Consider the following 72,089-nt stretch of genomic DNA (forward strand, 5'->3'; position numbering starts at 1 on the left):
TTCATCTAGCACAAAGGGAACGGGTTGCAGGAGACACTTTTTCTCTGCTTTCTCAGTCTGTTTCCTAGTGCCGGTTTGAGGTTCCTGCAGTTTTCACTGTAAAACCGAGTTGGAGCTAGTACCTCCCCATATATATGTATGGAATGGAGTTTGCAACTGAAAAGAAACTTTGTGATCAAACAAGCTAGGTGAAGGACGGCGTTCACACAAACTTATCTCTCAGAACTGAGCAAGTGGAGAGACGTTCATTCATCTAGCACCAAGGGAACGGGTTGCAGGAGACACTTTTTCTCTGCTTTCTCAGTTAGTTTCCTAGTGCCTGTTTGAGGTTCCTGCAGTTTTCACCGTCAAACAGAGTTGGAGCTAGTACCTCCTCATATATATGTATGGAATGGAGTTTGCAACAGAAAAGAAACTTTGTGTTCAAACAAGCTAGGTGAAGGACGGCTTTCACACACACTTATCTCTCAGAACTGAGCAAGTGGAGAGACGTTCGTTCATCTAGCACCAAGGGAACGGGTTGCAGGAGACACTTCTTCACTGCTTTCACAGTCTGTTCCCTAGTGCCGGTTTGAAGTTCCTGCAGTTTTCACTGTCAAACAGAGTTGGAGCTAGTACCTCCCCATACATATGTATGGATTGGAGTTTGAAACTGAAAAGAAACTTTGTGTTCCCAACAAGCTAGGTGAAGGACGGCTTTCACACACACATATCTCCCAGAACTGAGCAAGTGGAGAGACGTTCATTCATCTAGCACCAAGGGAACGGGTTGCAGGAGACACATTTTCACTGCTTTCTCAGTCTGTTTCCTAGTGCCGGTTTGAAGTTCCTGCAGTTTTCACTGTAAAACCGATTTGGAGCTAGTAACTCCCCATATATATGTATGGAATGGAGTTTGCAACTGAAAAGAAACTTTGTGTTCAAACAAGCTAGGTGAAGGACGGCTTTCACACACACTTATCTCTCAGAACTGAGCAAGTGGAGAGACGTTCGTTCATCTAGCACCAAGGGAACGGGTTGCGGGAGACACTTTTTCTCTGCTTTCTCAGTCTGTTTCCTAGTGCCTGTTTGAAGTTCCTGCAGTTTTCACTGTAAAATCGAGTTGGAGCTTGTACCTCCCCATATATATATATGGAATGGAGTTTGCAACTGAAAAGAAACTTTGTGTTCCCAACAAGCTAGGTGAAGGACGGCTTTCACACACACTTATCTCTCAGAACTGAGCAAGTGGAGAGACTTTCGTTCATCTAGCAACAAGGGAACGGGTTGCAGGAGACACTTTTTCTCTGCTTTCTCAGTATGTTTCCTAGTGCCGTTTTGAAGTTCCTGCAGTTTTCACTGTAAAATCGAGTTGGAGCTAGTACCTCCCTATATATATATATATGGACTTGAGTTTGCAACTGAAAAGAAAATTTGTGTTCCCAAGAAACTAGGTGAAGAACGGCTTTCACACACACTTATCTCTCAGAACTGAGCAACTGGAGAGACTTTTGTTCATCTAGCACCAAGGGAACAGGTTGCAGGAGACACTTTTTCTCTGCTTTCTCAGTCTGTTTCCTAGTGCCGGTTTGAAGTTCCTGCACATTTCACTGTCAAACCGAGTTGGAGCATGTACCTCCCCATATATATGTATGGAATGGAGTTAGCAACTAAAAAGAAACATTGTGTTCCCAACAAGCTAGGTGAAGGACGGCTTTCACACACAATTATCTCTCAGAACTGAGCAAGTGGAGAGACGTTCGTTCATCTAGCACCAAGGGAACGGGTTGGAGGAGACACTTTTTCTCTGCTTTCTCAGTCTGTTTCCTAGTGCCGGTTTGAAGTTCCTGCAATTTTCAGTGTAAAACCGAGTTGGATCTTGTACCTCCCCATATATATGTATGGAATGGAGTTAGCAACTGAAAAGAAACTTTCTGTTCCCAACAAGCTAGTTGAACGACGGCTTTCACACACACTTATCTCTCAGAACTGAGCAAGTGGAGAGACTTTCGTTCATCTAGCACCAAGGGAACGTTTTGCAGGAGACACTTTTTCTCTGCTTTCTCAGTCTGTTTCCTAGTGCCGGTATGAAGTTCCTGCAGTTTTCACTGTCAAACCGTGTTGGAGCTTGTACCTACCCATATATATGTATGGAATGGGGTTTGCAACTGAAAAGAAACTTTGTGTTCCCAACAAGGTAGGTGAAGGACGGCTTTCACACACACTTATCTCTCAGAACTGAGCAAGTGGAGAGACGTTCATTCATCTAGCACCAAGGGAACGGTTTGCAGGAGACACTTTTTCTCTGCTTTCTCAGTCTGTTTCCTAGTGCCGGTTTGAGGTTCCTGCAGTTTTCACTGTAAAACCGATTTGGAGCTAGTACCTCCCCATATATATGTATGGAATGGAGTTTGCAACTGAAAAGAAACTTTGTGTTCAAACAAGCTAGGTGAAGGACGGCTTTCACACACACTTATCTCTCAGAACTGAGCAAGTGGAGAGACGTTCGTTCATCTAGCACCAAGGGAACGGGTTGCAGGAGACACTTTTCTCTGCATTCTCAGTCTGTTTCCTAGTGCCGGTTTGAAGTTCCTGCAGTTTTCACTGTAAAATCGAGTAGGAGCTAGTACCTCCCCATATATATTTATGGAATGGAGTTTGCAACTGAAAAGAAACTTTGTGTTCCCAAGAAGCTAGGTGAAGGACGGCTTTCACACACACTTATCTCTCAGAACTGAGCAAGTGGAGAGACTTTCGTTCATCTAGCACCAAGGGAACGGGTTGCAGGAGACACTTTTTCACTGCTTTCTCAGTCTGTTTCCTAGTGCCGGTTTGAAGTTCCTGCAGTTTTCACTGTCAAACCGAGTTGGAGCTAGTACCTCCCCATATATTTGTATGGATTGGAGTTTGAAACTGAAAAGAAACTTTGTGTTCCCAACAAGCTAGGTGAAGGACGGCTTTCACACACAATTATCTCTCAGAACTGAGCAAGTGGAGAGACGTTCGTTCATCTAGCACCAAGGGAACGGTTTGCAGGAAACACTATTTCTCTGCTTTCTCAGTCTGTTTCCTAGTGCCGGTTTGTAGTTCCTGCAGTTTTCACTGTAACACCGAGTTGGAGCTTGAACCTTCCCATATATATGTATGGAATGGAGTTTGCAACTGAAAAGAATCTTTGTGTTCCCAACAAGCTAGGTGAAGGACGGCTTTCACACACACTTATCTCTCAGAACTGAGCAAGTAGAGAGACTTTCGTTCATCTAGCACCAAGGGAACGGGTTGCAGGAGACACTTTTTCTCTGCTTTCTCAGTCTTTTTCCTAGTGCCGGTTTGAAGTTCCTGCAGTTTTCACTGTAAAACCGAGTTGGAGCTAGTACCTCCCCATATATATGTATGGAATGGAGTTTGCAACTGAAAAGAAACTTTGTGTTCAAACAAGCTAGGTGAAGGACGGCTTTCACACACACTTATCTCTCAGAACTGAGCAAGTGGAGAGACGTTCGTTCATCTAGCACCAAGGGAACGGGTTGCGGGAGACACTTTTTCTTTGCTTTCTCAGTCTGTTTCCTAGTGCCGGTTTGAAGTTCCTGCAGTTTTCACTGTAAAATCGAGTTGGAGCTAGTACCTCCCCATATATATATATGGAATGGAGTTTGCAACTGAAAAGAAACTTTGTGTTCCCAAGAAGCTTGGTGAAGGACGGCTTTCACACACACTTATCTCTCAGAACTGAGCAAGTGGAGAAACATTCGTTCATCTAGCACCAAGGGAACGGGTTGCAGGGGACACTTTTTCTCTGCTTTCTCAGTCTGTTTCCTAGTGCCGGTTTGAAGTTCCTGCACATTTCACTGTCAAACCGAGTTGAAGTTTGTACCTCCCCATATATATGTATGGATTGGAGTTTGCAACTGAAAAGAAACTTTGTGTTCCCAACAAGCTAGTTGAAGGACGGCTTCACACACACTTATCTCTCAGAACTGAGCAAGTGGAGAGATGTTCGTTCATCTAGCACCAAGGGAACGGGTTGCAGGAAACACTATTTCTCTGCTTTCTCAGTCTGTTTCCTAGTGCCGGTTTGAAGTTCCTGCAGTTTTCACTGTAACACCGAGTTGGAGCTAGAACCTCCCCATATATATGTATGGAATGGAATTTGCAACTGAAAATAAACTTTGTGTTCCCAACAAGCTAGATGAAGGACGGCTTTCACACACATTTATCTCTCAGAACTGAGCAAGTGGAGAGATGTTCGTTCATCTAGCACCAAGGGAACGTGTTGCATTAGACACATTTTCTCTGCATTCTCAGTCTGTTTCCTAGTGCCGGTTTGAAGTTCCTGCAGTTTTCACTGTAAAACCGAGTTGGAGCTAGTACCTCCCCATATATATGTATGGAATGGAGTTAGCAACTAAAAAGAAACTTTGTGTTCCCAACAAGCTAGGTGAAAGACGGCTTTCACACACACTTATCTCTCAGAACTGAGCAAGTGGAGAGACGTTCGTTCATCTAGCACCAAGGGAACGGGTTGCAGGAGACACTTTTTCTCTGCTTTCTCAGTCTGTTTCCTAGTGCCGGTTTGAAGTTCCTGCAATTTTCACTGTAAAACCGAGTTGGATCTAGTACCTCCCCATATATATGTATGGAATGGAGTTTGCAACTGAAAAGAAACTTTCTGTTTTCAACAAGCTAGTTGAACGACGGCTTTCACACACACTTATCTCTCAGAACTGAGCAAGTGGAGAGACTTTCGTTCATCTAGCACCAAGGGAACGGGTTGCAGGAGACACTTTTTCTCTGCTTTCTCAGTCTGTTTCCTAGTGCCGGTTTGAAGTTCCTGCAGTTTTCACTGTCAAACCGATTTGGAGCTTGTACCTACCCATATATATGTATGGAATGGAGTTTGCAACTGAAAAGAAACTTTATATTCCAAACAAGCTAGGTGAAGGACGGCGTTCACACAAACTTATCTCTCAGAACTGAGCAAGTGGAGAGACGTTCATTCATCTAGCACAAAGGGAACGGGTTGCAGGAGACACTTTTTCTCTGCTTTCTCAGTCTGTTTCCTAGTGCCGGTTTGAGGTTCCTGCAGTTTTCACTGTAAAACCGAGTTGGAGCTAGTACCTCCCCATATATATGTATGGAATGGAGTTTGCAACTGAAAAGAAACTTTGTGATCAAACAAGCTAGGTGAAGGACGGCGTTCACACAAACTTATCTCTCAGAACTGAGCAAGTGGAGAGACGTTCATTCATCTAGCACCAAGGGAACGGGTTGCAGGAGACACTTTTTCTCTGCTTTCTCAGTTAGTTTCCTAGTGCCTGTTTGAGGTTCCTGCAGTTTTCACCGTCAAACAGAGTTGGAGCTAGTACCTCCTCATATATATGTATGGAATGGAGTTTGCAACTGAAAAGAAACTTTGTGTTCAAACAAGCTAGGTGAAGGACGGCTTTCACACACACTTATCTCTCAGAACTGAGCAAGTGGAGAGACGTTCGTTCATCTAGCACCAAGGGAACGGGTTGCAGGAGACACTTCTTCACTGCTTTCACAGTCTGTTCCCTAGTGCCGGTTTGAAGTTCCTGCAGTTTTCACTGTCAAACAGAGTTGGAGCTAGTACCTCCCCATACATATGTATGGATTGGAGTTTGAAACTGAAAAGAAACTTTGTGTTCCCAACAAGCTAGGTGAAGGACGGCTTTCACACACACATATCTCCCAGAACTGAGCAAGTGGAGAGACGTTCATTCATCTAGCACCAAGGGAACGGGTTGCAGGAGACACTTTTTCACTGCTTTCTCAGTCTGTTTCCTAGTGCCGGTTTGAAGTTCCTGCAGTTTTCACTGTAAAACCGATTTGGAGCTAGTAACTCCCCATATATATGTATGGAATGGAGTTTGCAACTGAAAAGAAACTTTGTGTTCAAACAAGCTAGGTGAAGGACGGCTTTCACACACACTTATCTCTCAGAACTGAGCAAGTGGAGAGACGTTCGTTCATCTAGCACCAAGGGAACGGGTTGCGGGAGACACTTTTTCTCTGCTTTCTCAGTCTGTTTCCTAGTGCCTGTTTGAAGTTCCTGCAGTTTTCACTGTAAAATCGAGTTGGAGCTTGTACCTCCCCATATATATATATGAAATGGAGTTTGCAACTGAAAAGAAACTTTGTGTTCCCAACAAGCTAGGTGAAGGACGGCTTTCACACACACTTATCTCTCAGAACTGAGCAAGTGGAGAGACTTTCGTTCATCTAGCAACAAGGGAACGGGTTGCAGGAGACACTTTTTCTCTGCTTTCTCAGTATGTTTCCTAGTGCCGTTTTGAAGTTCCTGCAGTTTTCACTGTAAAATCGAGTTGGAGCTAGTACCTCCCTATATATATATATGGACTGGAGTTTGCAACTGAAAAGAAAATTTGTGTTCCCAAGAAGCTAGGTGAAGAACGGCTTTCACACACACTTATCTCTCAGAACTGAGCAACTGGAGAGACTTTTGTTCATCTAGCACCAAGGGAACAGGTTGCAGGAGACACTTTTTCTCTGCTTTCTCAGTCTGTTTCCTAGTGCCGGTTTGAAGTTCCTGCACATTTCACTGTCAAACCGAGTTGGAGCATGTACCTCCCCATATATATGTATGGAATGGAGTTAGCAACTAAAAAGAAACATTGTGTTCCCAACAAGCTAGGTGAAGGACGGCTTTCACACACAATTATCTCTCAGAACTGAGCAAGTGGAGAGACGTTCGTTCATCTAGCACCAAGGGAACGGGTTGGAGGAGACACTTTTTCTCTGCTTTCTCAGTCTGTTTCCTAGTGCCGGTTTGAAGTTCCTGCAATTTTCAGTGTAAAACCGAGTTGGATCTTGTACCTCCCCATATATATGTATGGAATGGAGTTAGCAACTGAAAAGAAACTTTCTGTTCCCAACAAGCTAGTTGAACGACGGCTTTCACACACACTTATCTCTCAGAACTGAGCAAGTGGAGAGACTTTCGTTCATCTAGCACCAAGGGAACGTTTTGCAGGAGACACTTTTTCTCTGCTTTCTCAGTCTGTTTCCTAGTGCCGGTATGAAGTTCCTGCAGTTTTCACTGTCAAACCGTGTTGGAGCTTGTACCTACCCATATATATGTATGGAATGGGGTTTGCAACTGAAAAGAAACTTTGTGTTCCCAACAAGGTAGGTGAAGGACGGCTTTCACACACACTTATCTCTCAGAACTGAGCAAGTGGAGAGACGTTCATTCATCTAGCACCAAGGGAACGGTTTGCAGGAGACACTTTTTCTCTGTTTCTCAGTCTGTTTCCTAGTGCCGGTTTGAGGTTCCTGCAGTTTTCACTGTAAAACCGATTTGGAGCTAGTACCTCCCCATATATATGTATGGAATGGAGTTGGCAACTGAAAAGAAACTTTGTGTTCAAACAAGCTAGGTGAAGGACGGCTTTCACACACACTTATCTCTCAGAACTGAGCAAGTGGAGAGACGTTCGTTCATCTAGCACCAAGGGAACGGGTTGCAGGAGACACTTTTCTCTGCATTCTCAGTCTGTTTCCTAGTGCCGGTTTGAAGTTCCTGCAGTTTTCACTGTAAAATCGAGTAGGAGCTAGTACCTCCCCATATATATTTATGGAATGGAGTTTGCAACTGAAAAGAAACTTTGTGTTCCCAAGAAGCTAGGTGAAGGACGGCTTTCACACACACTTATCTCTCAGAACTGAGCAAGTGGAGAGACTTTCGTTCATCTAGCACCAAGGGAACGGGTTGCAGGAGACACTTTTTCACTGCTTTCTCAGTCTGTTTCCTAGTGCCGGTTTGAAGTTCCTGCAGTTTTCACTGTCAAACCGAGTTGGAGCTAGTACCTCCCCATATATTTGTATGGATTGGAGTTTGAAACTGAAAAGAAACTTTGTGTTCCCAACAAGCTAGGTGAAGGACGGCTTTCACACACAATTATCTCTCAGAACTGAGCAAGTGGAGAGACGTTCGTTCATCTAGCACCAAGGGAACGGTTTGCAGGAAACACTATTTCTCTGCTTTCTCAGTCTGTTTCCTAGTGCCGGTTTGTAGTTCCTGCAGTTTTCACTGTAACACCGAGTTGGAGCTTGAACCTTCCCATATATATGTATGGAATGGAGTTTGCAACTGAAAAGAATCTTTGTGTTCCCAACAAGCTAGGTGAAGGACGGCTTTCACACACACTTATCTCTCAGAACTGAGCAAGTAGAGAGACGTTCGTTCATCTAGCACCAAGGGAACGTGTTGCAGGAGACACTTTTTCTCTGCTTTCTCAGTCTTTTTCCTAGTGCCGGTTTGAAGTTCCTGCAGTTTTCACTGTAAAACCGAGTTGGAGCTAGTACCTCCCCATATATATGTATGGAATGGAGTTTGCAACTGAAAAGAAACTTTGTGTTCAAACAAGCTAGGTGAAGGACGGCTTTCACACACACTTATCTCTCAGAACTGAGCAAGTGGAGAGACGTTCTTTCATCTAGCAACAAGGGAACGGGTTGCAGGAGACCCTTTTTCTCTGCTTTCTCAGTCTGTATCCTAGTGCCGGTTTGAAGTTCCTGCAGTTTTCACTGTAAAATCGAGTTGGAGCTAGTACCTCTCCACATATATGTATGGAATGGAGTTTGCAACTGAAAAGAAACTTTGTGTTCCCAAGGAGCTAGGTGAAGGACAGCTTTCACACACACTTATCTCTCAGAACTGAGAAAGTGGAGAGACTTTCGTTCATCTAGCACCAAGGGAACGGGTTGCAGGAGACACTTTTTCACTGCTTTCTCAGTCTGTTTCCTAGTGCCGGTTTGAAGTTCCTGCAGTTTTCACTGTCAAACCGAGTTGGAGCTAGTACCTCCCCATATATATGTATGGATTGGAGTTTAAAACTGAAAAGAAACTTTGTGTTCCCAACAAGCTAGGTGAAGGACGGCTTTCACACACAATTATCTCTCAGACCTGAGCAAGTGGAGAGACGTTCATTCATATAGCACCAAGGGAACGGTTTGCAGGAGACACTTTTTCTCTGCTTTCTCAGTCTGTTTCCTAGTGCCGTTTTGAGGTTCCTGCAGTTTTCACTGTAAAACCGATTTGGAGCTAGTACCTCCCCATATATATGTATGGAATGGAGTTTGCAACTGAGAACAAACTTTGTGTTCAAACAAGCTAGGTGAAGGACGGCTTTCACACACACTTATCTCTCAGAACTGAGCAAGTAGGGAGACGTTCGTTCATCTAGCACCAAGGGAACGGGTTGCGGGAGACACTATTTCTCTGCTTTCTCAGTCTGTTTCCTAGTGCCGGTTTGAAGTTCCTGCAGTTTTCACTGTAAAATCGAGTTGGAGCTAGTACCTCCCTATATATAAGTATGGACTGGAGTTTGCAACTGAAAAGAAACTTTGTGTTCCCAAGAAGCTAGGTGAAGAACGGCTTTCACACACACTTATCTCTCAGAAATGAGCAACTGGAGAGACTTTCGTTCATCTAGCACCAAGGGAACAGGTTGCAGAAGACACTTTTTGTCTGCTTTCTCAGTCTGTTTCCTAGTGCCGGTTTGAAGTTCCTGCACATTTCACTGTCAAACCGAGTTGGAGCTTGTACCTCCCCATATATATGTATGGATTGGAGTTTGCAACTGAAAAGAAACTTTGTGTTCCCAACAAGCTAGTTGAAGGACGGCTTCACACACACTTATCTCTCAGAACTGAGCAAGTAGAGAGACGTTCGTTCATCTAGCACCAAAGGAACGGGTTGCAGGAGACACTTTTTCTCTGCTTTCTCAGTCTGTTTCCTAGTGCCGGTTTGAAGTTCCTGCAGTTTTCACTGTAAAACCGATTTGGAGCTAGTACCTCCCCATATATATGTATGGAATGGAGTTTGCAACTGAAAAGAAACTTTGTGTTCCCAAAAAGCTAGGTGAAGGACGGCTTTCACACACACTTATCTCTCAGAACTGAGCAAGTGTAGAGACGTTCGTTCATCTAGCATCAAGGGAAAGGGTTGTAGGAGTCACTTTTTCTCTGCTTTCTCAGTCTGTTTCCTAGTGCCGGTTTGAAGTTCCTGCAGTTTTCACTGTAAAACAGAGTTGGAGCTAGTACCTCCCCATATATATGTATGGAATGGAGTTTGCAACTGAAAAGAAACTTTCTGTTCCCAACAAGCTAGTTGAACGACGGCTTTCACACACACTTATCTCTCAGAACTGAGCAAGTGGAGAGACTTTCGTTCATCTAGCACCAACGGAACGGGTTGCAGGAGACACTTTTTCTCTGCTTTCTCAGTCTGTTTCCTAGTGCCGGTTTGAAGTTCCTGCAGTTTTCACTGTAACACCGAGTTGGAGCTTGAACCTTCCCATATATATGTATGGAATGGAGTTTGCAACTGAAAAGAAACTTTGTGTTCCCAACAATCTAGGTGAAGGACGGCTTTCACACACACTTTTCTCTCAGAACTGAGCAAGTGGAGAGACGTTCGTTCATCTAGCACCAAGGGAACGGGTTGCAGGAGACACTTTTTCTCTGCTTTCTCAGTCTGTATCCTAGTGCCGGTTTGAAGTTCCTGCAGTTTTCACTGTAAAATCGAGTTGGAGCTAGTACCTCTCCACATATATGTATGGAATGGAGTTTGCAACTGAAAAGAAACTTTGTGTTCCCAAGAAGCTAGTTGAAGGACAGCTTTCACACACACTTATCTCTCAGAACTGAGCAAGTGGAGAGACTTTCGTTCATCTAGCACCAAGGGAACGGGTTGCAGGAAACACTTTTTCACTGCTTTCTCAGTCTGTTTCCTAGTGCCGGTTTGAAGTTCCTGCAGTTTTCACTGTCAAACCGAGTTGGAGCTAGTACCTCCCTATATATAAGTATGGACTGGAGTTTGCAACTGAAAAGAAACTTTGTGTTCCCAAGAAGCTAGGTGAAGAACGGCTTTCACACACACTTATCTCTCAGAAATGAGCAACTGGAGAGACTTTCGTTCATCTAGCACCAAGGGAACAGGTTGCAGGAGACACTTTTTGTCTGCTTTCTCAGTCTGTTTCCTAGTGCCGGTTTGAAGTTCCTGCACATTTCACTGTCAAACCGAGTTGGAGCTTGTACCTCCCCATATATATGTATGGATTGAAGTTTGCAACTGAAAAGAAACTTTGTGTTCCCAACAAGCTAGTTGAAGGACGGCTTCACACACACTTATCTCTCAGAACTGAGCAAGTGGAGAGACGTTCGTTCATCTAGCACCAAGGGGACGGGTTGCAGGAGACACTTTTTCTCTGCTTTCTCAGTCTGTTTCCTAGTGCCGGTTTGAAGTTCCTGCAGTTTTCACTGTAACACCGAGTTGGAGCTAGAACCTCCCCATATATATGTATGGAATGGAGTTTGCAGCTGAAAAGAAACTTTGTGTTCCCAACAAGCTAGTTGAAGGACGGCTTTCACACACATTTATCTCTCAGAACTGAGCAAGTGGAGAGATGTTCGTTCATCTAGCACCAAGGGAACGTGTTGCAGGAGACACATTTTCTCTGCTTTCTCAGTCTGTTTCCTAGTGCCGGTTTGAAGTTCCTGCAGTTTTCACTGTAAAACCGAGTTGGAGTTAGTACCTCCCCATATATATGTATGGAATGGAGTTAGCAACTAAAAAGAAACTTTGTGTTCCCAACAAGCTAGGTGAAGGACGGCTTTAACACACAATTATCTCTCAGAACTTAGCAAGTGGAGAGACGTTCGTTCATCTAGCACCAAGGGAACGGGTTGCAGGGGACACTTTTTCTCTGCTTTATCAGTCTGTTTCCTAGTGCCGGTATGAAGTTCCTGCAGTTTTCACTGTCAAACCGTGTTGGAGCTTGTACCTACCCATATATATGAATGGAATGGAGTTTGCAACTGAAAAGAAACTTTGTGTTCAAACAAGCTAGGTGAAGGACGGCTTTCACACACACTTATCTCTCAGAAATGAGCAAGTGGAGAGACGTTCGTTCATCTAGCACCAAGGGAACGGGTTGTAGGAGACACTTTTCTCTGCTTTCTCAGTCTGTTTCCTAGTGCCGGTTTGAAGTTCCTGCAGTTTTCACTGTAAAATCGAGTTGGAGCTAGTACCTCCCCATATATATTTATGGATTGGAGTTTGAAACTGAAAAGAAACTTTGTGTTCCCGAGAAGCTAGGTGAAGGACGGCTTTCACACACACTTATCTCTCAGAACTGAGCAAGTGGAGAGACTTTCGTTCATCTAGCACCAAGGGAACGGGTTGCAGGAGACAATTTTTCACTGCTTTCTCAGTCTGTTTCCTAGTGCCGGTTTGAAGTTCCTGCAGTTTTCACTGTCAAACCGAGTTGGAGCTAGTACCTCCCCATATATTTGTATGGATTGGAGTTTGAAACTGAAAAGAAACTTTGTGTTCCCAACAAGCTAAGTGAAGGACGGCTTTCACACACAATTATCTCTCAGAACTGAGCAAGTGGAGAGACGTTCGTTCATCTAGCACCAAGGGAACGGGTTGCAGGAAACACTATTTCTCTGCTTTCTCAGTCTGTTTCCTAGTGCCGGTTTGAAGTTCCTGCAGTTTTCACTGTAACACCGAGTTGGAGCTTGAACCTTCCCATATATATGTATGGAATGGAGTTTGCAACTGAAAAGAAACTTTGTGTTCCCAACAAGCTAGGTGAAGGACGGCTTTCACACACACTTATCTCTCAGAACTGAGCAAGTAGAGAGACGTTCGTTCATCTAGCACCAAAGGAACGGGTTGCAGGAGACACATTTTCTCTGCTTTCTCAGTCTGTTTCCTAGTGCCGGTTTGAAGTTCCTGCAGTTTTCACTGTAAAACCGAGTTGGAGCTAGTACCTCCCCATATATATGTATGGAATGGAGTTTGCAACTGAAAAGAAACTTTGTGTTCCCAAAAAGCTAGGTGAAGGACGGCTTTCACACACACTTATCTCTCAGAACTGAGCAAGTGTAGAGACGTTCGTTCATCTAGCATCAAGGGAAAGGGTTGTAGGAGTCACTCTTTCTCTGCTTTCTCAGACTGTTTCCTAGTGCCGGTTTGAAGTTCCTGCAGTTTTCACTGTAAAACAGAGTTGGAGTTAGTACCTCCCCATATATATGTATGGAATGGAGTTTGCAACTGAAAAGAAACTTTCTGTTCCCAACAAGCTAGTTGAACGACGGCTTTCACACACACTTATCTCTCAGAACTGAGCAAGTGGAGAGACTTTCGTTCATCTAGCACCAAGGGAACGGGTTGCAAGAGACACTTTTTCTCTGCTTTCTCAGTCTGTTTCCTAGTGCCGGTATGAAGTTCCTGCAGTTTTCACTGTCAAACCGTGTTGGAGCTTGTACCTACCCATATATATGTATGGAATGGAGTTTGCAACTGAAAAGTAACTTTGTGTTCCCAACAAGCTAGGTGAAGGACGGCTTTCACACACACTTATCTCTCAGAACTGAGCAAGAGGAGAGACGTTCATTCATCTAGCACCAAGGGAACGTGTTGCAGGAGACACTTTTTCTCTGCTTTCTCAGTCTGTTTCCTAGTGCCGGTTTGAGGTTCCTGCCGTTTTCACTGTAAAACCGAGTTGGAGCTAGTACCTCCCCATATATATGTATGGAAAGGAGTTTGCAACTGAAAAGAAACTTTGTGTTCAAACAAGCTAGGTGAAGGACGGCTTTCACACACACTTATCTCTCAGAACTGAGCAAGTGGAGAGACGTTCGTTCATCTAGCACCAAGGGAACGTGTTGCAGGAGACACTTTTCTCTGCTTTCTCAGACTGTTTCCTAGTGCCGGTTTGAAGTTCCTGCAGTTTTCACTGTAAAATCGAGTTGGAGCTAGTACCTCCCCATATATATTTATGGAATGGAGTTTGCAACTGAAAAGAAACTTTGTGTTCCCAAGAAGCTTGGTGAAGGACGGCTTTCACACACACTTATCTCTCAGAACTGAGCAAGTGGAGAGACTTTCGTTCATCTAGCACCAAGGGAACGGGTTGCAGGAGACACTTTTTCACTGCTTTCTCAGTCTGTTTCCTAGTGCCGGTTTGAAGTTCCTGCAGTTTTCACTGTCAAACCGAGTTGGAGCTAGTACCTCCCCATATATTTGTATGGATTGGAGTTTGAAACTGAAAAGAAACTTTGTGTTCCCAACAAACTAGGTGAAGGACGGCTTTCACACACACTTATCTCTCAGAACTGAGCAAGTGGAGAGACGTTCGTTCATCTAGCACCAAGGGAACGAGTTGCAGGAAACACTATTTCTCTGCTTTCTCAGTCTGTTTCCTAGTGCCGGTTTGAAGTTCCTGCAGTTTTCACTGTAACACCGAGTTGGAGCTTGAACCTTCCCATATATATGTATGGAATGGAGTTTGCAAATGAAAAGAAACTTTGTGTTCCCAACAATATAGGTGAAGGACGGCTTTCACACACACTTTTCTCTCAGAACTGAGCAAGTGGAGAGACGTTCGTTCATCTAGCACCAAGGGAACGGGTTGCAGGAGACACTTTTTCTCTGCTTTCTCAGTCTGTATCCTAGTGCCGGTTTGAAGTTCCTGCAGTTTTCACTGTAAAATCGAGTTGGAGCTAGTACCTCTCCACATATATGTATGGAATGGAATTTGCAACTGAAAAGAAACTTTGTGTTCCCAAGAAGCTAGTTGAAGGACAGCTTTCACACACACTTATCTCTCAGAACTGAGCAAGTGGAGAGACTTTCGTTCATCTAGCACCAAGGGAACGGGTTGCAGGAGACACTTTTTCACTGCTTTCTCAGTCTGTTTCCTAGTGCCGGTTTGAAGTTCCTGCAGTTTTCACTGTCAAACCGAGTTGGAGCTAGTACCTCCCCATATATATGTATGGATTGGAGTTTGAAACTGAAAAGAAACTTTTTGTTCCCAACAAGCTAGGTGAAGGACGGCTTTCACACACACTTATCTCTCAGAACTGAGCAAGTGGAGAGACGTTCATTCATCTAGCACCAAGGGAACGGGTTGCAGGAGACACTTTTTCTCTGCTTTCTCAGTCTGTTTCCTAGTGCCGGTTTGAGGTTCCTGCAGTTTTCACTGTAAAACCGATTTGGAGCTAGTACCTCCCCATATATATGTATGGAATGGAGTTTGCAACTGAAATAAACTTTGTGTTCAAACAAGCTAGGTGAAGGACGGCTTTCACACACACTTATCTCTCAGAACTGAGCAAGTGGAGAGACGTTCGTTCATCTAGCACCAAGGGAACGAGTTGCAGGAAACACTATTTCTCTGCTTTCTCAGTCTGTTTCCTAGTGCCGGTTTGAAGTTCCTGCAGTTTTCACTGTAACACCGAGTTGGAGCTTGAACCTTCCCATATATATGTATGGAATGGAGTTTGCAACTGAAAAGAAACTTTGTGTTCCCAACAATATAGGTGAAGGACGGCTTTCACACACACTTTTCTCTCAGAACTGAGCAAGTGGAGAGACGTTCGTTCATCTAGCACCAAGGGAACGGGTTGCAGGAGACACTTTTTCTCTGCTTTCTCAGTCTGTATCCTAGTGCCGGTTTGAAGTTCCTGCAGTTTTCACTGTAAAATCGAGTTGGAGCTAGTACCTCTCCACATATATGTATGGAATGGAATTTGCAACTGAAAAGAAACTTTGTGTTCCCAAGAAGCTAGTTGAAGGACAGCTTTCACACACACTTATCTCTCAGAACTGAGCAAGTGGAGAGACTTTCGTTCATCTAGCACCAAGGGAACGGGTTGCAGGAGACACTTTTTCACTGCTTTCTCAGTCTGTTTCCTAGTGCCGGTTTGAAGTTCCTGCAGTTTTCACTGTCAAACCGAGTTGGAGCTAGTACCTCCCCATATATATGTATGGATTGGAGTTTGAAACTGAAAAGAAACTTTTTGTTCCCAACAAGCTAGGTGAAGGACGGCTTTCACACACACTTATCTCTCAGAACTGAGCAAGTGGAGAGACGTTCATTCATCTAGCACCAAGGGAACGGGTTGCAGGAGACACTTTTTCTCTGCTTTCTCAGTCTGTTTCCTAGTGCCGGTTTGAGGTTCCTGCAGTTTTCACTGTAAAACCGATTTGGAGCTAGTACCTCCCCATATATATGTATGGAATGGAGTTTGCAACTGAAATAAACTTTGTGTTCAAACAAGCTAGGTGAAGGACGGCTTTCACACACACTTATCTCTCAGAACTGAGCAAGTGGAGAGACGTTCGTTCATCTAGAACCAATGGAACGGGTTGCGGGAGACACTTTTTCTCTGCTTTCTCAGTCTGTTTCCTAGTGCCGGTTTGAAGTTCCTACAGTTTTCACTGTAAAATCGAGTTGGAGCTAGTACCTCCCTATATATATGTATGGACTGGAGTTTGCAACTGAAAAGAAACTTTGTGTTCCCAAGAAGCTAGGTGAAGAACGGCTTTCACACACACGTATCTCTCAGAACTGAGCAACTGGAGAGACTTTCGTTCATCTAGCACCAAGGGAAAAGGTTGCAGGAGACACTTTTTGTCTGCTATCTCAGTCTGTTTCCTAGTGCCGGTTTGAAGTTCCTGCACATTTCACTGTCAAACCGAGTTGGAGCTTGTACCTCCCCATATATATGTATGGATTGGAATTTGCAACTGAAAAGAAACTTTGTGTTCCCAACAAGCTAGTTGAAGGACGGCTTCACACACACTTATCTCTCAGAACTGAGCAAGTGGAGAGACGTTCGTTCATCTAGCACCAAGGGAACGGGTTGCAGGAAACACTATTTCTCTGCTTTCTCAGTCTGTTTCCTAGTGCCGGTTTGAAGTTCCTGCAGTTTTCACTGTAACACCGAGTTGGAGCTAGAACCTCCCCATATATATGTATGGAATGGAGTTTGCAACTGAAAAGAAACTTTGTGTTCCCAACAAGCAAGGTGAAGGACGGCTTTCACACACATTTATCTCTCAGAACTGAGCAAGTGGAGAGATGTTCGTTCATCTAGCACCAAGGGAACTTGTTGCAGGAGACACATTTTCTCTGCTTTCTCAGTCTGTTTCCTAGTGCCGGTTTGAAGTTCATGCAGTTTTCACTGTAAAACCGAGTTGGAGCTAGTACCTCCCCATATATATGTATGGAATGGAGTTAGCAACTAAAAAGAAACTTTGTGTTCCCAACAAGCTAGGTGAAGGACGGCTTTCACACACACTTATCTCTCAGAACTGAGCAAGTGGAGAGACGTTCGTTCATCTAGAACCAAGGGAACGGGTTGCAGGAGACACTTTTTCTCTGCTTTCTCAGTCTGTTTCCTAGTGCCGGTTTGAAGTTCCTGCAATTTTCACTGTAAAACCGAGTTGGATCTAGTACCTCCCCATATATATGTATGGAATGGAGTTTGCAACTGAAAAGAAACTTTCTTTTAACAACAAGCTAGTTGAACGACGGCTTTCACACACACTTATCTCTCAGAACTGAGCAAGTGGAGAGACTTTCGTTCATCTAGCAAAAAGGGAACGGGTTGCAGGAAACACTTTTTCTCTGTTTCTCAGTCTGTTTCCTAGTGCCGGTATGAAGTTCCTGCAGTTTACACTGTCAAACCATGTTGGAACTTGTACCTACCCATATATATGTATGGAATGGAGTTTGCAACTGAAAAAAACTTTGTGTTCCCAACAAGCTAGGTGAAGGACGGCTTTCACACACACTTATCTCTCAGAACTGAGCAAGTGGAGAGACGTTCATTCATCTAGCACCAAGGGAACGGGTTGCAGGAGACACTTTTTCTCTGCTTTCTCAGTCTGTTTCCTAGTGCCGGTTTGAGGTTCCTGCAATTTTCACTGTAAAACCGAGTTGGAGCTAGTACCTCCCCATATATATGTATGGAATGGAGTTTGCAACTGAAAAGAAACTTTGTGTTCAAACAAGCTAGGTGAAGGACGGCTTTCACACACACTTATCTCTCAGAACTGAGCAAGTGGAGAGACGTTCGTTCATCTATCACCAAGGGAACGGGTTGCAGGAGACACTTTTCTCTGCTTTCTCAGTCTGTTTCCTAGTGCCGGTTTGAAGTTCCTGCAGTTTTCACTGTAAAATCGAGTTGGAGCTAGTACCTCCCCATATATATTTATGGAATGGAGTTTGCAACTGAAAAGAAACTTTGTGTTCCCAAGAAGCTAGGTGAAGGACGGCTTTCACACACACTTATCTCTCAGAACTGAGCAAGTGGAGAGACTTTCGTTCATCTAGCACCAAGGGAACGGGTTGCAGGAGACACTTTTTCACTGCTTTCTCAGTCTGTTTCCTAGTGCCGGTTTGAAGTTCCTGCAGTTTTCACTGTCAAACCGAGTTGGAGATAGTACCTCCCCATATATTTGTATGGATTGGAGTTTGAAACTGAAAAGAAACTTTGTGTTACCAACAAGCTAGGTGAAGGACGGCTTTCACACACAATTATCTCTCAGAACTGAGCAAGTGGAGAGACGTTCGTTCATCTAGCACCAAGGGAACGGGTTGCAGGAAACACTATTTCTCTGCTTTCTCAGTCTGTTTCCTAGTGCCGGTTTGAAGTTCCTGCAGTTTTCACTGTAACACCGAGTTGGAGCTTGAACCTTCCCATATATATGTATGGAATGGAGTTTGCAACTGAAAAGAAACTTTGTGTTCCCAACAAGCTAGGTGAAGGACGGCTTTCACACACACTTATCTCTCAGAACTGAGCAAGTAGAGAGACGTTCGTTCATCTAGCACCAAGGGAACGGGTTGCAGGAGACACTTTTTCTCTGCTTTCTCAGTCTGTTTCCTAGTGCCGGTTTGAAGTTCCTGCAGTTTTCACTGTAAAACCGAGTTGGAGCTAGTACCTCCCCATATATATGTATGGAATGGAATTTGCAACTGAAAAGAAACTTTGTGTTCCCAAAAAGCTAGGTGAAGGACGGCTTTCACACACACTTATCTCTCAGAACTGAGCAAGTGTAGAGACGTTCGTTCATCTAGCATCAAGGGAAAGGGTTGTAGGAGTCACTTTTTCTCTGCTTTCTCAGTCTGTTTCCTAGTGCCGGTTTGAAGTTCCTGCAGTTTTCACTGTAAAACAGAGTTGGAGCTAGTACCTCCCCATATATATGTATGGAATGGAGTTTGCAACTGAAAAGAAACTTTGTGTTCAAACAAGCTAGGTGAAGGACGTCTTTCACACACACTTATCTCTCAGAACTGAGCTAGTGGAGAGACGTTCGTTCATCTAGCACCAAGGGAACGGGTTGCAGGAGACCCTTTTTCTCTGCTTTCTCAGTCTGTATCCTACTGCCGGTTTGAAGTTCTTGCAGTTTTCTCTGTAAAATCGAGTTGGAGCTTGTACCTCCCCACATATATGTATGGAATGGAGTTTGCAACTGAAAAGAATCTTTGTGTTCCCAAGAAGCTAGGTGAAGGACAGCTTTCACACACACTTATCTCTCAGAACTGAGCAAGTGGAGAGACTTTCGTTCATCTAGCACCAAGGGAACGGGTTGCAGGAGACACTTTTTCTCTGCTTTCTCAGCCTGTTTCCTAGTGCCGGTTTGAAGTTCCTGCAGTTTTCACTGAAAAACCGAGTTGGAGCTAGTACCTCCCCATATGTCTGTATGGAATGGAGTTTGCAACTTAAAAGAAACTTTGTGTTCCCAACAAGCTAGGTGAAGGACGGCTTTCACACACACTTATCTCTCAGAACTGAGCAAGTGGAGAGACGTTCGTTCATTTAGCACCAAGGGAACTGGTTGCAGGAGACATTTTTTCTCTGCATTCTCAGTCTGTTTCCCAGTGCCGGTTTGAAGTTCCTGCAGTTTTCACTGTAAAACCGAGTTGGAGCTAGTACTTCCCCATATATATTTATGGAATGGAGTTTGCTACTGAAAAGAAACTTTGTGTTCCCATCAAGCTAGGTGAAGGACGGCTTTCACACACAATTATCTCTCAGAACTGAGCAAGTGGTAAGACGTTCCTTCATCTAGCACCAAGGGAACGGGTTGCAGGAGACACTTTTTCTCTGCTTTCTCAGTCTGTTTCCTAGTGCCGGTTTGAAGTTCCTGCAGTTTTCACTGTAAAACCGTGTTGGAGCTAGTACCTCCCCATATATATGTATGGAATGGAGTTAGCAACTGAAAAGAAAATTTGTGTTCCCAAAAAGCAAGGTGAAGGACGGCTTTCACACACACTTATCTCTCAGAACTGAGCAAGTGGAGAGACGTTCGTTCATCTAGCACCAAGGGAACGGGTTGCAGGAGACACTTTTTCTCTGCTTTCTCAGTCTGTTTCCTAGTGCCGGTTTGAAGTTCCTGCAATTTTCACTGTAAAACCGAGTTGGATCTAGTACCTCCCCATATATATTTATGGAATGGAATTTGCAACTGAAAAGAAACTTTATGTTCCCAACAAGCTAGTTGAACGACGGCTTTCACACACACATATCTCTCAGAACTGAGCAAGTGGAGAGACTTTCGTTCATCTAGCACCAAGGGAACGGGTTGCAGGAGACACTTTTTCTCTGCTTTCTCAGTCTGTTTCCTAGTGCCGGTTTGAAGTTTCTGCAGTTTTCACTGTAAAACCGAGTTGGAGCTTGTACCTACCCATATATATGTATGGAATGGAGTTTGCAACTGAAAAGAAACTTTGTGTTCCCAACAAGCTAGGTGAAGGACGGCTTTCACACACACTTATCTCTCAGAACTGAGCAAGTGGAGAGACGTTCATTCATCTAGCACCAAGGGAACGGGTTGCAAGAGACACTTTTTCTCTGCTTTCTCAGTCTGTTTCCTAGTGCCGGTTTGAGGTTCCTGCAGTTTTCACTGTCAAACAGAGTTGGAGCTAGTACCTCCCCATATATATGTATGGAATGGAGTTTGCAACTGAAAAGAAACTTTGTGTTCAAACAAGCTATGTGAAGGACGGCTTTCACACACACTTATCTCTCAGAACTGAGCAAGTGGAGAGACGTTCGTTCATCTAGCACCAAGGGAACGGGTTGCAGTTGACACTTTTTCACTGCTTTCTCAGTCTATTTCCTAGTGCCGGTTTGAAATTCCTGCAGTTTTCACTGTCAAACCGAGTTGTAGCTAGTACCTCCTCATATATATGTATGGATTGGCGTTTGAAACTGAAAAGAAACTTTGTGTTCAAACAAGCTAGGTGAAGGACGGCTTTCACACACACTTATCTCTCAGAACTGAGCAAGTGGAGAGACGTTCGTTCATCTAGCACCAAGGGAACGGGTTGCGGGAGACACTTTTTGTCTGCTTTCTCAGTTTGTTTCCTAGTGCCGGTTTGAAGTTCCTGCAGTTTTCACTGTAAAATCGAGTTGGAGCTAGTACCTCCCCATATATATATATGGAATGGAGTTTGCAACTGAAAAGAAACTTTGTGTTCCCAACGAGCTAGGTGAAGGACGGCTTTCACACACACTTATCTCTCAGAACTGAGCAAGTGGAGAGACTTTCGTTCATCTAGCAACAAGGGAACGGGTTGCAGGAGACACTTTTTCTCTGCTTTCTCAGTCTGTTTCCTAGTGCCGTTTTGAAGTTCCTGCAGTTTTCAATGTAAAATCGAGTTGAAGCTAGTACCTCCGTATATATATGTATGGATTGGAGTTCGCAACTTAAAAGAAACTTTGTGTTCCCAACAAGCTAGTTGAAGGACGGCTTCACACACACTTATCTCTCAGAACTGAGCAAGTGGAGAGACGTTCGTTCATCTAGCACCAAGGGAACGGGTTGCAGGAAATACTATTTCTCTGCTTTCTCAGTCTGTTTCCTAGTGCCGGTTTGAAGTTCCTGCAGTTTTCACTGTAACACAGATTTGGAGCTAGAACCTCCCCATATATATGTATGGAATGGAGTTTGCAACTGAAAAGAAACTTTGTGTTCCCAACAAGCTAAGTGAAGGACGGCTTTCACACACATTTATCTCTCAGAACTGAGCAAGTGGAGAGATGTTCGTTCATCTAGCACCAAGGGAACGTGTTGCAGGAGACACAATTTCTCTGCTTTCTCAGTCTGTTTCCTAGTGCCGGTTTGAAGTTCCTGCAGTTTTCACTGTAAAACCGAGTTGGAGCTAGTACCTCCCCATATATATGTATGGAATGGAGTTTGCAACTGAAAAGAAACTTTGTGTTCAAAAAAGCTAGGTGAAGGACGGCTTTCACACACACTTATCTCTCAGAACTGAGCAAGTGGAGAGACGTTCGTTCATCTAGCACCAAGGGAACAGGTTGCAGGAGACCCTTTTTCTCTGCTTTCTCAGTCTGTATCCTAGTGCCGGTTTCAAGTTCCTGCAGTTTTCACTGTAAAATCGAGTTGGAGCTAGTACCTCCCCACATATATGTATGGAATGGAGTTTGCAACTGAAAAGAAACTTTGTGTTCCCAAGAAGCTAGGTGAAGGACAGCTTTCACACACACTAATCTCTCAGAACTGAGCAATTGGAGAGACTTTCGTTCATCTAGCACCAAGGGAACGGGTTGCAGGAGACACTTTTTCTCTGCTTTCTCAGTCTGTTTCCTAGTGCCGGTATGAAGTTCCTGCAGTTTTCACTGAAAAACCGAGATGGAGCTAGTACCTACCCATATGTCTGTATGGAATGGCGTTTGCAACTGAAAAGAAACTTTGTGTTCCCAACAAGCTAGGTGAAGGACGGCTTTCACACACACTTATCTCTCAGAACTGAGCAAGTGGAGAGACGTTCGTTCATTTAGCACAAGGGGAACGGGTTGCAGGAGACATTTTTTCTCTGCTTTCTCAGTCTGTTTCCTAGTGCCGGTTTGAAGTTCCTGCAGTTTTCACTGTAAAACCGAGTTGGAGCTAGTACTTCCCCATATATATGTATGGAATGGAGTTTGCTACTGAAAAGAAACTTTGTGTTCCCATCAAGCTAGGTGAAAGACGGCTTTCACACACACTTATCTCTCAGAACTGAGCAAGTGGAAAGACGTTCCTTCATCTAGCACCAAGGGAACGGGTTGCAGGAGACACTTTTTCTCTGCTTTCTCAGTCTGTTTCCTAGGGCCGGTTTGAAGTTCCTGCAGTTTTCACTGTAAAACCGAGTTGGAGCTAGTACCTCCCCATATATATGTATGGATTGGAGTTAGCAACTGAAAAGAAACTTTGTGTTCCCAAAAAGCTAGGTGAAGGACGGTTTTCACACACACTTATCTCTCAGAACTGAGCAAGTGGAGAGACGTTCGTTCATCTAGCACCTAGGGAACGGGTTGCAGGAGACACTTTTTCTCTGCTTTCTCAGTCTGTTTCCTAGTGCCGGTTTGACGTTCCTGCAATTTTCACTGTAAAACCGAGTTGGATCTAGTACCCCCCCATATATATTTATGGAATGGAATTTGCAACTGAAAAGAAACTTTATGTTCCCAACAAGCTAGTTGAACGACGGCTTTCACACACACTTATCTCTCAGAACTGAGCAAGTGGAGAGACTTTCGTTCATCTAGCACCAAGGGAACGGGTTGCAGGAGACACTTTTTCTCTGCTTTCTCAGTCTGTTTCCTAGTGCCGGTTTGAAGTTTCTGCAGTTTTCACTGTAAAACCGAGTTGGAGCTAGTACTTCCCCATATATATGTATGGAATGGAGTTTGCTACTGAAAAGAAACTTTGTGTTCCCATCAAGCTAGGTGAAGGACGGCTTTCACACACAATTATCTCTCAGAACTGAGCAAGTGGAGAGACGTTCGTTCATTTAGCACAAAGGGAACGGGTTGCAGGAGACATTTTTTCTCTGCTTTCTCAGTCTGTTTCCTAGTGCCGGTTTGAAGTTCCTGCAGTTTTCACTGTAAAATCGAGTTGGAGCTAGTACTTCCCCATATATATGTATGGAATGGAGTTTGCTACTGAAAAGAAACTTTGTGTTCCCATCAAGCTAGGTGAAGAACGGCTTTCACACACACTTATCTCTCAGAACTGAGCAAGTGGAAAGACGTTCCTTCATCTAGCACCAAGGGAACGGGTTGCAGGAGACACTTTTTCTCTGCTTTCTCAGTCTGTTTCCTAGTGCCGGTTTGAAGTTCCTGCAGTTTTCACTGTAAAACCGATTTGGAGCTAGTACCTCCCCTTATATATGTATGGAATGGAGTTAGCAACTGAAAAGAAACTTTGGTTCCCAAAAAGCTAGGTGAAGGACGGCTTTCACACACACTTATCTCTCAGAACTGAGCAAGTGGAGAGACGTTCGTTCATCTAGCACCTAGGGAACGGGTTGCAGGAGACACTTTTTCTCTGCTTTCTCAGTCTGTTTCCTAGTGCCGGTTTGAAGTTTCTGCAGTTTTCACTGTAAAACCGAGTTGGAGCTTGTACCTCCCCATATATATGTATGGAATGGAGATTGCAACTGAAAAGAAACTTTGTGTTCCCAACAAGCTAGTTGAAGGACGGCTTTCACACACACTTATCTCTCAGAACTGAGCAAGTGGAGAGACGTTCGTTCATCTAGCACCAAGGGAACGGGTTGCGGGAGACACTTTTTCTCTGCTTTCTCAGTTTGTTTCCTAGTGCCGGTTTGAAGTTCCTGCAGTTTTCACTCTAAAATCGAGTTGGAGCTAGTACCTCCCCTTATATATATATGGAATGGAGTTTGCAACTGAAAAGAAACTTTGTGTTCCCAACAAGCTAGGTGAAGGACGGCTTTCACACACACTTATCTCTCAGAACTGAGCAAGTGGAGAGACTTTCGTTCATCTAGCAACAAGGGAACGGGTTGCAGGAGACACTTTTTCTCTGCTTTCTCAGTCTGTTTCCTAGTGCCGTTTTGAAGTTCCTGCAGTTTTCACTGTAAAATCGAGTTGGAGATAGTACCTCCCTATATATATGTATGGATTGGAGTTTGCAACTTAAAAGAAACTTTGTGTTCCCAACAAGCTAGTTGAAGGACGGCTTCACACACACTTATCTCTCAGAACTGAGCAAGTGGAGAGACGTTCGTTCATCTAGCACCAAGGGAACGGGTTGCAGGAAATACTATTTCTCTGCATTCTCAGTCTGTTTCCTAGTGCCGGTTCGAAGTTCCTGCAGTTTTCACAGTAACACCAAGTTGGAGCTAGTACCTCCCCATATATATGTATGGAATGGAGTTAGCAACTAAAAAGAAACTTTGTGTTCCCAACAAGCTAGGTGAAGGACGGCTTTCACACACACTTATCTCTCAGAACTGAGCAAGTGGAGAGACGTTCGTTCATTTAGCACAAAGGGAACGGGTTGCAGGAGACATTTTTTCTCTGCTTTCTCAGTCTGTTTCCTAGTGCCGGTTTGAAGTTCCTGCAGTTTTCACTGTAAAACCGAGTTGGAGCTAGTACTTCCCCATATATATGTATGGAATGGAGTTTGCTACTGAAAAGAAACTTTGTGTTCCCATCAAGCTAGGTGAAGGACGGCTTTCACACACACTTATCTCTCAGAACTGAGCAAGTGGAAAGACGTTCCTTCATCTAGCACCAAGGGAACGGGTTGCAGGAGACACTTTTTCTCTGCTTTCTCAGTCTGTTTCCTAGTGCCGGTTTGAAGTTCCTGCAGTTTTCACTGTAAAACCGATTTGGAGCTAGTACCTCCCCATATATATGTATGGAATGGAGTTAGCAACTGAAAAGAAACTTTGGTTCCCAAAAAGCTAGGTGAAGGACGGCTTTCACACACACTTATCTCTCAGAACTGAGCAAGTGGATAGACGTTCGTTCATCTAGCACCTAGGGAACGGGTTGCAGGAGACACTTTTTCTCTGCTTTCTCAGTCTGTTTCCTAGTGCCGGTTTGAAGTTTCTGCAGTTTTCACTGTAAAACCGAGTTGGAGCTTGTACCTCCCCATATATATGTATGGAATGGAGATTGCAACTGAAAAGAAACTTTGTGTTCCCAACAAGCTAGTTGAAGGACGGCTTTCACACACACTTATCTCTCAGAACTGAGCAAGTGGAGAGACGTTCATTCATCTAGCATCAAGGGAACGTGTTGCAGGAGACACTTTTTCTCTGCTTTCTCAGTCTGTTTCCTAGTGCCGGTTTGAGGTTCCTGCAGTTTTCACTGTCAAACAGAGTTGGAGCTAGTACCTCCCCATATATATGTATGGAATGGAGTTTGCAACTGAAAAGAAACTTTGTGTTCAAATAAGCTATGTGAAGGACGGCTTTCACACACACTTATCTTTCAGAACTGAGCAAGTGGAGAGACGTTCGTTCATCTAGCACCAAGGGAACGGGTTGCGGGAGACACTTTTTCTCTGCTTTCTCAGTTTGTTTCCTAGTGCCGGTTTGAAGTTCCTGCAGTTTTCACTGTAAAATCGAGTTGGAGCTAGTACCTCCCCATATATATATATGGAATGGAGTTTGCAACTAAAAAGAAACTTTGTGTTCCCAACAAGCTAGGTGAAGGACGGCTTTCACACACACTTATCTCTCAGAACTGAGCAAGTGGAGAGACTTTCGTTCATCTAGCAACAAGGGAACGGGTTGCAGGAGACACTTATTCTCTGCTTTCTCAGTCTGTTTCCTAGTGCCGTTTTGAAGTTCCTGCAGTTTTCACTTTAAAATCGAGTTGGAGCTAGTACCTCCCTATATATATGTATGGATTGGAGTTTGCAACTGAAAAGAAACTTTGTGTTCCCAACAAGCTAGTTGAAGGACGGCTTCACACACACTTATCTCTCAGAACTGAGCAAGTGGCGAGACGTTCGTTCATCTAGCACCAAGGGAACGGGTTGCAGGAAATACTATTTCTCTGCATTCTCAGTCTGTTTCCTAGTGCCGGTTCGAAGTTCCTGCAGTTTTCACAGTAACACCAAGTTGGAGCTTGTACCTCCCCATATATATGTATGGAATGGAGTTAGCAACTAAAAAGAAACTTTGTGTTCCCAACAAGCTAGGTGAAGGACGGCTTTCACACACACTTATCTCTCAGAACTGAGCAAGTGGAGAGACGTTCGTTCATTTAGCACAAAGGGAACGGGTTGCAGGAGACATTTTTTCTCTGCTTTCTCAGTCTGTTTCCTAGTGCCGGTTTGAAGTTCCTGCAGTTTTCACTGTAAAACCGAGTTGGAGCTAGTACTTCCCCATATATATGTATGGAATGGAGTTTGCTACTGAAAAGAAACTTTGTGTTCCCATCAAGCTAGGTGAAGGACGGCTTTCACACACACTTATCTCTCAGAACTGAGCAAGTGGAAAGACGTTCCTTCATCTAGCACCAAGGGAACGGGTTGCAGGAGAAACTTTTTCTCTGCTTTCTCAGTCTGTTTCCTAGTGCCGGTTTGAAGTTCCTGCAGTTTTCACTGTAAAACCGATTTGGAGCTAGTACCTCCCCATATATATGTATGGAATGGAGTTAGCAACTGAAAAGAAACTTTGGTTCCCAAAAAGCTAGGTGAAGGACGGCTTTCACACACACTTATCTCTCAGAACTGAGCAAGTGGATAGACGTTCGTTCATCTAGCACCTAGGGAACGGGTTGCAGGAGACACTTTTTCTCTGCTTTCTCAGTCTGTTTCCTAGTGCCGGTTTGAAGTTTCTGCAGTTTTCACTGTAAAACCGAGTTGGAGCTTGTACCTCCCCATATATATGTATGGAATGGAGATTGCAACTGAAAAGAAACTTTGTGTTCCCAACAAGCTAGTTGAAGGACGGCTTTCACACACACTTATCTCTCAGAACTGAGCAAGTGGAGAGACGTTCATTCATCTAGCATCAAGGGAACTTGTTGCAGGAGACACTTTTTCTCTGCTTTCTCAGTCTGTTTCCTAGTGCCGGTTTGAGGTTCCTGCAGTTTTCACTGTCAAACAGAGTTGGAGCTAGTACCTCCCCATATATATGTATGGAATGGAGTTTGCAACTGAAAAGAAACTTTGTGTTCAAATAAGCTATGTGAAGGACGGCTTTCACACACACTTATCTTTCAGAACTGAGCAAGTGGAGAGACGTTCGTTCATCTAGCACCAAGGGAACGGGTTGCGGGAGACACTTTTTCTCTGCTTTCTCAGTTTGTTTCCTAGTGCCGGTTTGAAGTTCCTGCAGTTTTCACTGTAAAATCGAGTTGGAGCTAGTACCTCCCCATATATATATATGGAATGGAGTTTGCAACTAAAAAGAAACTTTGTGTTCCCAACAAGCTAGGTGAAGGACGGCTTTCACACACACTTATCTCTCAGAACTGAGCAAGTGGAGAGACTTTCGTTCATCTAGCAACAAGGGAACGGGTTGCAGGAGACACTTATTCTCTGCTTTCTCAGTCTGTTTCCTAGTGCCGTTTTGAAGTTCCTGCAGTTTTCACTTTAAAATCGAGTTGGAGCTAGTACCTCCCTATATATATGTATGGATTGGAGTTTGCAACTGAAAAGAAACTTTGTGTTCCCAACAAGCTAGTTGAAGGACGGCTTCACACACAATTATCTCTCAGAACTGAGCAAGTGAAGAGACGTTCGTTCATCTAGCACCAAGGGAACGGGTTGCAGGAAATACTATTTCTCTGCATTCTCAGTCTGTTTCCTAGTGCCGGTTCGAAGTTCCTGCAGTTTTCACAGTAACACCAAGTTGGAGCTAGTACCTCCCCATATATATGTATGGAATGGAGTTAGCAACTAAAAAGAAACTTTGTGTTCCCAACAAGCTAGGTGAAGGACGGCTTTCACACACACTTATCTCTCAGAACTGAGCAAGTGGAGAGACGTTCTTTCATCTAGCACCAAGGGAACGGGTTGCAGGAAACACTATTTCTCTGCTTTCTCAGTCTGTTTCCTAGTGCCGGTTTGAATTTCCTGCAATTTTCACTGTAAAACCGAGTTGGATCTAGTACCGCCCCATATATATGTATGGAAAGGAGTTTGCAACTGAAAAGAAACTTTCTGTTCCCAACAAGCTAGTTGAACGACGGCTTTCACACACACTTATCTCTCAGAACTGAGCAAGTGGAGAGACTTTCGTTCATCTAGCACCAAGGGAACGGGTTGCAGGAGACACTTTTTCTCTGCTTTCTCAGTCTGTTTCCTAGTGCCGGTTTGAAGTTCCTGCAGTTTTCACTGTAAAACCGATTTGGAGCTAGTACCTCCCCTTATATATGTATGGAATGGAGTTAGCAACTGAAAAGAAACTTTGGTTCCCAAAAAGCTAGGTGAAGGACGGCTTTCACACACACTTATCTCTCAGAACTGAGCAAGTGGAGAGACGTTCGTTCATCTAGCACCTAGGGAACGGGTTGCAGGAGACACTTTTTCTCTGCTTTCTCAGTCTGTTTCCTAGTGCCGGTTTGAAGTTTCTGCAGTTTTCACTGTAAAACCGAGTTGGAGCTTGTACCTCCCCATATATATGTATGGAATGGAGATTGCAACTGAAAAGAAACTTTGTGTTCCCAACAAGCTAGTTGAAGGACGGCTTTCACACACACTTATCTCTCAGAACTGAGCAAGTGGAGAGACGTTCGTTCATCTAGCACCAAGGGAACGGGTTGCGGGAGACACTTTTTCTCTGCTTTCTCAGTTTGTTTCCTAGTGCCGGTTTGAAGTTCCTGCAGTTTTCACTGTAAAATCGAGTTGGAGCTAGTACCTCCCCTTATATATATATGGAATGGAGTTTGCAACTGAAAAGAAACTTTGTGTTCCAACAAGCTAGGTGAAGGACGGCTTTCACACACACTTATCTCTCAGAACTGAGCAAGTGGAGAGACTTTCGTTCATCTAGCAACAAGGGAACGGGTTGCAGGAGACACTTTTTCTCTGCTTTCTCAGTCTGTTTCCTAGTGCCGTTTTGAAGTTCCTGCAGTTTTCACTGTAAAATCGAGTTGGAGCTAGTACCTCCCTATATATATGTATGGATTGGAGTTTGCAACTTAAAAGAAACTTTGTGTTCCCAACAAGCTAGTTGAAGGACGGCTTCACACACACTTATCTCTCAGAACTGAGCAAGTGGAGAGACGTTCGTTCATCTAGCACCAAGGGAACGGGTTGCAGGAAATACTATTTCTCTGCATTCTCAGTCTGTTTCCTAGTGCCGGTTCGAAGTTCCTGCAGTTTTCACAGTAACCCCAAGTTGGAGCTAGTACCTCCCCATATATATGTATGGAATGGAGTTAGCAACTAAAAAGAAACTTTGTGTTCCCAACAAGCTAGGTGAAGGACGGCTTTCACACACACTTATCTCTCAGAACTGAGCAAGTGGAGAGACGTTCGTTCATTTAGCACAAAGGGAACGGGTTGCAGGAGACATTTTTTCTCTGCTTTCTCAGTCTGTTTCCTAGTGCCGGTTTGAAGTTCCTGCAGTTTTCACTGTAAAACCGAGTTGGAGCTAGTACTTCCCCATATATATGTATGGAATGGAGTTTGCTACTGAAAAGAAACTTTGTGTTCCCATCAAGCTAGGTGAAGGACGGCTTTCACACACACTTATCTCTCAGAACTGAGCAAGTGGAAAGACGTTCCTTCATCTAGCACCAAGGGAACGGGTTGCAGGAGACACTTTTTCTCTGCTTTCTCAGTCTGTTTCCTAGTGCCGGTTTGAAGTTCCTGCAGTTTTCACTGTAAAACCGATTTGGAGCTAGTACCTCCCCATATATATGTATGGAATGGAGTTAGCAACTGAAAAGAAACTTTGGTTCCCAAAAAGCTAGGTGAAGGACGGCTTTCACACACACTTATCTCTCAGAACTGAGCAAGTGGATAGACGTTCGTTCATCTAGCACCTAGGGAACGGGTTGCAGGAGACACTTTTTCTCTGCTTTCTCAGTCTGTTTCCTAGTGCCGGTTTGAAGTTTCTGCAGTTTTCACTGTAAAACCGAGTTGGAGCTTGTACCTCCCCATATATATGTATGGAATGGAGATTGCAACTGAAAAGAAACTTTGTGTTCCCAACAAGCTAGTTGAAGGACGGCTTTCACACACACTTATCTCTCAGAACTGAGCAAGTGGAGAGACGTTCATTCATCTAGCATCAAGGGAACGTGTTGCAGGAGACACTTTTTCTCTGCTTTCTCAGTCTGTTTCCTAGTGCCGGTTTGAAGTTCCTGCAGTTTTCACTGTCAAACAGAGTTGGAGCTAGTACCTCCCCATATATATGTATGGAATGGAGTTTGCAACTGAAAAGAAACTTTGTGTTCAAATAAGCTATGTGAAGGACGGCTTTCACACACACATATCTTTCAGAACTGAGCAAGTGGAGAGACGTTCGTTCATCTAGCACCAAGGGAACGGGTTGCGGGAGACACTTTTTCTCTGCTTTCTCAGTTTGTTTCCTAGTGCCGGTTTGAAGTTCCTGCAGTTTTCACTGTAAAATCGAGTTGGAGCTAGTACCTCCCCATATATATATATGGAATGGAGTTTGCAACTAAAAAGAAACTTTGTGTTCCCAACAAGCTAGGTGAAGGACGGCTTTCACACACACTTATCTCTCAGAACTGAGCAAGTGGAGAGACTTTCGTTCATCTAGCAACAAGGGAACGGGTTGCAGGAGACACTTATTCTCTGCTTTCTCAGTCTGTTTCCTAGTGCCGTTTTGAAGTTCCTGCAGTTTTCACTTTAAAATCGAGTTGGAGCTAGTACCTCCCTATATATATGTATGGATTGGAGTTTGCAACTGAAAAGAAACTTTGTGTTCCCAACAAGCTAGTTGAAGGACGGCTTCACACACACTTATCTCTCAGAACTGAGCAAGTGGAGAGACGTTCGTTCATCTAGCACCAAGGGAACGGGTTGCAGGAAATACTATTTCTCTGCATTCTCAGTCTGTTTCCTAGTGCCGGTTCGAAGTTCCTGCAGTTTTCACAGTAACACCAAGTTGGAGCTAGTACCTCCCCATATATATGTATGGAATGGAGTTAGCAACTAAAAAGAAACTTTGTGTTCCCAACAAGCTAGGTGAAGGACGGCTTTCACACACACTTATCTCTCAGAACTGAGCAAGTGGAGAGACGTTCTTTCATCTAGCACCAAGGGAACGGGTTGCAGAAAACACTATTTCTCTGCTTTCTCAGTCTGTTTCCTAGTGCCGGTTTGAATTTCCTGCAATTTTCACTGTAAAACCGAGTTGGATCTAGTACCGCCCCATATATATGTATGGAATGGAGTTTGCAACTGAAAAGAAACTTTCTGTTCCCAACAAGCTAGTTGAACGACGGCTTTCACACACACTTATCTCTCAGAACTGAGCAAGTGGAGAGACTTTCGTTCATCTAGCACCAAGGGAACGGGTTGCAGGAGACACTTTTTCTCTGCTTTCTCAGTCTGTTTCCTAGTGCCGGTTTGAAGTTCCTGCAGTTTTCACTGTCCAACCGAGTTGGAGCTTGTACCTACCCATATATATGTATGGAATGGAGTTTGCAACTGAAAAGAAACTTTGTGTTCCCAACAAGCTAGGTGAAGGATGGCTTTCACACACACATATCTCTAGAAATGAGCAAGTGGAGAGACGTTCATTCATCTATCACAAAGGGAACGGGTTGCAGGAGGCACTTTTTCTTTGCTTTCTCAGTCTGTTTCCTAGTGCCGGTTTGAGGTTCCTGCAGTTTTCACTGTAAAACCGAGTTGGAGCTAGTACCTCCCCTTATATATGTATGGAATGGAGTTTGCAACTGAAAAGAAACTTTGTGTTCAAACAAGCTAGGTGAAGGACGGCTTTCACACACACTTATCTCTCAGAACTGAGCAAGTGGAGAGACGTTCCTTCATCTAGCTCCAAGGGAACGGGTTGCAGGAGACACTTTTTCTCTGCTTTCTCAGTCTGTTTCCTACTGCCGGTTTGAAGTTCCTGCAGTTTTCAATGTAAAATCGAGTTGGAGCTAGTACCTCCCCATATATAATTATGGAATGGAGTTTGCAACTGAAAAGAAACTTTGTGTTCCCAAGAAGCTAGGTGAAGGACGGCTTTCACACACACTTATCTCTCAGAACTGAGCAAGTGGAGAGACTTTCGTTCATCTAGCACCAAGGGAACGGGTTGCAGGAGACACTTTTATACTGCTTTCTCAGTCTGTTTCCTAGTGCCGGTTTGAAGTTCCTGCAGTTTTCACTGTCAAACCGAGTTGGAGCTAGTACCTCCCCATATATTTGTATAGATTGGAATTTGAAACTGAAAAGAAACTTTGTGTTCCCAACAAGCTAGGTGAAGGACGGCTTTCACACACACTTATCTCTCAGAAATGAGCAAGTGGAGAGACGTTCGTTCATCTAGCACCAAGGGAACGGGTTGCAGGAAACACTTTTTCTCTGCTTTCTCAGTCTGTTTCCTAGTGCCGGTTTGAAGTTCCTGCAGTTTTCACTGTAAAACCGAGTTGGATCTAGTACCTCCCCATATATATGTATGGAATGGAGTTTGCAACTGGAAAGAAACTTTGTGTTCCCAACAAGCTAGTGGAAGGACGGCTTTCACACACACTTATCTCTCAGAACTGAGCAAGTGGAGAGAAGTTCGTTCATCTAGCAGCAAGGGAACGGGTTGCAGGAGACACTTTTTCTCTGCTTTCTCAGTCTGTTTCCTAGTGCCGTTTTGAAGTTCCTGCAGTTTTCACTGTAAAACCGAGTTGGAGCTTGTACCTCCCCATATATATGTATGGAATGGAGTTTGCAACTGAAAAGAAACTTTGTGTTCCCAACAAGTTAGTGGAAGGACGGCTTTCACACACACTTATCTCTCAGAACTCAGCAAGTGGAGAGACGTTCGTTCATCTGGCACCAAGGGAACGGGTTGCAGGAGACACTTTTTCTCTGCTTTCTCAGTCTGTTTCCTAGTGCCGGTTTGAAGTTCCTGCAGTTTACACTGTAAAATCGAGTTGGAGCTTGTACCTCCCCATATATATGTATGGAATGGAGTTTGCAACTGAAAAGAAACTTTGTGTTCCCAACAAGCTAGGTGAAGGACGGCTTTCACACACACTTATCTCTCAGAACTGAGCTAGTGGAGAGACGTTCGTTCATCTAGCACCAAGGGAATGGTTTGCAGGAGACACTTTTTCTCTGCTTTCTCAGTCTGTTTCCTAGTGCTCGTTTGAAATTCCTGCAGTTTTCACTGTAAACCCGAGTTGGAGCTAATACCTCCCCATATATATGTATGGAATGGAGTTTGCAACTGAAAAGAAACTTTGTTTTCCCAACAAGATAGGTGAAGAACGGCTTTCACACACACTTATCTCTCAGAACTTAGCAAGTGGAGAGACGTTCGTTCATCTAGCACCAAGGGAACGGGTTGCAGGAGACACTTTCCTCTGCTTTCTCAGTCTGTTTCCTAGTGCCGGTTTGAAGTTCCTGCAGTTTTCACTGTCAAACCGAGTTGGAGCTAGTACCTCCCCATATATATGTATGGAATGGAGTTTGCAACTGAAAAGAAACTTTGTGTTCCCAAAAACCTATTTGAAGGACGGCTATCACACACACTTATCTCTCAGAACTGAACAAGTGGAGAGACGTTCGTTCATCTAGCACCAAGGGAACGGGTTGCAGGAGACACTAATTCTCTTCTTTCTCAGTCTGTTTCCTAGTGCCGGTTTGAAATTCCCGCAGTTTTCACTGTCAAACAGTGTTGGAGCTTGTAACTCCACATATATATGTATGGAATGGAGTTTGTAACTGAAAAGAAACTTTGTGTTCCCAACAAGCTAGGTGAAGGACGGCTTTCACACACACTTATCTCTCAGAACTGAGAAAGTGGAGAGACGTTCGTTCATCTTGCACCAAGGGAACGGGTTGCAGGAGACACTTTTTCTCTGCTTTCTCAGTCTGTTTCCTAGTGCCGATTTGAAGTTCCTGCAGTTTTCACTGTAAAACCGAGTTGGAGCTAGTACCTACCCATATATATGTATGGAATGGAGTTTGCAACTGAAAAGAAACTTTGTGTTCCCAACAAGTTAGTGGAAGGACGGCTTTCACACACACTTATCTCTCAGAACTCAGCAAGTGGAGAGACGTTCGTTCATCTGGCACCAAGGGAACGGGTTGCAGGAGACACTTTTTCTCTGCTTTCTCAGTCTGTTTCCTAGTGCCGGTTTGAAGTTCCTGCAGTTTACACTGTAAAATCGAGTTGGAGTTTGTACCTCCCCATATATATGTATGGAATGGAGTTTGCAACTGAAAAGAAACTTTGTGTTCCCAACAAGCTAGGTGAAGGACGGCTTTCACACACACTTATCTCTCAGAACTGAGCTAGTGGAGTGACGTTCGTTCATCTAGCACCAAGGGAATGGTTTGCAGGGGACACTTTTTCTCTGCTTTCTCAGTCTGTTTCCTAGTGCTCGTTTGAAATTCCTGCAGTTTTCACTGTAAACCAGAGTTGGAGCTAATACCTCCCCATATATATGTATGGAATGGAGTTTGCAACTGAAAAGAAACTTTGTGTTCCCAACAAGCTAGGTGAAGGACGGCTTTCACACACACTTATCTCTCAGAACTGAGCTAGTGGAGAGACGTTCGTTCATCTAGCACCAAGGGAATGGTTTGCAGGAGACACTATTTCTCTGCTTTCTCAGTCTGTTTCCTAGTGTCGGTTTGAAATTCCTGCAGTTTTCACTGTAAAACCGAGTTGGAGCTAGTACCTCCCCATATGTCTGTATGGAATGGAGTTTGCAACTGAAAAGAAACTTTGTGTTCCCAACAAGCTAGGTGAAGGACGGCTTTCACACACACTTATCTCTCAGAACTGAGCAAGTGGAGAGACGTTCGTTCATTTAGCACCAATGGAACGGGTTGCAGGAGATATTTTTTCTCTGCTTTCTCAGTCTGTTTCCTAGTGCCGGTTTGAAGTTCCTGCAGTTTTCACTGTAAAACCGAGTAGGAGCTAGTACTTCCCCATATATATGTATGGAATGGAGTTTGCTAATGAAAAGAAACTTTGTGTTCCCATCAAGCTAGGTGAAGGACGGCTTTCACACATACTTATCTCTCAGAACTGAGCAATTGGAAATACGTTCGTTCATCTAGCACCAAGGGAACGGGTTGCAGGAGACACTATTTCTCTGCTTTCTCAGTCTGTTTCCTAGTGCCGATTTGAAGTTCCTGCAGTTTTCACTGTAAAACCGAGTTGGAGCTAGTACCTCCCCATATATATGTATGGAATGGAGTTAGCAACTGAAAAGAATCTTTGTGTTCCCAACAAGTAAGGTGATGGACGGCTTTCACACACACTTATCTCTCAGAACTGAGAAGTGCAGAGACGTTCGTTCATCTAGCACCAAGGGAACGGGTTGCAGGAGACACTTTTTCTCTGCTTTCTCAGTCTGTTTCCTAGTGCCGATTTGAAGTTCCTGCAGTTTTCACTGTAAAACAGAGTTGGATCTAGTACCTCCCCATATATATGTATGGAATGGAGTTTGCAACTGAAAAGAAACTTTGTGTTCCCAACAAGCTAGTGGAAAGACGGCTTTCACACACACTTATATCTCAGAACTGAGCAAGTGGAGAGAAGTTCGTTCATCTAGCAGCAAGGGAACGGGTTGCAGGAGACACTTTTTCTCTGCTTTCTCAGTCTGTTTCCTAGTGCCGTTTTGAAGTTCCTGCAGTTTTCACTGTAAAACCGAGTTGGAGCTTGTACCTCCCCATATATATGTATGGAATGGAGTTTGCAACTGAAAAGAAACTTTGTGTTCCCAACAAGCAAGTGGAAGGACGGCTTTCACACACACTTATCTCTCAGAACTCAGGAAGTGGAGAGACGTTCGTTCATCTGGCACCAAGGGAACGGGTTGCAGGAGACACTATTTCTCTGCTTTCTCAGTCTGTTTCCTAGTGCCGGTTTGAAGTTCCTGCAGTTTTCAATGTAAAACTGAGTTGGAGCTAGTACCTCCCCATATATATGTATGGAATGGAGTTTGCAACTGAAAAGAAACTTTGTGTTCCCAACAAGCTAGGTGAAGGACGGCTTTCACACACACTTATCTCTCAGAACTGAGCAAGTGGAGAGACTTTCGTTCATCTAGCACCAAGGGAACGGGTTGCAGGAGACACTTTTTCTCTGCTTTCTCAGTCTGTTTCCTAGTGCCGGTTTGAAGTTCCTGCAGTTTTCACTGTAAAATCGAGTTGGAGCTTGTACCTCCCCATATATATGTATGGAATGGAGTTTGCAACTGAAAAGAAACTTTGTGTTCCCAACAAGCTAGGTGAAGAACGGCTTTCACACACACTTATCTCTCAGAACTGAGCAAGTGGAGAGACGTTCGTTCATCTAGCACCAAGGGAACGGGTTGCAGGAGACACTAATTCTCTTCTTTCTCAGTCTGTTTCCTAGTGCCGGTTTGAAATTCCCGCAGTTTTCACTGTCAAACAGTGTTGTAGCTTGTAACTCCACATATATATGTATGGAATGGAGTTTGCAACTGAAAAGAAACTTTGTGTTCCCAACAAGCTAGGTGAAGGACGGCTTTCACACACACTTATCTCTCAGAACTGAGAAAGTGGAGAGACGTTCGTTCATCTTGCACCAAGGGAACGGGTTGCAGGAGACACTTTTTCTCTGCTTTCTCAGTCTGTTTCCCAGTGCCGGTTTGAAGTTCCTGCAGTTTTCTCTGTAAAACCGTGGTGGAGCTTCTACCTCCCCATATATATGTATGGAATGGAGTTTGCAACTGAAAAGAAACTTTGTGTTCCCAACAAGCTAGGGGAAGGACGGCTTTCACACACACTTATCTCTCAGAACTGAGCAAGTGGAGAGACGTTCGTTTATCTAGCACCAAGGGAACGGTTTGCAGGAGACACTATTTCTCTGCTTTCTCAGTCTGTTTCCTAGTGTCGGTTTGAAATTCCTGCAGTTTTCACTGTAAAACCGAGCTGGAGCTAGTACCTCATCATATATATGTATGGAATGGAGTTTGCAACTGAAAAGAAATTTTGTGTTCCCAACAAGCTAGTTGAAGGACGGCTTTCACACACACTTATCTCTCAGAACTGAGCAAGTGGAGAGACGTTCGTTCATCTAGCACCAAGGGAACGGGTTGCAGGAGACACATTTTCTCTGCTTTCTCAGTCTGTTTCCCAGTGCCGGTTTGAAGTTCCTGCAGTTTTCTCTGTAAAACCGTGGTGGAGCTTCTACCTCCCCACATATATGTATGGAATGGAGTTTGCAACTGAAAAGAAACTTTGTGTTCCCAACAAGCTAGGTGAAGGACGGCTTTCACACACACTTATCTCTCAGAACTGAGCAAGTGGAGAGACGTTCGTTTATCCAGCACCAAGGGAACGGTTTACAGGAGACACTATTTCTCTGTTTCTCAGTCTGTTTCCTAGTGTCGGTTTGAAATTCCTGCAGTTTTCACTGTAAAACCGAGTTGGAGCTAGTACCTCATCATATATATGTATGGAATGGAGTTTGCAACTGAAAAGAAACTTTGTGTTCCCAACAAGCTAGTTGAAGGACGGCTTTCACACACACTTATCTCTCAGAACTGAGCAAGTGGAGAGACGTTCGTTCATCTAGCACCAAGGGAACGGGTTGCAGGAGACACTTTTTCTCTGCTTTCTCAGTCTGATTCCTAGTGCCGGTTTGAATTTCCTGCAGTTTTCACTCTAAAACCGAGTTGGAGCTTCTACCTCCCTATATATATGTATGGAATGGAGTTTGCAACTGAAAAAAAACTTTGTGTTCCCAACAAGCTAGTTGAAGTACGGCTTTCACACACACTTATCTCTCAGAACTGAGCAAGTGGAGAGACGTTCGTTCATCTAGCACCAAGGGAACGGGTTGCAGGAGACACTTTTTCTCTGCTTTCTCAGTCTGTTTCCTATTGCCGGTTTGAAGTTCCTGCAGTTTTCACTGTAAAACCGAGTTGGAGCTTGTACCTCCCCATATATATGTATGGAATGGAGTTTGCAACTGAAAAGAAACTTTGTGTTCCCAACAAGCTAGTTGAAGGACGGCTTTCACACACACTTATCTCTCAGAACTGAGCAAGTGGAGAGACGTTCGTTCATCTAGCACCAAGGGAACGGGTTGCAGGAGACACTTTTTCTCTGCATTCTCAGTCTGATTCCTAGTGCCGGATTGAATTTCCTGCAGTTTTCACTCTAAAACCGAGTTGGAGCTTCTACCTCCCCATATATATGTATGGAATGGATTTTGCAACTGAAAAGAAACTTTGTGTTCCCAACAAGCTAGTTGAAGGACGGCTTTCACACACACTTATCTCTCAGAACTGAGCAAGTGGAGAGACGTTCATTCATCTAGCACCAAGGGAACGGGTTGCAGGAGACACTTTTTCTCTGCTTTCTCAGTGTGTTTCCTAATGCCGGTTTGAAGTTCCTGCAATTTTCACTGTAAAACCGAGTTGGAGCTTGTACCTCCCCATATATATGTATGGAATGGAGTTTGCAACTGAAAAGAAACTTTGTGTTCCCAACAAGCTAGGTGAAGGACGGCTTTCACACACACTTATCTCTCAGAACTGAGCAAGTGGAGAGACGTTCGTTCAGCTAGCACCAAGGGAACGCGTTGCAGGAGACACTTTTTCTCTGCTTTCTCAGTCTGTTTCCTAGTGCCGTTTTGAGGTTCCTGCAGTTTTCACTGTAAAACCGAGTTGGAGCTTGTACTTCCTCATATATATGTATGGAATCGAGTTTGCAACTGAAAAGAAACTTTGTGTTCCCAAAAAGCTAGTTGAAGGACGGCTTTCACACACACTTATCTCTCAGAACTGAGCAAGTGGAGAGACGTTCGTTCAGCTAGCACCAAGGGAACGGGTTGCAGGTGACACTTTTTCTCTGCTTTCTCAGTCTGTTTCCTAGTGCCGGTTTGAAGTTCCTGCAGTTTTCACTGTAAAACCGAGTTGGAGCTAGTACCTCCCCATATATATGTATGGAATGGAGTTTGCAACTGAAAAGAAACTTTTTGTTCAAAACAAGCTAGGTGAAGAACGGCTTTCACACACAATTATCACTCAGAACTGAGCAAGTGGAGAGAAGTTCGTTCATCTAGCACCAACGGAACGGGTTGCAGGAGACACTTTTCCTCTGCTTTCTCAGTCTGTTTCCTAGTGCCGGTTTGAAGTTCCTGCAGTTTTCACTGTCAAACCGAGTTGGAGCTAGTATCTCCCCATATATATGTATGGAATGGAGTTTGCAACTGAAAATAAACTTTGTGTTCCCAACAACATATTTGAAGGACGGCTTTCACACACACTTATCTCTCAGAACTGAGCAAGTGGAGAGACGTTCGTTCATCTAGCACCAAGGGAACGGGTTGCAGGAGACACTAATTCTCTTCTTTCTCAGTCTGTTTCCTAGTGCCGGTTTGAAATTCCCGCAGTTTTCACTGTCAAACAGAGTTGGAGCTTTTAACTCCACATATATATGTATGGAATGGAGTTTGCAACTGAAAAGAAACTTTGTGTTCCCAACAAGCTAGGTGAAGGACGGCTTTCACACACACTTATCTCTCAGAACTGAGAAAGTGGAGAGACGTTCGTTCATCTAACACCAAGAGAACGGGTTGCAGGAGACACTTATTCTCTTCTTTCTCAGTCTGTTTCCCAGTGCCTGTTTGAAGTTCCTGCAGTTTTCTCTGTAAAACCGTGGTGGAGCTTCTACCTCCCCATATATATGTATGGAATGGAGTTTGCAACTGAAAAGAAACTTTGTGTTCCCAATAAGCTAGGTGAAGTACGGCTTTCACTCACACATATCTCTCAGAACTGAGCAAGTGGAGAGACGTTCGTTCATCTAGCACCAAGGGAACGCGTTGCAGGAGACACTTTTTCTCTGCTTTCTCAGTCTTTTTCCTAGTGCCGGTTTGAAGTTCCTGCAGTTTTCACTGGAAAACCGAGTTGGAGCTTCTAACTCCCCATATATATGTATGGAATGGAGTATGCAACTGAAAAAAACTTTGTGTTCACAACAAGCTAGGTGAAGGACGGCTTTCACACACACTTAACTCTCAGAACTGAGCAAGTGGAGAGACGTTCGTTCATCTAGCACCAAGGGAACTGGTTGCAGGAGACACAATTTCTCTGCTTTCTCAGTCTGTTTCCTAGTGCCGGTTTGAAGTTCCTGCATTTTTCACTGTAAAACCGACTTGGAGCTTGTACTTCCCCATATATATGTATGGAATGGAGTTTGCAACTGAAAAGATACTTTGTGTTCCCAACAATCTAGGTGAAGGAAGGCTTTCACACACACTTATCTCTCAGAACTGAGCAAGTGGAGAGACGTTCGTTCATCTAGCACCAAGGGAACGGGTTGCAGGAGACTCTTTTTCTCTGCTTTCTCAGTCTGTTTCCTAGTGCCGGTTTGAAGTTCCTGCAGTTTTCACTGTAAAACCGAGTTGGAGCTTGTACCTCCCCATATATATGTATGGAATTGAGTTTGCAACTGAAAAGAAACTTTGTGTTCCCAATAAGCTAGGTGAAGGACGGCTTTCACTCACACATATCTCTCAGAACTGAGCAAGTGGAGAGACGTTCGTTCATCTAGCACCAAGGGAACGCGTTGCAGGAGACACTTTTTCTCTGCTTTCTCAGTCTGTTTCCTAGTGCCGGTTTGAAGTTCCTGCAGTTTTCACTGGAAAACCGAGTTGGAGCTTCTACCTCCCCATATATATATATGGAATGGAGTTTGCAACTGAAAAAAAACTTTGTGTTCCCAACAAGATAGGTGAAGAACGGCATTCACACACACTTATCTCTCAGAACTGAGCAAGTGGAGAGACGTTCGTTCATCTAGAACCAAGGGAACGGGTTGCAGGGACACATTTTCTCTGCTTTCTCAGTCTGTTTCCTAGGGCCGGTTTGAAGTTCCTGCATTTTTCACTGTAAAACCGTCTTGGAGCTTGTACTTCCTCATATATATGTATGGAATGGAGTTTGCAACTGAAAAGAAACTTTGTGTTCCCAACAATCTAGGTGAAGAAAGGCTTTCACACACACTTATCTCTCAGAACTGAGCAAGTGGAGAGACTTTCGTTCATCTATGACCAAGGGAACGGGTTGCAGGAGACACTATTTCTCTGCTTTCTCAGTCTGTTTCCTAGTGCCGGTTTAAAGTTCTTGCAGTTTTCACTGGAAAACCGAGTTGGAGCTTGTACCTTCCCATATATATGTATGGAATGGAGTTTGCAACTGAAAAGAAACTTTGTGTTCCCAACAAGCTATGTGAAGGTCGGCTTTCACACACACTTATCTCTCAGAACTGAGCAAGTGGAGAGACGTTCATTCATCTAGCACCAAGGGAACGAGTGGCAGGTGACACTTTTCCTCTGCTTTCTCAGTCTGTTTCCTAGTGCCGGTTTGAAGTTCCTGCAGTTTTCACTGGAAAACCGAGTTGGAGCTATTACCTCCCCATATGTATGTATGGAATGGATTTTGCAACTGAAAAGAAACTTTGAGTTCCCAACAAGCTAGTTGAAGGACGGCTTTCACACACACTTATCTCTCAGAACTGAGCAAGTGGAGAGACTTTCGTTCATCTAGCAGCAAAGGGAACGGGTTGCAGGAGACACTTTTTCTCTGCTTTCTCAGTCTGTTTCCTAGTGCCGGTTTGAAGTTCCTGCAGTTTTAACTGCCAAACCGATTTGTAGCTTCTACCTCCCCATATATATGTACGGAATGGAGTTTGCAACTGAAAAGAAACTTTGTGTTCCCAACAAGCTAGGTGAAGGACGGCTTTCACACACACTTATCTCTCAGAACTGAGCATGTGGAGAGACGTTCGTTCATCTAGCACCAAGGGAACGGGTTGCAGGAGACACATTTTCTCTGCTTTCTCAGTCTGTTTCCTAGTGCCGGTTTGAAGTTCCTGCAGTTTTCACTGTAAAACCGAGTTGGAGCTAGTACCTCCCCATATATATGTATGGAATGGAGTTTGCAACAAAAAAAAAACTTTGTGTTCCCAACAAGCTAGGTGAAGGACGGCTTTCACACACACTTATCTCTCAGAACTGAGCAAGTGGACAGTCGTTCGTTCATCTAGCACCAAGGGAACGGGTTGAAGGAGACACTTTTTCTCTGCTTTCTCAGTCTGTTTCCTAGTGCCGGTTTGAAGTTCCTGCAGTTTTCACTGTAAAAGAGAGTTGGAGCTAGTACCTCCCCATATATATGTATGGAATGGAGTTTGCAACTGAAAAGAAACTTTGTGTTCCCAACAAGCTAGGTGAAGGAAGGCTTTCACACACACTTATCTCTCAGAACTGAGCAAGTGGAGAGACGTTCGTTCATCTAGCACCAAGGGAACGGGTTGTAGGAGACACTTTTTCTCTGCTTTCTCAGTCTGTTTCCCAGTGCCGGTTTGAAGTTCCTGCAGTTTTCACTGTAAAACGGAGTTGGAGCTAGTACCACCCCATATATATGTATGGAATGGAGTTTGCAACTGAAAAGAAACTTTGTGTTCCCAACAAGCTAGGTGAAGTACGGCTTTCACTCACACATATCTCTCAGAACTGAGCAAGTGGAGAGACGTTCGTTCATCTAGCACCAAGGGAACGGGTTGCAGGTGACACTTTTTCTCTGCTTTCTCAGTCTGTTTCCTAGTGCCGGTTTGAAGTTCCTGCAGTTTTCACTGTAAAACAGAGTTGGAGCTAGTACCTCCCCATATATATGTATGGAATGGAGTTTGCAACTGAAAAGAAACTTTGTGTTCCCAACAAGCTAGGTGAAGGAAGGCTTTCACACACACTTATCTCTAGGAACTGAGCAAGTGGAGAGACGTTCGTTCATCTAGCACCAAGGGAACGGGTTGCAGGAGACACTTTTTCTCTGCTTTCTCAGTCTGTTTCCTAGTGCCGGTTTGAAGTTCCTGCAGTTTCACTGTAAAACCGAGTTGGAGCTAGTACCTTCCCATATATATATATGGAATGGAGTTTGCAACTGAAAAGAATCTTTGTGTTCCCAATAGCTAGGTGAAGTACGGCTTTCACTCACACATATCTCTCAGAACTGAGCAAGTGGAGAGACGTTCGTTCATCTAGCACCAAGGGAACGGGTTGCAGGAGACACTTTTTCTCTGCTTTCTCAGTCTGTTTCCTAGTGCCGGTTTGAAGTTCCTGCAGTTTTCACTGTAAAACCGAGTTGGAGCTAGTACCTCCCCATATATATGTATGGAATGGAGTTTGCAACTGAAAAGAATCTTTGTGTTCCCAACAAGCAAGGTGAAGGACGGCTTTCACACACACATATCTCTCAGAACTGAGCAAGAGGAGAGACGTTCGTTCATCTAGCACCAAGGGAACGGGTTGCAGGAGACACATTTTCTCTGCGTTCCCAGTCTGTTTCCTAGTGCCGTTTTGAAGTTCCTGCAGGTTTCACTGGAAAACCGAGTTGGAGCTTGTACCTCCCCATATATATTTATGGAATGGTGTTTGCAACTGAAAAGAAATTTTGTGTTCCCTACAAGCTAGGTGAAGGACGGCTTTCACACACACTTATCTCTCAGAACTGAGCAAGTGGAGAGACGTTCGTTCATCTAGCACCAAGGGAACGGGTTGCAGGAGACACTTTTTCTCTGCTTTCTCAGTCTGTTTCCTAGTGCCGGTTTGAAGTTCCTGCAGTTTTCACTGCCAAACCGAGTTGGAGCTTGTACATCCCCATATGTATGTATGGAATGGAGTTTGCAACTGAAAAGAAACTTTGTGTTCCCAACAAGCTAGGTGAAGGACGGCTTTCACACACACTTATCTCTCAGAACTGAGCAAGTGTAGAGACGTTCGTTCATCTAGCACCAAGGGAACGTGTTGCAGGAGACACTTTTTCTCTGCTTTCTCAGTCTGTTTCCTAGTGCCGGTTTGAAGTTCCTGCAGATTTCACTGGAAAACCGAGTTGGAGCTAGTACCTCCCCATATATATGTATGGAATGGAGTTTGCAACTGAAAAGAAACTTTGTGTTCCCAACAAGCTAGGTGAAGGACGGCTTTCACACACACTAATCTCTCAGAACTGAGCAAGTGGAGAGACATTCGTTCATCTAGCACCAAGGGAACGGGTTGCAGGAGACACATTTTCTCTGCTTTCTCAGTCTGTTTCCTAGTGCCGGTTTGAAGTTCCTGCAGGTTTCACTGGAAATCCGAGTTGGAGCTTGTACCTCCCCATATATATTTATGGAATGGTGTTTGCAACTGAAAAGAAACTTTGTGTTCCCAACAAGCTAGGTGAAGGACGGCTTTCACACACACTTATCTCTCAGAACTGAGCAAGTGGAGAGACGTTCGTTCATCTAGCACCAAGGGAACGGGTTGCAGGAGAAACGTTTTCTCTGCTTTCTCAGTCTGTTTCCTAGTGCCGGTTTGAAGTTCCTGCAGTTTTCACTGCCAAAACGAGTTGGAGCTTGTACATCCCCATATGTATGTATGGAATGGAGTTTGCAACTGAAAAGAAACTTTGTGTTCCCAACAAGCTAGGTGAAGGACGGCTTTCACACACACTTATCTCTCAGAACTGAGCAAGTGGAGAGACGTTCGTTCATCTAGGACCAAGGGAACGGGTTGCAGGAGACACATTTTCTCTGCATTCTTAGTCTGTTTCCTAGTGCCGGTTTGAAGTTCCTGCAGTTTTCACTGTAAAACCGAGTTGGAGCTTGTACCTCCCCATATATATGTATGGAATGGAGTTTGCAAATGAAAAGAAACTTTGTGTTCCCAATAAGCTAGGTGAAGTACGGCTTTCACTCACATATATCTCTCAGAACTGAGCAAGTGGAGAGACGTTCGTTCATCTAGCACCAAGGGAACGTGTTGCAGGAGACACTTTTTCTCTGCTTTCTCAGTCTGTTTCCTAGTGCCGGTTTGAAATTCCTGCAGTTTTCACTGTCAAACCGAGTTGGAGCTTGTACCTCCACATATATATGTATGGAATGGAGTTTGCAACTGAAAAGAAACTTTGTGTTCCCAACAAGCTAGGTGAAGGACGGCTTTCACACACACATATTTCTCAGAACTGAGCAAGTGGAGAGACGTTCGTTCATCTAGCACCAATGGAACGGGTTGCAGGAGACACTTTTTCTCTGCTTTCTCAGTCTGTTTCCTAGTGCCGGTATGAAGTTCCTGCAGTTTTCACTGTAAAACCGTGGTGGAGCTAGTACCTCCCCATATATATGTATGGAATGGAGTTTGCAACTGAAAAGAAACTTTGTGTTCCCAACAAGCTAGGTGAAGGACGGCTTTCACACACACTTATCTCTCAGAACTGAGCAAGTGGAGAGACGTTCGTTCATCTAGCACCAAGGGAACGGTATGCAGGAGACACTATTTCTCTGCTTTCTCAGTCTGTTTCCTAGTGCCGGTTTGAAGTTCCTGCAGTTTTCACTGTAAAACCGAGTTGGAGCTAGTACCTCCCCATATATATGTATGGAATGGAGTTTGCAACTGAAAAGAAACTTTGTGTTCCCAACAATCTAGTTGAAGGACGGCTTTCACACACACTTATCTCTCAGAACTGAGCAAGTGGAGAGACTTTCGTTCATCTAGCACCAAGGGAACGGGTTGCAGGAGACACTTTTTCTCTGCTTTCTCAGTCTGATTCCTAGTGCCGGTTTGAAGTGCCTGCAGTTTTCACTGTAAAACCGAGTTGGAGCTTCTACCTCCCCATATATATGTAAGGAATGGAGTTTGCAACTGAAAAGAATCTTCGTGTTCCCAACAAAATAGGTGAAGGACGGCTTTCACACACAATTATCTCTCAGAATTGAGCAAGTGGAGAGACGTTCGTTCATCTAGCACCAAGGGAACGCGTTGCAGGAGACACTTTTTCTTGCTTTCTCAGTCTGTTTCCTAGTGCCGGTTTGAAGATCCTGCAGTTTTCACTGTAAAACCGAGTTTTTGCTAGTACCTCCCATATATATGTATGGAATGGAGTTTGCAACTGAAAAGAAACTTTGTGTTCCCAACAAGCTAGGTGAAGGAAGGCTTTCACACACACTTATCTCTCAGAACTGAGCAAGTTTAGAGACGTTCGTTCATCTAGCACCAAGGGAACGGGTTGCAGGAGAAACTTTTCTCTGCTTTCTCAGTCTGTTTCCTAGTGCCGGTTTGAAGTTCCTGCAGTTTTCACTGCCAAACCGAGTTGGAGTTTCGACCTCCCCATATATATGTATGGAATAGAGTTTGCAACTGAAAAGAAACTTTGTGTTCCCAATAAGCTAGGTGAAGTACGGCTTTCACTCACATATATCTCTCAGAACTGAGCAAGTTAAGAGACGTTCGTTCATCTAGCACCAAGGGAACGTGTTGCAGGAGACACTTTTTCTCTGCTTTCTCTGTATGTTTCCTAGTGCCGGTTTGAATTTCCAGCAGTTTTCAGTGTAAAACCGAGTTGGAGCTTGTACCTCCCCATATATATGTATGGAATGGAGTTTGCAACTGAAAAGTAACTTTGTGTTCCCAACAAGCTAGGTGAAGGACGGCTTTCACACACAATTAACACTCAGAACTGAGCAAGTGGAGAGACGTTCGTTCACCTAGCACCAAGGGAACGGTTTGCAGGAGACACTATTTCTCTGCTTTCTCAGTCTCTTTCCTAGTGCCGGTTTGAAGTTCCTGCAGGTTTCACTGGAAAACCGAGTTGGAGCTATTACCTCCCCATATATATGTATGGAATGGAGTTTGCAACTGAAAAGAAACTTTGTGTTCCCAACAAGCTAGTTGAAGTACGGCTTTCACACACACTTATCTCTCAGAAATTAGCAAGTGGAGAGACGTTCGTTCATATGGCACCAAGGGAACGGCTTGCAGGAGACACTTTTTCTCTGCTTTCTCAGTCTGTTTCCTAGTGCCTGTATGAAGTTCCCGCAGTTTTCACTGTAAAACCGAGTTGGAGCTAGTACCTCCCCATATATATGTATGGAATGGAGTTTGCAACTGAAAAGAAACTTTGTGTTCCCAACAAGCTAGGTGAAGGACGGCTTTCACACACACTTATCCCTCAGAACTGAGCAAGTGGAGAGACGTTCGTTCATCTAGCACCAAGGGAACGGGTTGCAGGAGACACTTTTTCTCTGCTTTCTCAGTCTGTTTCCAAGTGCCGGTTTGAAGTTCCTGCAGTTGTCACTGTAAAACCGAGGTGGAGCTTCTACCTCCCCATATATATGTATGGAATGGAGTTTGCAACTGAAAAGAAACTTTGTGTTCCCAACAAGCTAAGTGAAGGAAGGCTTTCACACACACTTATCTCTAGGAACTGAGCAAGTGGAGAGACGTTCGTTCATCTAGCACCAAGGGAACGGGTTGCAGGAGACACTTTTTCTCTGCTTTCTCAGTCTGTTTCCTAGTGCCGGTTTGAAGTTCCTGCAGTTTCACTGTAAAACCGAGTTGGAGCTAGTACCTTCCCATATATATATATGGAATGGAGTTTGCAACTGAAAAGAATCTTTGTGTTCCCAATAGCTAGGTGAAGTACGGCTTTCACTCACACATATCTCTCAGAACTGAGCAAGTGGAGAGACGTTCGTTCATCTAGCACCAAGGGAACGTGTTGCAGGAGACACTTTTTCTCTGCTTTCTCAGTCTGTTTCCTAGTGCCGGTTTGAAGTTCCTGCAGTTTTCACTGCCAAACAGAGTTGGAGTTTGTACATCCCCATATGTATGTATGGAATGGAGTTTGCAACTGAAAAGAATCTTTGTGTTCCCAACAAGCAAGGTGAAGGACGGCTTTCACACACACATATCTCTCAGAACTGAGCAAGAGGAGAGACGTTCGTTCATCTAGCACCAAGGGAACGGGTTGCAGGAGACACATTTTCTCTGCTTTCCCAGTCTGTTTCCTAGTGCCGTTTTGAAGTTCCTGCAGGTTTCACTGGAAAACCGAGTTGGAGCTTGTACCTCCCCATATATATTTATGGAATGGTGTTTGCAACTGAAAAGAAACTTTGTGTTCCCTACAAGCTAGGTGAAGGACGGCTTTCACACACACTTATCTCTCAGAACTGAGCAAGTGGAGAGACGTTCGTTCATCTAGCACCAAGGGAACGGGTTGCAGGAGACACTTTTTCTCTGCTTTCTCAGTCTGTTTCCTAGTGCCGGTTTGAAGTTCCTGCAGTTTTCACTGCCAATCCGAGTTGGAGCTTGTACATCCCCATATGTATGTATGGAATGGAGTTTGCAACTGAAAAGAAACTTTGTGTTCCCAACAAGCTAGGTGAAGGACGGCTTTCACACACACTTATCTCTCAGAACTGAGCAAGTGGAGAGACGTTCGTTCATCTAGCACCAAGGGAACGGGTTGCAGGAGACACTTTTTCTCTACTTTCTCAGTCTGTTTCCTAGTGCCGGTTTGAAGTTCCTGCAGTTTTCACTGTAAAACCGAGTTGGAGCTAGTACCTCCCCATATATATGTATGGAATGGAGTTTGCAACTGAAAAGAAACTTTGTGTTCCCAACAAGCTAGGTGAAGGACGGCTTTCACACACACTTATCTCTCAGAACTGAGCAAGTGTAGAGACGTTCGTTCATCTAGCACCAAGGGAACGTGTTGCAGGAGACACTTTTTCTCTGCTTTCTCAGTCTGTTTCCTAGTGCCGGTTTGAAGTTCCTGCAGATTTCACTGGAAAACCGAGTTGGAGCTAGTACCTCCCCATATATATGTATGGAATGGAGTTTGCAACTGAAAAGAAACTTTGTGTTCCCAACAAGCTAGGTGAAGGACGGCTTTCACACACACTAATCTCTCAGAACTGAGCAAGTGGAGAGACTTTCGTTCATCTAGCACCAAGGGAACGGGTTGCAGGAGACACATTTTCTCTGCTTTCTCAGTCTGTTTCCTAGTGCCGGTTTGAAGTTCCTGCAGGTTTCACTGGAAATCCGAGTTGGAGCTTGTACCTCCCCATATATATTTATGGAATGGTGTTTGCAACTGAAAAGAATCTTTGTGTTCCCAATAAGCTAGGTGAAGGACGGCTTTCACACACACTTATCTCTCAGAACTGAGCAAGTGGAGAGACGTTCGTTCATCTAGCACCAAGGGAACGGTTTGCAGGAGAAACTTTTTCTCTGCTTTCTCAGTCTGTTTCCTAGTGCCGGTTTGAAGTTCCTGCAGTTTTCACTGCCAAACCGAGTTGGAGCTTGTACATCCCCATATGTATGTATGGAATGGAGTTTGCAACTGAAAAGAAACTTTGTGTTCCCAACAAGCTAGGTGAAGGACGGCTTTCACACACACTTATCTCTCAGAACTGAGCAAGTGGAGAGACGTTCGTTCATCTAGGACCAAGGGAACGGGTTGCAGGAGACACTTTTTCTCTGCTTTCTCAGTCTGTTTCCTAGTGCCGGTTTGAAGTTCCTGCAGTTTTCACTGTAAAACCGAGTTGGAGCTTCTACCTCCCCATATATATGTATGGAATGGAGTTTGCAAATGAAAAGAAACTTTGTGTTCCCAATAAGCTAGGTGAAGTACGGCTTTCACTCACATATATCTCTCAGAACTGAGCAAGTGGAGAGACGTTCGTTCATCTAGCACCAAGCGAACGTGTTGCAGGGGACACTTTTTCTCTGCTTTCTCAGTCTGTTTCCTAGTGCCGGTTTGAAATTCCTGCAGTTTTCACTGTCAAACCGAGTTGGAGCTTGTACCTCCACATATATATGTATGGAATGGAGTTTGCAACTGAAAACAAACTTTGTTTTCCCAACAAGCTAGGTGAAGGACGGCTTTCACACACACATATCTCTCAGAACTGAGCAAGTGGAGAGACGTTCGTTCATCTAGCACCAATGGAACGGGTTGCAGGAGACACTTTTTCTCTGGTTTCTCAGTCTGTTTCCTAGTGCCGGTATGAAGTTCCTGCAGTTTTCACTGTAAAATCGTGTTGGAGCTAGTACCTCTCCATATATATGGATGGAGTGGAATTTGCACCTGAAAACAAACTTTGTGTTCCCAACAAGCTAGGGGAAGGACGGCTTTCACACACACTTATCCCTCAGAACTGAGCAAGTGGAGAGACTTTCGTTCATCTAGCACCAAGGGAACGGGTTGCAGGAGACACTTTTTCTCTGCTTTCTCAGTCTGATTCCTAGTGCCGGTTTGAAGTGCCTGCAGTTTTCACTGTAAAACCGAGTTGGAGCTTCTACCTCCCCATATATATGTAAGGAATGGAGTTTGCAACTGAAAAGAATCTTCGTGTTCCCAACAAAATAGGTGAAGGACGGCTTTCACACACAATTATCTCTCAGAATTGAGCAAGTGGAGAGACGTTCGTTCATCTAGCACCAAGGGAACGCGTTGCAGGAGACACTTTTTCTTGCTTTCACAGTCTGATTCCTAGTGCCGGTTTGAAGTGCCTGCAGTTTTCACTGTAAAAGCGTGGTGGAGCTAGTACCTCCCCATATATATGTATGGAATGGAGTTTGCAACTGAAAAGAAACTTTGTGTTCCCAACAAGCTAGGTGAAGGACGGCTTTCACACACACTTATCTCTCAGAACTGAGCAAGTGGAGAGACGTTCGTTCATCTAGCACCAAGGGAACGGTATGCAGGACACACTATTTCTCTGCTTTCTCAGTCTGTTTCCTAGTGCCGGTTTTTAGTTCCTGCAGTTTTCACTGTAAAACCGAGTTGGAGCTAGTACCTCCCCATATATATGTATGGAATGGAGTTTGCAACTGAAAAGAAACTTTGTGTTCCCAACAAGCTAGTTGAAGGACGGCTTTCACACACACTTATCTCTCAGAACTGAGCAAGTGGAGAGACTTTCGTTCATCTAGCACCAAGGGAACGGGTTGCAGGAGACACTTTTTCTCTGCTTTCTCAGTCTGATTCCTAGTGCCGGTTTGAAGTGCCTGCAGTTTTCACTGTAAAACCGAGTTGGAGCTTCTACCTCCCCATATATATGTAAGGAATGGAGTTTGCAACTGAAAAGAATCTTCGTGTTCCCAACAAAATAGGTGAAGGACGGCTTTCACACACAATTATCTCTCAGAATTGAGCAAGTGGAGAGACGTTCGTTCATCTAGCACCAAGGGAACGCGTTGCAGGTGACACTTTTTCTTGCTTTCTCAGTCTGTTTCCTAGTGCCGGTTTGAAGATCCTGCAGTTTTCACTGTAAAACCGAGTTTTTGCTAGTACCTCCCATATATATGTATGGAATGGAGTTTGCAACTGAAAAGAAACTTTGTGTTCCCAACAAGCTAGGTGAAGGAAGGCTTTCACACACACTTATCTCTCAGAACTGAGCAAGTTTAGAGACGTTCGTTCATCTAGCACCAAGGGAACGGGTTGCAGGAGAAACTTTTCTCTGCTTTCTCAGTCTGTTTCCTAGTGCCGGTTTGAAGTTCCTGCAGTTTTCACTGCCAAACCGAGTTGGAGTTTCGACCTCCCCATATATATGTATGGAATAGAGTTTGCAACTGAAAAGAAACTTTGTGTTCCCAATAAGCTAGGTGAAGTACGGCTTTCACTCACATATATCTCTCAGAACTGAGCAAGTTAAGAGACGTTCGTTCATCTAGCACCAAGGGAACGTGTTGCAGGAGACACTTTTTCTCTGCTTTCTCTGTATGTTTCCTAGTGCCGGTTTGAATTTCCTGCAGTTTTCAGTGTAAAACCGAGTTGGAGCTTGTACCTCCCCATATATATGTATGGAATGGAGTTTGCAACTGAAAAGTAACTTTGTGTTCCCAACAAGCTAGGTGAAGGACGGCTTTCACACACAATTAACACTCAGAACTGAGCAAGTGGAGAGACGTTCGTTCACCTAGCACCAAGGGAACGGTTTGCAGGAGACACTATTTCTCTGCTTTCTCAGTCTCTTTCCTAGTGCCGGTTTGAAGTTCCTGCAGGTTTCACTGGAAAACCGAGTTGGAGCTATTACCTCCCCATATATATGTATGGAATGGAGTTTGCAACTGAAAAGAAACTTTGTGTTCCCAACAAGCTAGTTGAAGTACGGCTTTCACACACACTTATCTCTCAGAAATTAGCAAGTGGAGAGACGTTCGTTCATATGGCACCAAGGGAACGGCTTGCAGGAGACACTTTTTCTCTGCTTTCTCAGTCTGTTTCCTAGTGCCTGTATGAAGTTCCTGCAGTTTTCACTGTCAAACCGAGTTGGAGCTAGTACCTCCCCATATATATGTATGGAATGGAGTTTGCAACTGAAAAGAAACTTTGTGTTCCCAACAAGCTAGGTGAAGGACGGCTTTCACACACACTTATCCCTCAGAACTGAGCAAGTGGAGAGACGTTCGTTCATCTAGCACCAAGGGAACGGGTTGCAGGAGACACTTTTTCTCTGCTTTCTCAGTCTGTTTCCAAGTGCCGGTTTGAAGTTCCTGCAGTTTTCACTGTAAAACCGAGGTGGAGCTTCTACCTCCCCATATATATGTATGGAATGGAGTTTGCAACTGAAAAGAAACTTTGTGTTCCCAACAAGCTAGGTGAAGGACAGCTTTCACACACACTTATCTCTCAGAACTGAGCAAGTGGAGAGATGTTCGTTCATCTAGCACCAAGGGAACGGTTTGCAGGAGACACTGTTTCTCTGCTTTCTCAGTCTGTTTCCTAGTGCCGGTTTGAAGTTCCTGCAGTTTTCACTGTAAAACCGAGTTGGAGCTAGAACCTCCCCATATATATGTATGGAATGGAGTTTGCAACTGAAAAGAAACTTTGTGTTCCCAACAAGCTAGGTGAAGGAAGGCTTTCACACACACTTATCTCTCAGAACTGAGCAAGTGGAGAGACGTTCGTTCATCTAGCACCAAGGGAACGGGTTGTAGGAGACACATTTTCTCTGCTTTCTCAGTCTGTTTCCCAGTGCCGGTTTGAAGTTCCTGCAGTTTTCACTGTAAAACGGAGTTGTAGCTTGTACCTCCCCATATATATATATGGAATGGAGTTTGCAACTGAAAAGAAACTTTGTGTTCCCAACAAGCTATGTGAAGTACGGCTTTCACTCACACATATCTCTCAGAACTGAGCAAGTGGAGAGACGTTCGTTCATCTAGCACCAAGGGAACGTGTTGCAGGTAACACATTTTCTCTGCTTTCTCAGTCTGTTTCCTAGTGCCGGTTTGAAGTTCCTGCAGTTTTCTCTGTAAAACAGAGTTGGAGCTAGTACCTCCCCATATATATGTATGGAATGGAGTTTGCAACTGAAAAGAAACTTTGTGTTCCCAACAAGCTAAGTGAAGGAAGGCTTTCACACACACTTATCTCTAGGAACTGAGCAAGTGGAGAGACGTTCGTTCATCTAGCACCAAGGGAACGGGTTGCAGGAGACACTTTTTCTCTGCTTTCTCAGTCTGTTTCCTAGTGCCGGTTTGAAGTTCCTGCAGTTTCACTGTAAAACCGAGTTGGAGCTAGTACCTTCCCATATATATATATGGAATGGAGTTTGCAACTGAAAAGAATCTTTGTGTTCCCAATAGCTAGGTGAAGTACGGCTTTCACTCACACATATCTCTCAGAACTGAGCAAGTGGAGAGACGTTCGTTCATCTAGCACCAAGGGAACGTGTTGCAGGAGACACTTTTTCTCTGCTTTCTCAGTCTGTTTCCTAGTGCCGGTTTGAAGTTCCTGCAGTTTTCACTGCCAAACAGAGTTGGAGTTTGTACATCCCCATATGTATGTATGGAATGGAGTTTGCAACTGAAAAGGAACTTTGTGTTCCCAACAAGCTAGGTGAAGGACGGCTTTCACACACACTTATCTCTCAGAACTGAGCAAGGGGAGAGACGTTCGTTCATCTAGCACCAAGGGATCGGGTTGAAGGAGACACTTTTTCTCTGCTTTCTCAGTCTGTTTCCTAGTGCCGGTTTGAAGTTCCTGCAGTTTTCACTGTAAAACCGAGTTGGAGCTAGTACCTCCCCATATATATGTATGGAATGGAGTTTGCAACTGAAAAGAATCTTTGTGTTCCCAACAAGCAAGGTGAAGGACGGCTTTCACACACACATATCTCTCAGAACTGAGCAAGAGGAGAGACGTTCGTTCATCTAGCACCAAGGGAACGGGTTGCAGGAGACACATTTTCTCTGCTTTCCCAGTCTGTTTCCTAGTGCCGTTTTGAAGTTCCTGCAGGTTTCACTGGAAAACCGAGTTGGAGCTTGTACCTCCCCATATATATTTATGGAATGGTGTTTGCAACTGAAAAGAAACTTTGTGTTCCCTACAAGTTAGGTGAAGGACGGCTTTCACACACACTTATCTCTCAGAACTGAGCAAGTGGAGAGACGTTCGTTCATCTAGCACCAAGGGAACGGGTTGCAGGAGACACTTTTTCTCTGCTTTCTCAGTCTGTTTCCTAGTGCCGGTTTGAAGTTCCTGCAGTTTTCACTGCCAATCCGAGTTGGAGCTTGTACATCCCCATATGTATGTATGGAATGGAGTTTGCAACTGAAAAGAAACTTTGTGTTCCCAACAAGCTAGGTGAAGGACGGCTTTCACACACACTTATCTCTCAGAACTGAGCAAGTGGAGAGACGTTCGTTCATCTAGCACCAAGGGAACGGGTTGCAGGAGACACTTTTTCTCTACTTTCTCAGTCTGTTTCCTAGTGCCGGTTTGAAGTTCCTGCAGTTTTCACTGTAAAACCGAGTTGGAGCTAGTACCTCCCCATATATATGTATGGAATGGAGTTTGCAACTGAAAAGAAACTTTGTGTTCCCAACAAGCTAGGTGAAGGACGGCTTTCACACACACTTATCTCTCAGAACTGAGCAAGTGTAGAGACGTTCGTTCATCTAGCACCAAGGGAACGTGTTGCAGGAGACACTTTTTCTCTGCTTTCTCAGTCTGTTTCCTAGTGCCGGTTTGAAGTTCCTGCAGATTTCACTGGAAAACCGAGTTGGAGCTAGTACCTCCCCATATATATGTATGGAATGGAGTTTGCAACTGAAAAGAAACTTTGTGTTCCCAACAAGCTAGGTGAAGGACGGCTTTCACACACACTAATCTCTCAGAACTGAGCAAGTGGAGAGACTTTCGTTCATCTAGCACCAAGGGAACGGGTTGCAGGAGACACATTTTCTCTGCTTTCTCAGTCTGTTTCCTAGTGCCGGTTTGAAGTTCCTGCAGGTTTCACTGGAAATCCGAGTTGGAGCTTGTACCTCCCCATATATATTTATGGAATGGTGTTTGCAACTGAAAAGAAACTTTGTGTTCCCAACAAGCTAGGTGAAGGACGGCTTTCACACACACATATCTCTCAGAACTGAGCAAGTGGAGAGACGTTCGTTCATCTAGCACCAATGGAACGGGTTGCAGGAGACACTTTTTCTCTGCTTTCTCAGTCTGTTTCCTAGTGCCGGTATGAAGTTCCTGCAGTTTTCACTGTAAAATCGTGTTGGAGCTAGTACCTCTCCATATATATGGATGGAGTGGAATTTGCACCTGAAAACAAACTTTGTGTTCCCAACAAGCTAGGGGAAGGGCGGCTTTCACACACACTTATCCCTCAGAACTGAGCAAGTGGAGAGACGTTCGTTCATCTAGCACCAAGGGAACGGGTTGCAGGAGACACATTTTCTCTGCTTTCTCAGTCTGTTTCCTAGTGCCGGTTTGAAGTTCCTGCAGTTTTCACTGTCAAACCGAGTTGGAGCTTGTACCTCCACATATATATGTATGGAATGGAGTTTGCAACTGAAAAGAAACTTTGTGTTCCCAACAAGCTAGGTGAAGGACGGCTTTCACACACACTTATCTCACAGAACTGAGCAAGTGGAGAGACGTTCGTTCATCTAGCACCAAGGGAACGGGTTGCAGGAGACACTTTTTCTCTGCTTTCTCAGTCTGTTTCCTAGTGCCGGTTTGAAGTTCCTGCAGTTTTCACTGTAAAACCGAGTTGGAACTTCTACCTCCCCATATATATGTATGGAATGGAGTTTGCAAATGAAAAGAAACTTTGTGTTCCCAATAAGCTAGGTGAAGTACGGCTTTCACTCACATATATCTCTCAGAACTGAGCAAGTGGAGAGACGTTCGTTCATCTAGCACCAAGGGAACGTGTTGCAGGAGACACTTTTTCTCTGCTTTCTCAGTCTGTTTCCTAGTGCCGGTTTGAAATTCCTGCAGTTTTCACTGTCAAACCGATTTGGAGCTTGTACCTCCACATATATATGTATGGAATGGAGTTTGCAACTGAAAAGAAACTTTGTTTTCCCAACAAGCTAGGTGAAGGACGGCTTTCACACACACATATCTCTCAGAACTGAGCAAGTGGAGAGACGTTCGTTCATCTAGCACCAATGGAACGGGTTGCAGGAGACACTTTTTCTCTGCTTTCTCAGTCTGTTTCCTAGTGCCGGTATGAAGTTCCTGCAGTTTTCACTGTAAAATCGTGTTGGAGCTAGTACCTCTCCATATATATGGATGGAGTGGAATTTGCACCTGAAAACAAACTTTGTGTTCCCAACAAGCTAGGTGAAGGACGGCTTTCACACACACTTATCCCTCAGAACTGAGCAAGTGGAGAGACGTTCGTTCATCTAGCACCAAGGGAACGGGTTGCAGGAGACACTTTTTCTCTGCTATCTCAGTCTGTTTCCTAGTGCCGGTTTGAATTTCCTGCAGTTTTCACTGTAAAATCGAGTTGGAGCTAGTACCTCCCCATATATATGTATGGAATGGAGTTTGCAACTGAAAAGAAACTTTGTGTTCCAAACAAGCTTGGTGAAGGACGGCTTTCACACACACTTATCTCTCAGAACTGAGCAAGTGGAGAGACGTTCGTTCATCTAGCACCAATTGAACGGGTTGCAGGAGACACATTTTCTCTGCTTTCTCAGTCTGTTTCCTAGTGCCGGTTTGAAATTCCTGCAGTTTTCACTGTCAAACCGAGTTGGAGCTTGTACCTACACATATATATGTATGGAATGGAGTTTGCAACTAAAAAGAAACTTTGTGTTCCCAACAAGCTAGGTGAAGGACGGCTTTCACACACACTTATCTCACAGAACTGAGCAAGTGGAGAGACGTTCGTTCATCTAGCACCAAGGGAACGGGTTGCAGGAGACACTTTTTCTCTGCTTTCTCAGTCTGTTTCCAAGTGCCGGTTTGAAGTTCCTGCAGTTTTCACTGTAAAACCGAGGTGGAGCTTCTACCTCCCCATATATATGTATGGAATGGAGTTTGCAACTGAAAAGAAACTTTGTGTTCCCAACAAGCTAGGTGAAGGACGGCTTTCACACACACTTATCTCTCAGAACTGAGCAAGTGGAGAGATGTTCGTTCATCTAGCACCAAGGGAACGGTTTGCAGGAGACGCTGTTTCTCTGCTTTCTCAGTCTGTTTCCTAGTGCCGGTTTGAAGTTCCTGCATTTTTCACTGTAAAACCGTGTTGGAGCTAGAACCTCCCCATATATATGTATGGAATGGAGTTTGCAACTGAAAAGAAACTTTGTGTTCCCAACAAGCTATTTGAAGGACGGCTTTCACACACACTTATCTCTCAGAAGTGAGCAAGTGGAGAGACGTTCGTTCACATGGCACCATGGGACCGGTTTGCAGGAGACACTTTTTCTCTGTTTTCTCAGTCTGTTTCCTAGTGCCGTTTTGAAGTTCCTGCAGTTTTCACTGTAAAACCGAGTTGGAGCTAGTACCTCCCCATATATATGTATGGAATGGAGTTTGCAACTGAAAAGAATCTTTGTGTTCCCAACAAGCTAGGTGAAGGACGGCTTTCACACACACTTATCTCTCAGAACTGAGCAAGTGGAGAGACGTTCGTTCATCTAGCACCAAGGGAACATGTTGCACGAGACACTTTTTCTCTGCTTTCTCAGTCTGTTTCCTAGTGCCGGTTTGAAATTCCTGCAGTTTTCACTGTCAAAACGAGTTGGAGCTTCTACCTACACATATATATTTATGGAATGGAGTTTGCAACTGAAAAGAAACTTTGTGTTCCCAACAAGCTATGTGAAGGACGGCTTTCACACACACTTATCTCTCAGAACTGAGCAAGTGGAGAGACTTTCGTTCATTCACCACCAAGGGAACGGGTTGCAGGAGACACTTTTTCTCTGCTTTCTCAGTCTGTTTCCTAGTGCCGGTTTGAAGTTCCTGCAGTTTTAACTGTAAAACCGTGGTGGAGCTAGTACCTCCCCATATATATGTATGGAATGGAGTTTGCAACTGAAAAGAACCTTTGTGTTCCCAACAAGCTAGGTGAAGGACGGCTTTCACACACACTTATCTCTCAGAACTGAGCAAGTGGAGAGACGTTCGTTCATCTAGCTCCAAGGGAACGGTTTGCAGGAGACACTATTTCTCTGCTTTCTCAGTCTGTTTCCTAGTGCCGGTTTGAAGTTCCTGCAGTTTTCACTGTAAAACCGAGTTGGAGCTAGTACCTCCCCATATATATGTATGGAATGGAGTTTGCAACTGAAAAGAAACTTTGTGTTCCAACAAGCTAGTTGAAGGACGGCTTTCACACACACTTATCTCTCAGAACTGAGCAAGTGGAGAGACGTTCGTTCATCTAGCACCAAGGGAACGGGTTGCAGGAGACACTTTTTCTCTGCTTTCTCAGTTTGATTCCTAGTGCCGGTTTGAAGTTCCTGCAGTTTTCACTGTAAAACCGAGTTGGAGCTTCTACCTCCCCATATATATGTAAGGAATGGAGTTTGCAACTGAAAAGAAACTTCGTGTTCCCAACAAAATAGGTGAAGGACGGCTTTCACACACCCTTATTTCTCAGAATTGAGCAAGTGAAGAGACGTTCGTTCATCTAGCACCAAGGGAACGGGTTGCAGGAGACACTTTTTCTCTGCTTTCTCAGTCTGTTTCCTAGTGCCGGTTTGAAGTTCCTGCAGTTTTCACTGTAAAACCGAGTTGGAGCTAGTACCTCCCCATATATATGTATGGAATGGAGTTTGCAACTGAAAAGAAACTTTGTGTTCCCAACAAGCTAATTGAAGGACGGCTTACACACACACTTATCTCTCAGAACTGAGCAAGTGGAGAGACGTTCGTTCATCTAGCACCAAGGGAACGGGTTGCAGGAGACACTTTTTCTCTGCTTTCTCAGTCTGTTTCCTAGTGCCGGTTTGAAGTTCCTGCAGTTTTCACTGTAAAACCGAGTTGGAGCTAGTACATCCCCATATATATGTATGGAATGGAGTTTGCAACTGAAAAGAATCTTTGTGTTCCCAATAAGCTAGTTGATGGACAGCTTTCACTCACACATATCTCTCAGAACTGAGCAAGTGGAGAGACCTTCGTTCATCTAGCACCAAGGGAACGCGTGGCTGGAGACACTTTTTCTTGCTTTCTCAGTCTGTTTCCTAGTGCCGGTTTGAAGATCCTGCAGTTTTCACTGTAAAACCGAGTTTTTGCTAGTACCTCCCATATATATGTATGGAATAGAGTTTGCAACTGAAAAGAAACTTTGTGTTCCCAATAAGCTAGGTGAAGTACGGCTTTCACTCACATATATCTCTCAGAACTGAGCAAGTTAAGAGACGTTCGTTCATCTAGCACCAAGGGAACTTGTTTCAGGAGACAGTTTTTCTCTGCTTTCTCTGTATGTTTCCTAGTGCCGGTTTGAAGTTCCTGCAGTTTTCAATGTAAAACCGAGTTGGAGCTTGTACCTCCCCATATATATGTATGGAATGGAGTTTGCAACTGAAAAGAAACTTTGTGTTCCCAACAAGCTAGGTGAAGGACGGCTTTCACACACACTTATCTCTCAGAACTGAGCAAGTGGAGAGATGTTCGTTCATCTAGCACCAAGGGAACGGTTTGCAGGAGACACTATTTCTCTGCTTTCTCAGTCTGTTTCCTAGTGCCGGTTTGAAGTTCCTGCAGTTTTCTCTGTAAAACAGAGTTGGAGCTAGAGCCTCCCCATATATATGTATGGAATGGAGTTTGCAACTGAAAAGAAACTTTGTGTTCCCAAAAAGCTAGGTGAAGGACGGCTTTCACACACACTTATCTCTCAGAACTGAGCAAGTGGAGAGACGTTCGTTCATATGGCACCAAGGGAACGTGTTGCAGGAGACACTTTTTCTCTGCTTTCTCAGTCTGTTTCCTAGTGCCGGTTTGAAATTCCTGCAGTTTTCACTGTCAAACCGAGTTGGAGCTTGTACCTCCACATATATATGTATGGAATGGAGTTTGCAACTGAAAAGAAATTTTGTGTTCCCAACAAGCTAGGTGAAGGACGGCTTTCACACACACATATCTCTCAGAACTGAGCAAGTGGAGGGACGTTCGTTCATCTAGCACCAATGGAACGGGTTGCAGGAGACACTTTTTCTCTGCTTTCTCAGTCTGTTTCCTAGTGCCGGTTTGAAGTTCCTGCAGTTTTCACTGTAAAATCGTGTTTGAGCTAGTACCTCCCCATATATATGGATGGAGTGGAATTTGCAAGTGAAAACAAACTTTGTGTTCCCAACAAGCTAGGTGAAGGACGGCTTACACACACACTTATCCCTCAGAACTGAGCAAGTGGAGAGACGTTCGTTCATCTAGCACCAAGGGAACGGGTTGCAGGAGACACATTTTCTCTGCTTTCTCAGTCTGTTTCCTAGAGCCGGTTTGAATTTCCTGCAGTTTTCACTGTAAAATCTAGTTGGAGCTAGTACCTCCCCATATATATGTATGGAATGGTGTTTGCAACTGAAAAGAAACTTTGTGTTCCCAACAAGCTAGGTGAAGTACGGCTTTCACACACACTTATCTCTCAGAACTGAGCAAGTGGAGAGACGTTCGTTCATCTAGCACCAATTGAACGGGTTGCAGGAGACAATTTTTCTCTGCTTTCTCAGTCTGTTTCCTAGTGCCTGTTTGAAATTCCTGCAGTTTTCACTGTCAAAACGAGTTGGAGCTTGTACCTCCACATATATATGTATGGAATGGAGTTTGCAACTGAAAAGAAACTTTGTGTTCCCAACAAGCTAGGTGAAGGACGGCTTTCACACACACATACCTCTCAGAACTGAGCAAGTGGAGAGACGTTCGTTCATCTAGCACCAAGGAAACGGGTTGCAGGAGAAACTTTTTCTCTGCTTTCTCAGTATGTTTCCTAGTGCCGGTTTGAAGTTCCTGCAGTTTTCACTGTAAAATCTTGTTGGAGCTAGTACCTCCCCATATATATGGATGGAGTGGAATTTGCAACTGAAAACAAACTTTGTGTTCCCAACAAGCTAGGTGAAGGACGGCTTTCACACACACTTATCCCTCAGAACTGAGCAAGTGGAGAGACGTTCGTTCATCTAGCACCAAGGGAACGGGTTGCAGGAGACACTTTTTCTCTGCTATCTCAGTCTGTTTCCTAGTGCCGGTTTGAATTTCCTGCAGTTTTCACTGTAAAATCGAGTTGGAGCTAGTACCTCCCCATATATATGTATGGAATGGAGTTTGCAACTGAAAAGAAACTTTGTGTTCCAAACAAGCTTGGTGAAGGACGGCTTTCACACACACTTATCTCTCAGAACTGAGCAATTGGAGAGACGTTCGTTCATCTAGCACCAATTGAACGGGTTGCAGGAGACACATTTTCTCTGCTTTCTCAGTCTGTTTCCTAGTGCCGGTTTGAAATTCCTGCAGTTTTCACTGTCAAACCGATTTGGAGCTTGTACCTACACATATATATGTATGGAATGGAGTTTGCAACTGAAAAGAAACTTTGTGTTCCCAACAAGCTAGGTGAAGGACGGCTTTCACACACACTTATCTCACAGAACTGAGCAAGTGGAGAACCGTTCGTTCATCTAGCACCAAGGGAACGGGTTGCAGGAGACACTTTTTCTCTGCTTTCTCAGTCTGTTTCCAAGTGCCGGTTTGAAGTTCCTGCAGTTTTCACTGTAAAACCGAGGTGGAGCTTCTACCTCCCCATATATATGTATGGAATGGAGTTTGCAACTGAAAAGAAACTTTGTGTTCCCAACAAGCTAGGTGAAGGACGGCTTTCACACACACTTATCTCTCAGAACTGAGCAAGTGGAGAGATGTTCGTTCATCTAGCACCAAGGGAACGGTTTGCAGGAGACGCTGTTTCTCTGCTTTCTCAGTCTGTTTCCTAGTGCCGGTTTGAAGTTCCTGCAGTTTTTACTGTAAAACCGAGTTGGAGCTAGAACCTCCCCATATATATGTATGGAATGGAGTTTGCAACTGAAAAGAAACTTTGTGTTCCCAACAAGCTATTTGAAGGACGGCTTTCACACACACTTATCTCTCAGAAGTGAGCAAGTGGAGAGACGTTCGTTCACATGGCACCATGGGAACGGTTTGCAGGAGACACTTTTTCTCTGTTTTCTCAGTCTGTTTCCTAGTGCCGTTTTGAAGTTCCTGCAGTTTTCACTGTAAAACCGAGTTGGAGCTAGTACCTCCCCATATATATGTATGGAATGGAGTTTGCAACTGAAAAGAATCTTTGTGTTCCCAACAAGCTAGGTGAAGGACGGCTTTCACACACACTTATCTCTCAGAACTGAGCAAGTGGAGAGACGTTCGTTCATCTAGCACCAAGGAAACGGGTTGCAGGAGAAACTTTTTCTCTGCTTTCTCAGTATGTTTCCTAGTGCCGGTTTGAAGTTCCTGCAGTTTTCACTGTAAAATCTTGTTGGAGCTAGTACCTCCCCATATATATGGATGGAGTGGAATTTGCAACTGAAAACAAACTTTGTGTTCCCAACAAGCTAGGTGAAGGACGGCTTTCACACACACTTATCCCTCAGAACTGAGCAAGTGGAGAGACGTTCGTTCATCTAGCACCAAGGGAACGGGTTGCAGGAGACACTTTTTCTCTGCTATCTCAGTCTGTTTCCTAGTGCCGGTTTGAATTTCCTGCAGTTTTCACTGTCAAACCGATTTGGAGCTTGTACCTACACATATATATGTATGGAATGGAGTTTGCAACTGAAAAGAAACTTTGTGTTCCCAACAAGCTAGGTGAAGGTCGGCTTTCACACACACTTATCTCACAGAACTGAGCAAGTGGAGAACCGTTCGTTCATCTAGCACCAAGGGAACGGGTTGCAGGAGACACTTTTTCTCTGCTTTCTCAGTCTGTTTCCAAGTGCCGGTTTGAAGTTCCTGCAGTTTTCACTGTAAAACCGAGGTGGAGCTTCTACCTCCCCATATATATGTATGGAATGGAGTTTGCAACTGAAAAGAAACTTTGTGTTCCCAACAAGCTAGGTGAAGGACGGCTTTCACACACACTTATCTCTCAGAACTGAGCAAGTGGAGAGATGTTCGTTCATCTAGCACCAAGGGAACGGTTTGCAGGAGACGCTGTTTCTCTGCTTTCTCAGTCTGTTTCCTAGTGCCGGTTTGAAGTTCCTGCAGTTTTCACTGTAAAAACGAGTTGGAGCTAGAACCTCCCCATATATATGTATGGAATGGAGTTTGCAACTGAAAAGAAACTTTGTGTTCCCAACAAGCTATTTGAAGGACGGCTTTCACACACACTTATCTCTCAGAAGTGAGCAAGTGGAGAGACGTTCGTTCACATGGCACCATGGGAACGGTTTGCAGGAGACACATTTTCTCTGTTTTCTCAGTCTGTTTCCTAGTGCCGTTTTGAAGTTCCTGCAGTTTTCACTGTAAAACCGAGTTGGAGCTAGTACCTCCCCATATATATGTATGGAATGGAGTTTGCAACTGAAAAGAATCTTTGTGTTCCCAACAAGCTAGGTGAAGGACGGCTTTCACACACACTTATCTCTCAGAACTGAGCAAGTGGAGAGACGTTCGTTCATCTAGCACCAAGGGAACGTGTTGCACGAGACACTTTTTCTCTGCTTTCTCAGTCTGTTTCCTAGTGCCGGTTTGAAATTCCTGCAGTTTTCACTGTCAAAACGAGTTGGAGCTTGTACCTACACATATATATTTATGGAATGGAGTTTGCAACTGAAAAGAAACTTTGTGTTCCCAACAAGCTATGTGAAGGACGGCTTTAACACACACTTATCTCTCAGAACTGAGCAAGTGGAGAGACTTTCGTTCATTCACCACCAAGGGAACGGGTTGCAGGAGACACTTTTTCTCTGCTTTCTCAGTCTGTTTCCTAGTGCCGGTTTGAAGTTCCTGCAGTTTTCACTGTCAAACCGTGGTGGAGCTAGTACCTCCCCATATATATGTATGGAATGGAGTTTGCACTGAAAAGAACCTTTGTGTTCCCAACAAGCTAGGTGAAGGACGGCTTTCACACACACTTATCTCTCAGAACTGAGCAAGTGGAGAGACGTTCGTTCATCTAGCACCAATTGAACGGGTTGCAGGAGACACATTTTCTCTGCTTTCTCAGTCTGTTTCCTAGTGCCGGTTTGAAATTCCTGCAGTTTTCACTGTCAAACCGAGTTGGAGCTTGTACCTACACATATATATGTATGGAATGGAGTTTGCAACTGAAAAGAAACTTTGTGTTCCCAACAAGCTAGGTGAAGGACGGCTTTCACACACACTTATCTCACAGAACTGAGCAAGTGGAGAGACGTTCGTTCATCTAGCACCAAGGGAACGGGTTGCAGGAGACACTTTTTCTCTGCTTTCTCAGACTGTTTCCAAATGCCGGTTTGAAGTTCCTGCAGTTTTCACTGTAAAACCGAGGTGGAGCTTCTACCTCCCCATATATATGTATGGAATGGAGTTTGCAACTGAAAAGAAACTTTGTGTTCCCAACAAGCTAGGTGAAGGACGGCTTTCACACACACTTATCTCTCAGAACTGAGCAAGTGGAGAGATGTTCGTTCATCTAGCACCAAGGGAACGGTTTGCAGGAGACGCTGTTTCTCTGCTTTCTCAGTCTGTTTCCTAGTGCCGGTTTGAAGTTCCTGCAGTTTTCACTGTAAAACCGAGTTGGAGCTAGAACCTCCCCATATATATGTATGGAATGGAGTTTGCAACTGAAAAGAAACTTTGTGTTCCCAACAAGCTAGGTGAAGGACGGCTTTCACACACACTTATCTCTCAGAACTGAGCAAGTGGAGAGACGTTCGTTCATCTAGCACCAAGGGAACGTGTTGCACGAGACACTTTTTCTCTGCTTTCTCAGTCTGTTTCCTAGTGCCGGTTTGAAATTCCTGCAGTTTTCACTGTCAAAACGAGTTGGAGCTTGTACCTACACATATATATTTATGGAATGGAGTTTGCAACTGAAAAGAAACTTTGTGTTCCCAACAAGCTATGTGAAGGACGGCTTTAACACACACTTATCTCTCAGAACTGAGCAAGTGGAGAGACTTTCGTTCATTCACCACCAAGGGAACGGGTTGCAGGAGACACTTTTTCTCTGCTTTCTCAGTCTGTTTCCTAGTGCCGGTTTGAAGTTCCTGCAGTTTTCACTGTCAAACCGTGGTGGAGCTAGTACCTCCCCATATATATGTATGGAATGGAGTTTGCAACTGAAAAGAACCTTTGTGTTCCCAACAAGCTAGGTGAAGGACGGCTTTCACACACACTTATCTCTCAGAACTGAGCAAGTGGAGAGACGTTCGTTCATCTAGCTCCAAGGGAACGGTTTGCAGGAGACACTATTTCTCTGCTTTCTCAGTCTGTTTCCTAGTGCCGGTTTGAAGTTCCTGCAGTTTTCACTGTAAAACCGAGTTGGAGCTAGTACCTCCCCATATATATGTATGGAATGGAGTTTGCAACTGAAAAGAAACTTTGTGTTCCCAACAAGCTAGGTGAAGGACGGCTTTCACACACACTTATCTCTCAGAACTGAGCAAGTGGAGAGACGTTCGTTCATCTAGCACCAAGGGAACGGGTTGCAGGAGACACTTTTTCTCTGCTTTCTCAGTTTGATTCCTAGTGCCGGTTTGAAGTTCCTGCAGTTTTCACTGTAAAACCGAGTTGGAGCTTCTACCTCCCCATATATATGTAAGGAATGGAGTTTGCAACTGAAAAGAAACTTCGTGTTCCCAACAAAATAGGTGAAGTACGGCTTTCACACACACTTATCTCTCAGAATTGAGCAAGTCAAGAGACGTTCGTTCATCTAGCACCAAGGGAACGGGTTGCAGGAGACACTTTTTCTCTGCTTTCTCAGTCTGTTCCCTAGTGCCGGTTTGAAGTTCCTGCAGTTTTCACTGTAAAACCGAGTTGGAGCTAGTAAATCCCCATATATATGTATGGAATGGAGTTTGCAACTGAAAAGAAACTTTGTGTTCCCAACAAGCTAATTGAAGGACGGCTTACACACACACTTATCTCTCAGAACTGAGCAAGTGGAGAGACGTTCGTTCATCTAGCACCAAGGGAACGGGTTGCAGGAGACACTTTTTCTCTGCTTTCTCAGTCTGTTTCCTAGTGCCGGTTTGAAGTTCCTGCAGTTTTCACTGTAAAACCGAGTTGGAGCTAGTACATCCCCATATATATGTATGGAATGGAGTTTGCAACTGAAAAGAATCTTTGTGTTCCCAATAAGCTAGGTGAAGGACAGCTTTCACTCACACATATCTCTCAGAACTGAGCAAGTGGAGAGACGTTCGTTCATCTAGCACCAAGGGAACGGGTTGCAGGAGACACTTTTTCTCTGCTTTCTCAGTCTGTTTCCTAGTGCCGGTTTGAAGTTCCTGCAGTTTTCACTGTAAAACCGAGTTGGAGCTAGTACATCCCCATATATATGTATGGAATGGAGTTTGCAACTGAAAAGAACCTTTGTGTTCCCAACAAGCTAGGTGAAGGACGGCTTTCACACACACTTATCTCTCAGAACTGAGAAAGTGAAGAGACGTTCGTTCATCTAGCTCCAAGGGAACGGTTTGCAGGAGACACTATTTCTCTGCTTTCTCAGTCTGTTTCCTAGTGCCGGTTTGAAGTTCCTGCAGTTTTCACTGTAAAACCGAGTTGGAGCTAGTACCTCCCCATATATATGTATGGAATGGAGTTTGCAACTGAAAAGAAACTTTGTGTTCCAACAAGCTAGTTGAAGGACGGCTTTCACACACACTTATCTCTCAGAACTGAGCAAGTGGAGAGACGTTCGTTCATCTAGCACCAAGGGAACGGGTTGCAGGAGACACTTTTTCTCTGCTTTCTCAGTTTGATTCCTAGTGCCGGTTTGAAGTTCCTGCAGTTTTCACTGTAAAACCGAGTTGGAGCTTCTACCTCCCCATATATATGTAAGGAATGGAGTTTGCAACTGAAAAGAAACTTCGTGTTCCCAACAAAATAGGTGAAGGACGGCTTTCACACACACTTATCTCTCAGAATTGAGCAAGTGAAGAGACGTTCGTTCATCTAGCACCAAGGGAACGGGTTGCAGGAGACACTTTTTCTCTGCTTTCTCAGTCTGTTCCCTAGTGCCGGTTTGAAGTTCCTGCAGTTTTCACTGTAAAACCGAGTTGGAGCTTTTACCTCCCCATATATATGTATGGAATGGAGTTTGCAACTGAAAAGAAACTTTGTGTTCCCAACAAGCTAATTGAAGGACGGCTTACACACACACTTATCTCTCAGAACTGAGCAAGTGGAGAGACGTTCGTTCATCTAGCACCAAGGGAACGGGTTGCAGGAGACACTTTTTCTCTGCTTTCTCAGTCTGTTTCCTAGTGCCGGTTTGAAGTTCCTGCAGTTTTCACTGTAAAACCGAGTTGGAGCTAGTACATCCCCATATATATGTATGGAATGGAGTTTGCAACTGAAAAGAATCTTTGTGTTCCCAATAAGCTAGGTGAAGGACAGCTTTCACTCACACATATCTCTCAGAACTGAGCAAGTGGAGAGACCTTCGTTCATCTAGCACCAAGGGAACGCGTGGCTGGAGACACTTTTTCTTGCTTTCTCAGTCTGTTTCCTAGTGCCGGTTTGAAGATCCTGCAGTTTTCACTGTAAAACCGAGTTTTTGCTAGTACCTCCCATATATATGTATGGAATAGAGTTTGCAACTGAAAAGAAACTTTGTGTTCCCAATAAGCTAGGTGAAGTACGGCTTTCACTCACATATATCTCTCAGAACTGAGCAAGTTAAGAGACGTTCGTTCATCTAGCACCAAGGGAACGTGTTTCAGGAGACAGATTTTCTCTGCTTTCTCTGTATGTTTCCAAGTGCCGGTTTGAAGTTCCTGCAGTTTTCACTGTAAAACCGAGTTGGAGCTTGTACCTCCCCATATATATGTATGGAATGGAGTTTGCAACTGAAAAGAAACTTTGTGTTCCCAACAAGCTAGGTGAAGGACGGCTTTCACACACACTTATCTCTCAGAACTGAGCAAGTGGAGAGATGTTCGTTCATCTAGCACCAAGGGAACGGTTTGCAGGAGACACTATTTCTCTGCTTTCTCAGTCTGTTTCCTAGTGCCGGTTTGAAGTTCCTGCAGTTTTCACTGTAAAACAGAGTTGGAGCTAGAACCTCCCCATATATATGTATGGAATGGAGTTTGCAACTGAAAAGAAACTTTGTGTTCCCAAAAAGCTAGGTGAAGGACGGCTTTCACACACACTTATCTCTCAGAACTGAGCAAGTGGAGAGACGTTCGTTCATATGGCACCAAGGGAACGGGTTGCAGGAGACACTTTTCTCTGCTTTCTCAGTCTGTTTCCTAGTGCCGGTTTGAAGTTCCTGCAGTTTTCACTGTAAAATCGTGTTTGAGCTAGTACCTCCCCATATATATGGATGGAGTGGAATTTGCAAGTGAAAACAAACTTTGTGTTCCCAACAAGCTAGGTGAAGGACGGCTTACACACACACTTATCCCTCAGAACTGAGCAAGTGGAGAGACGTTCGTTCATCTAGCACCAAGGGAACGGGTTGCAGGAGACACATTTTCTCTGCTTTCTCAGTCTGTTTCCTAGTGCCTGTTTGAATTTCCTGCAGTTTTCACTGTTAAATCGAGTTGGAGCTAGTACCTCCCCATATATATGTATGGAATGGTGTTTGCAACTGAAAAGAAACTTTGTGTTCCCAACAAGCTAGGTGAAGTACGGCTTTCACACACACTTATCTCTCAGAACTGAGCAAGTGGAGAGACGTTCGTTCATCTAGCACCAATTGAACGGGTTGCAGGAGACAATTTTTCTCTGCTTTCTCAGTCTGTTTCCTAGTGCCTGTTTGAAATTCCTGCAGTTTTCACTGTCAAAACGAGTTGGAGCTTGTACCTCCACATATATATGTATGGAATGGAGTTTGCAACTGAAAAGAAACTTTGTGTTCCCAACAAGCTAGGTGAAGGACGGCTTTCACACACACTTATCTCTCAGAACTGAGCAAGTGGAGAGACGTTCGTTCATCTAGCACCAAGGGAACGGGTTGAAGGAGACACTTTTTCTCTGCTTTCTCAGTCTGTTTCCTAGTGCCGGTTTGAAGTTCCTGCATTTTCACTGTAAAACCGAGTTGGAGCTAGTACCTCCCCATATATATGTATGGAATGGAGTTTGCAACTGAAAAGAATCTTTGTGTTCCCAACAAGCAAGGTGAAGGACGGCTTTCACACACACATATCTCTCAGAACTGAGCAAGAGGAGAGACGTTCGTTCATCTAGCACCAAGGGAACGGGTTGCAGGAGACACATTTTCTCTGCTTTCCCAGTCTGTTTCCTAGTGCCGTTTTGAAGTTCCTGCAGGTTTCACTGGAAAACCGAGTTGGAGCTTGTACCTCCCCATATATATTTATGGAATGGTGTTTGCAACTGAAAAGAAACTTTGTGTTCCCTACAAGCTAGGTGAAGGACGGCTTTCACACACACTTATCTCTCAGAACTGAGCAAGTGGAGAGACGTTCGTTCATCTAGCACCAAGGGAACGGGTTGCAGGAGACACTTTTTCTCTGCTTTCTCAGTCTGTTTCCTAGTGCCGGTTTGAAGTTCCTGCAGTTTTCACTGTAAAACCGAGTTGGAGCTAGTACATCCCCATATATATGTATGGAATGGAGTTTGCAACTGAAAAGAATCTTTGTGTTCCCAATAAGCTAGGTGAAGGACAGCTTTCACTCACACATATCTCTCAGAACTGAGCAAGTGGAGAGACCTTCGTTCATCTAGCACCAAGGGAACGCGTGGCTGGAGACACTTTTTCTTGCTTTCTCAGTCTGTTTCCTAGTGCCGGTTTGAAGATCCTGCAGTTTTCACTGTAAAACCGAGTTTTTGCTAGTACCTCCCATATATATGTATGGAATAGAGTTTGCAACTGAAAAGAAACTTTGTGTTCCCAATAAGCTAGGTGAAGTACGGCTTTCACTCACATATATCTCTCAGAACTGAGCAAGTTAAGAGACGTTCGTTCATCTAGCACCAAGGGAACGTGTTTCAGGAGACAGTTTTTCTCTGCTTTCTCTGTATGTTTCCTAGTGCCGGTTTGAAGTTCCTGCAGTTTTCACTGTAAAACCGAGTTGGAGCTTGTACCTCCCCATATATATGTATGGAATGGAGTTTGCAACTGAAAAGATACTTTGTGTTCCCAACAAGCTATGTGAAGGACGGCTTTCACACACACTTATCTCTCAGAACTGAGCAAGTGGAGAGACGTTCGTTCATCTAGCTCCAAGGGAACGGTTTGCAGGAGACACTATTTCTCTGCTTTCTCAGTCTGTTTCCTAGTGCCGGTTTGAAGTTCCTGCAGTTTTCACTGTAAAACCGAGTTGGAGCTAGAACCTCCCCATATATATGTATGGAATGGAGTTTGCAACTGAAAAGAAACTTTGTGTTCCCAAAAAGCTAGGTGAAGGACGGCTTTCACACACACTTATCTCTCAGAACTGAGCAAGTGGAGAGACTTTCGTTCATATGGCACCAAGGGAACGGGTTGCAGGAGACACTTTTCTCTGCTTTCTCAGTCTGTTTCCTAGTGCCGGTTTGAAATTCCTGCAGTTTTCACTGTAAAACCGAGTTGGAGCTTGTACCTCCACATATATATGTATGGAATGGAGTTTGCAACTGAAAAGAAATTTTGTGTTCCCAACAAGCTAGGTGAAGGACGGCTTTCACACACACATATCTCTCAGAACTGAGCAAGTGGAGGGACGTTCGTTCATCTAGCACCAAGGGAACGGGTTGCAGGAGACACTTTTTCTCTGCTTTCTCAGTCTGTTTCCTAGTGCCGGTTTGAAGTTCCTGCAGTTTTCACTGTAAAATCGTTTTTGAGCTAGTACCTCCCCATATATATGGATGGAGTGGAATTTGCAAGTGAAAACAAACTTTGTGTTCCCAACAAGCTAGGTGAAGGACGGCTTACACACACACTTATCCCTCAGAACTGAGCAAGTGGAGAGACGTTCGTTCATCTAGCACCAAGGGAACGGGTTGCAGGAGACACATTTTCTCTGCTTTCTCAGTCTGTTTCCTAGTGCCGGTTTGAATTTCCTGCAGTTTTCACTGTTAAATCGAGTTGGAGCTAGTACCTCCCCATATATATGTATGGAATGGTGTTTGCAACTGAAAAGAAACTTTGTGTTCCCAACAAGCTAGGTGAAGTACGGCTTTCA

The sequence above is a fragment of the Camelus dromedarius genome, unplaced genomic scaffold (genome assembly GCF_036321535.1).
Source record: "Camelus dromedarius isolate mCamDro1 unplaced genomic scaffold, mCamDro1.pat HAP1_SCAFFOLD_179, whole genome shotgun sequence".
Classification (NCBI taxonomy): Eukaryota; Metazoa; Chordata; class Mammalia; order Artiodactyla; family Camelidae; genus Camelus; species Camelus dromedarius.